Source organism: Argiope bruennichi, chromosome 6 (genome assembly GCF_947563725.1).
Source record: "Argiope bruennichi chromosome 6, qqArgBrue1.1, whole genome shotgun sequence".
Classification (NCBI taxonomy): Eukaryota; Metazoa; Arthropoda; class Arachnida; order Araneae; family Araneidae; genus Argiope; species Argiope bruennichi.
In genome coordinates this window covers 128,401,335-128,473,423 of record NC_079156.1, presented here as the reverse complement: position 1 = coordinate 128,473,423, position 72,089 = coordinate 128,401,335, and the positions used below count along the sequence as shown (strand labels likewise).

Sequence of the window (72,089 nt, the reverse complement as noted above, 5' to 3'; positions counted from 1 at the left end):
ATAATGGATCAATACCATTGCAAACGTTGCGGCAATATAATGACACATCGTGAGAATCACCCTTGCTTCATTCACAATAAATTTGAGTCAAAGTATTTGCCACAACTGCCAGTAGAATCGGATGAAAACTTTCATGAAGTAAAAGACAAACCTACGGAAAATTCGAATGACATTTCTCGCTGTTTAAGTCGAGATGCCCGACAAAACGAAAGTAAAAAATCTAAATTCTTGAATTTGCATCCTTTACAAAATAATGAAAAAGATAAAGAGCTTTCCTCAAAAGAAAACAGAAGTAACACTTTTCCAGAAAATTATAGTAATCAGCAACCAAGGAATTCTTCCGACAATTCATATTTTTATCCCATTTCGAATACTCAGGTGATTGATGTTAATGAAAATGCAACGTGCATTACTTCTTCAGAAAGTGTTGAATCCAGTTACAGACCTGAAAACGACCATCGTGAAACTGATGAAAAAATCCTGATTGTCTCTGGATCAGGTAGTGTTGACATACAAAAACAACACGTATCAGATCTTTTCCATAAAACACCTGATGAAGAAAGTAAAGCGTTTCTTGAAAACAGCAAATGGAAAGCTTTGAATAACGATAAAAATAATTTTACGGATTCTCTAGAATATGTTATCAGACAAGATCGTTCACATGATAATAAAATTTCTGGACGTACAAATCTGATTTTGCAGCCTGATCTCCCACCTGGAAGTACGGAGCTAGACAATGGCATAATCCTTATGTCAGGGAATGTAATGGATGAACATATTTCACTTGAAACGAATTCTAAGGCTCATAGTGAGAGCGATAAAATGTTTATCAGCGTTGAAGAACCATTCTCTAAAAAGGAAGATGACAATGCTGTGGCTGGATTTTCCGGATTCTGTTCTCGTAAGAAGAAATTTCCTAAGACCTTCCGTAGGCAAGATACTCTAAAAACTAATTATCAAATACACGCTGGCAACAAACTCTTTGAATGCGACATATGTGAGAAAGACTTCTCTCGGAAATCACATCTCGACCGACATTACAGGACCCACACTGGCGAAAAGCCGTATATATGTAATATATGCGGAAAAGAATGCAGTCAGAAGTCAAATCTCATCACTCATCATCGAACACACTTAGGTGACAAGCCTTTTATGTGTGATATCTGTAATAAAAGTTTTGCTCATAAGGGTTATCTTAATACGCATTTTAGGACGCACACTGGAGTAAAGCCTTATAAATGTCCAGCTTGTGAAATGTCGTTCATTAACAGCAGCAACCGCAAAAAGCATTACAGGAATAAGCACGAATGAAATTATTTTGCAAAGTACAGAAATGTTTATTATTATTATTATTATTATTTTATCTAGTACTTCAAATTCTTGATTGAGTTAAAAAATTGTCAGTGTTGCAATTTTACTATTTTGACGAAGCATATTTCTAGATTTTAAATATACAATTCTATGAATTTTTAATCGATTACTGACAATGAAAATATGTTTTTCTGATCTATTTTCTTTTTATTTAAGTATTTATAGTTTGGGATTTTGTACTTTTTTAGTAGTTTTTAATCCTAGTCATTTAAATCCTAGAGAGTTCAAAACAAATATGCAGGTTCCATGTGCCTTTCAATAAAACAATCGTGTTTCCTTACTTTGGCTTTATTTCATTAATTAAATATTTCCAAATGTAATCTTGTTCACTTTTAATATTCTGTTTCTCACGAGTATTTGAGCAAATATTTAAAGCTAACTAAAGACCGTTTTTAAATAATGGTAAGTGTTACGATATTTTAACTGAAAATACTTAGGTTCGGTTAATAATTGTAATAATCGACCGCACTATTGTGATTTTGAGTTGGTGTAAGCATTTTTCAGCTTGATGTTTCATTAAAAAAATGACTTTGTATTTTTACAAACGGAAAATATAGAAAATTTTTAAATTCTGTTTTTGATGTTAAAAACCAATTTCGCAAAGTTCCATTATACATTAACAATCATGTTCGGTGAGATATATTTATTGCACTTTTGTATATATTTTAATAAATACTTTTATATTAGACATCATAGTCAAATGTCTCTGCATTTTTTTCTTCCATTTTAATGAAATTTTTTGTTACAATTTGCAATAAAGGATTACTTTCAGTAAATTGAGTGTCAATTACATTTTCAATGACTTGTGAATTCTCTTTTAATAATAAAGCTAAACGTGGTGACATGTGAAAAGAATATTAGAGCTCCCAGCGTTGGCAAATGTACATTTTCGAATGTTGGGAATAGGCAGCTCGGAACGAGTTTTAAATTGCTTGATAGCAGTTTAATTAATTTGAAAACAAACGAAATTTTTGCAATAAATTTCCTAAGCCAAAAATTATTACATCATAGTAAAATTCAAAGCATAATTATTTCAATAATACAAGTTTCCAACCTGCATTTGCACTTTCTGTTTTTAACAAATTTTGAATTTATTTTACAGTAATCTATTTCATTAATGAAGTGAAATTCTGATGGATTTAATTGTTTTTATTAACATTTCACCTTTTTTTTAAACTTTGATAATGGTCAAGATCTTATGATTTAGCTGAATTTTCGTTTCGAATGGTTCAAATGTAAAATATATATATATTTTAAATTTGTGAAAAATTTTTGTGCATAGAATTCACGTTTGATATCTAATCGTTCGGGACTAAAAATTATTTAAATGTGCACATTTTTAATATTGATGTCCTTTCTTCTAATGTGTTGTTTTGAAGAATATTGTGTTGTGTTGATATGCCCAGGCATTTCAACTCCAATCTTATCTTCGTATCATTTTCCAGGGAAGGAATTCATTGGTCTTTATGAATTTAACTTAAAAATGTTTGAAGCATTGTGTGAATTTCGATCATCATACTAGTGATGCCACCATGTATGTGATAAAGTGATCATAGAAAACAAAAAAAAACAAACAACAACAATAAAAAAAATCGATTGTGGACAGCGTATCTTCACTTGTCCCAGTCTACATGCTTTTTATTCAACGATTTCTAAGCCGGGATTCTGATTATGTACCCTATCGAAACGATCCGAATTAGAAAAGAAATAATAACAACACAATGGAAACTGATAATATCAAATCAAATATAGAAGAATATATTACACTAACATCATATCATGAAAATGAGGATGAGATGCCTTCTTATAAAATTGCAACACAGAGGCGATTAGAATTCAAGTCTGTTTGATGATTGTAAAACACGTTTATTATAAGTATTTGATGGAGCTGGTATGGAAACATATTCATTTTGGACTCGTGTTTACAGAAATTCTAGACTCTATTGTAAATAAAATGTTTTTTTTGTTATTATATTTTTATTTATGCTTCCACTTATAGACAAATATTAAATTTAAAATGATTGCTGTTTATTATTCAAAATTAAAATTTGTTTACATTTTTAAACCCCAAGAATTTAAATTAAGCTTTGATCCTATATTCAATAACACTACTGCTTTCAATGCTAGTTAATATGCCCTTACGTTGTCAATGTGTCTACTACTCTCGGTCAATGCGTAAAAAAAATTATTTAGGAAATTATTAAAAACTATTTTGATGTTTGTTTACGTGATAGTAGATTTCATAGACTCGGCACACGAAGAGCTCTACTATTTATTCAATCATGTTGCAAGAACGCATCCTTCAGACCATTTATGTGGAAAAATAGGCTTCGGGTTTCCATAAACACTGAAAGAAAGATTAGCGAATTTTTGATCGGAACTTCAATTTCAAATTGTGAATACAGCAACCTGGTTGCGAAGTATTGCATTCGAGTACATTACCATTCAATTCTGAAAACTGATTCGAATAAAATATAGTCTGCTCGTTGAAACCTGTTGCAAGTTAAATCTATTGTAAAGGGTCTTCCTTCTCAAATAACTAGATCATAAGTGAGTGGAAATGAGGGAGAAGGTGTTGATTTGGTCTTCTCTGTAAAGTTTCGATTTCTCCAGTTTTCTAAGGTTTCTAAGTTAGAAATGTTTAGGTATTTTATCATTTTAGGCATATTATTAAATTTCAAATCAATTCATCATTAAAATAGCCCATTTTTTTACACTTCTGAACGGAAGAATAGCCACTGAAACTACTAAATTGCGTAATCAAATAAGAATGCAATCAATCAAAGGGCTGAGAAATTCAAGTTAATAAAGAGGAAAGTAAACACGTGTTCATACCTCGTTTTGACTTACGGCATTCTGATAAATCTGAGTGACATGAACACTGAGGAAGCATTGGCGGAAAATATATTCTGGTCACAATACAACACCTTCCGGTGCCCTAACCCACTTTCACATTGTTCCTTATTTTCTTAAACAATTATAATTCATTCTGATAACATTTCTTCTTTTCAAATATTATTCGCTCTCTATTTTATTCTTACACGATGAATCAGACAATGCCTAATACTCTGCTTGCATTCCATCAAACTAATGTATCTTTTGCATTTATTAAAGCCAGGGACAGCATATTTATTAGATGTCACATTTTATATTTAATGTCTTATTTACTGTTACAAAAATTGCTTTTTTCCGTTTATCTGAAATAGCCTTCCATTTTATGGAAGGGTAACATAGTAGAATATCGATTCTTTGGAGAGTGAATTTTTGACATTTAATATAAGCATTAATAATCAAATATTTATATTCTAGAATTGCAAATAGCCATAGAAATTTTTAACTAGGATTTATAAATGCATCTAAATATCAAAGATGAATACTTGCATATCTATTAAAATGTTACCTATTTTCTGATCTCTTCCTGAGATTAAACCAGAAGGTTAACGTCTTCCGGAGTGAAACTTTTAATAGTTATGATAATTGGATTATCATGGGATTATCCCATGGACAGTTATACTATAATTCGCTCATGACTGTTTGAGGACTGTTTGATGTCATATTTCGTCATTTTGAAGTTCGATCACATTTTTACAGCCACAACACTCCGCCTATTAATTCCACCACTTCAAAATGAGGAGTTTGGCAACGGATGGCAGAATGATCGCGCAATGTGCCCCCACCACGTACAAAGAGATTATATCATAGAACGGTATTTCAATCGCGATAACCTCCAATTCCAGATTAGATACTTTAATCTACTAAGTCACCTTAGCCACACACATTATTTTTCTCAAGTGGATAAATGAAAATATTTCAATTATAAATAACTCGGTGATATAGTACCTATTATAGTAGCATATATTCGTTTGGGCGATCGTGCAGCTCTTTTCTAACTCAAACTGCATTGCAAGAGGTCTGTTTGTTAGAAAGCTAACAATACATAAATAAATGAATAACTATTATATTTTTTATACATTGTTAGGTTTGTTAAAAACCTAACAATTTATACATTATTAGTCTTGTTGAAATCTTAACAATGTATAAAAAATAAATATAATTTTAACATAAATATGATTTATATAAATATAACATTTTTTATATAAATATGAATCCTAAATTTTTATAGCCGAAAATATTTTTTCAAAAAAAATCAGTAATATATCAAGTAAAATGATATCATAAAATTTTCAATAATGAAATAATAACAAGGCCTAACACTTGAATTCGTTTGTATTCCATTACTTTCTTTGACAGCGTTTGATGCCAATATCGTTGAATATTAGATATATATCCAGATAAATATCCACTGTTTCTGTTACTGAGCATTCAATTTAAATTAAAAGTCAAATTAAACACATTAATAAGGGCTCATTTGCAATTTAATTATATTTCAATATTTATTGAATATTATCCAAATATTATTCAATAATATGGGTGAAATATCTCCAGCTGACAGGCAGAATTTTTGTGTTTAGATTCGTCCCATAGTGAATCCAATCAAAAATGCCTTTTTGGACTTCTTTTCTTTGACCTGCATTTCCCAAACGCTACCCAGATTTCTTGTGAAGTCGTCTAAATAGCCTAGAAATTACATTTAGCAAAATTTCACACAAAATTAATTATATTTTTCATAAAAACACATGCCAAATTTCATTTATCTAAATCGTTATGTTTTTGATTCATCATGCATTCATGCATTAATGTGCGCAGAATAACAGACGGCGAAGGCCTCGAAAAAAATGTTAGATATGTGCAAATTAAATGCACAAATAGTGTACAAAATTCTATTCATGTAGTTCTTTATATTTCTTTCTTATTGTTTTTGCTCACCCTCGAGTAGGGAGACAGTCAAATTTCTTGTGAATGACTTTTGACCAAATTTTACAAAAGTCTTAAAAGAAACTTTTTTGTAGACAAAGTACATAATTCTGTTCTTCTAATTGAATGTATTTTTAAGTTATCCAAAATGATATCTAGACAGCCGTATTTCAAAAATAAATAAATAAAATAAACCCTTAGCAATTTCCTTATCATGATCAAAATATAAGATTATCAATACTTCTGCCAGAGAGTACATCTTTAGAAGCCCAATTAAGGAAAGCATGTTATCTCCTGTGAGCATTTTGGAAATACGGGCTTAAATCCGTTCTCAGGGTCGCTGACCATAGTTCGCTCCTAGCTGCATAAACGGAATCTTCCGCTCGATTCCTGACAGAGCAACCATTTAAAGTGTTAAGATGCGAGCCATTCAATATACAGGGAGTTATTTCACACAAACGATCGAAATGTTAGTTTAGGGCATATTAACCACCTTTAGCTACCAACTGCTTCATTGGGTATATTGATTGTGTTTACTTTTAATTAAATCTTTTATACACCATTTGATTTTTATGATTCCTCTAAGCAAATATTTTTTAAATAAGTCAGACATTAAGGACGTATTACTTTAATAGTATTTCGTCAGTTCTTTTCATTGTGTATATGAGCGATCCTAATGGAATCCAGTCCCTGGACAGTTTGAATTTCAAAGTGAAAAGTAATGCACTGCAAGAAAATAAATAAATATATAATTTTATAAACTATCGAAATTCTGAAAAGTTTTCTTAACTAATAAATGCCTATTATTAAAAAGACAAATTTTAAAATATTTTTTAATAACTGAAACTTTTTAATATTTACACTGATTTGCATAATTGTTTCCTCAAATGTAAACTTGTATCAATTTTGACATTAGCGTTTTATAAATACAGATTATTTAGACTGTGGTCATAGAAGCTAATGCGGCCACGCACATACTCAAAGAATGAGATCTATGGTTTAAGCAGTGATAAAAAAAGAGAGTGAAAGGCACTGGAAGAAAATTTAAACAATTCTCCTACCTCTCAAAACATCCCCTATTATCGAAGGTAAAAAAAAAAGTAAGAAGAGCTCCTCTTAAATTAAAATACTTGAGGTGGATGCATTTTTAATACGCAGCATTGTAATATGAATGCTGAAATTAAGAATGGCACAGTTGAAAGGTCTTTTTTTTTACAAAAATCTATAAGAAATAAAACTCGGAAGCATTTCGATAATTTTTGTACTGAACTCAGCTATATTTCTTCATCCAAGTTATTATTTTAAATCCTAAGACCAAATTTAACTTACATTACTATAAAGAACAAAAAATTATTTTAGAAGGTGATTAGATGACAAGAAAATTTCTTAAAAAAAATTTCATTGAAAGACTTGACTCACTCTTTGGATCAAAGTCTACAAGTGTCGATGATTTCATGGGATAACCTTTTTTCCGTTGAATACTAAAAGATTACAGCTGCAATAATATTAACGATTTAAAATTAAATAAATAATTGATTCAGCTGATCCTCACATTAACGAAATATTTGCCGTTAACGCTATTTATTTCCTGCATACGATTATCATCCATTATTTAATTAGAAGAGCTCATCATTTATAAAGAGAAAGGAAGAAAGTAAGGCATTTGTACAATAAATAGAAATAATAGTAGCAAATCTATGAAATAATTTATTCTGCCTATGTTTCTGAACATTATAAACATTAGGAACAATTTCTCTCACTAGATTGCGTATCTTTTTCTAATGCACTATTGTGATTCTACTAAAGGCAAATAAAGAATCTTTAAAACTAACAAAAATTCATTCGAAATAGTTAAAAAAATCATCAAAGAATAAACCGTGCAAATGGGAAACAATGAACATGGGCATTAGCGTCCAACTGCAGTAATTAGGACATATCTCAGACTTTTACAGGAACTGCAGGATAACATTTATATCGATTTTATTAGCCATCAGTCACTGGTTACAGTAAGCATGACCTGATCAATCACATGTATGCGTTTAATTCGTAAGCATCTTATGTAAAGTTAGACCACATTAAATATCCAATTCAGAATCAATTCTCTAACGATTCGTCATCTTTGAAAATGGCTGAGAGAAAGTGAAAATTACTTGCCTGAATAGTTAGTTCTCAATAATCTGTATTTTTAAGATTCCGAATATTTTGTGCATATCAGTTCTATCACGAACAAATTATACATTATATTAGTGAGAATTTTTGGAGAAAATTAGAGTTGTAAAGACGTACAAAGTAACATTCCATTCGGATCCGTATGTTTAATGTAATCCGTATGTTAAAATGTAACAGCCAAACAGCTAGTGTAACACAAGAAAAAAATCAGAGAAGCTTCAATGAATATCTCCGAAACCTGGGATTTCTGCATAGAAGAAATATTTCATGTAAGTTTTCATTTAATGGTAGTACGCAAATGTATTTTACTTAAAAACGTTATTTAGTATAAACCAGTGCTTTTCATTTCAAACGGATTTGCCTTTAATATAGACTAGAAGTTTTGGCAATGTGGTGATATCTCAAGCGCTCTCTTCATCTTCTGACTCAAGACCGGAAGTACGAAATCTGTCACAAAATAAAGGTAACGATATAATGTGAAGTATTTGGATGCATAGAAATATTGCACTTCTATGAATCCAAACAAAACCCATCATGCTACTCAAGCTATTAGATTCCTTTTTTAAGCGAAAACAAATATTCAATTGTCATACTCTATTGCGATTTTATTACACAATTTGGTCAATCCAGTTCCTTTAAAGAAATACTGACATCATAATTTCCTATATAAATATTACTTTTACAGCGTCGATGCATGCGTTTCAATGAGATTATAGCACATGCCACCTAAAATATACGTCCTTCCGACGAAATTCGTGTCCTATTGCAGGCATGTTGATTTAGCTGGTTTTCAACAGTTTCGCTTGAAATGCTTCAGTAAAGAACTATGATCAGCAGGAAACGACAAGTTAAAACATTCGCAGTTTGATTTCTTTCTGTAATTTACACTTTAAATGATATTGTACAAAATCGAAATTGCAATTTCGGAAGATCTACTCTGAAATGAGGATAAGCAGACCCAGAATACTTGATTATTTAAAAATTAATTTTCTTTTTATAATGTTCTGATATCTTCAGTCAACACTAAACTTATCAAACTCCACATGTTATCATCATAAAATAAAATTACGTTATTTTTATATAGGTTAAATATGTAATTTTCTTTTTAATAGGATCCTCCTTTATTACGTTAAAATTGAATAAAATGTTAAGTAAATAAAATAAATTATAAATTGACAATGTCAATTTTTTGTGTGATTATCACTGTGTAACATGATTAAACTGGTATCTAATGGATGAAATAATTTGCTTCTTATTTCTGCTACTTATCTTAAAGTTTTAAAAAAAAATTTTGAATTAAAAAAATTATCTCCTTACCGATTTATTTCAGATCTGCACTTGTTTCTAAAAATTGCTTTATTTTCGGAGCGTCATTTTCAATTTTCAATTTTCAGCGTCAATTCACTAGCAATTTTTATTTTATTTCACTGATAAATTAATCTTTGAAAAATGTGTGCATACAATGTTATTATTTTATTTAACTATACCAACGACATCACTTCAAAATTATTCCGTATTAAGATGCAATTTGACATGAAGAAAGGAAATAAACAACCTATATCAGAAATGTTGGCAGGTATCGGGAAAAATGATACCTTAAATGAATAGGCAGAAAATAATATGAGGCTGAAATTACTTCTCGGGCCCTTAAATGAGCTATATACTTTGCCAGAAAGATTTAAGAAAACAAAATTAGCAACAAAAAAAAATGGTAAGAAAATAAATGGGGAGATATAAAAAAAAATTCTTTTTGAATGCTGATGGTTATTTGGGAGACTTGCAGTGCAAGATTTTGAAAGACATTATATTGTGACATGAAATAAATTGCAGATGTATTGCTTAGTTATGAAGAAAAATATAAAAGAACAAATATCTTACAAACGGAAATATTAATTAAAATTAAATGAAAGAAAAGCAGGAAAACAATTCATATTCATTATTGATTACAAAAGCAATAAAAGATGCTTAATTTCTTAACATCCCAAAAAATGTGCTTCAAATACGATTCACATATATTTAAAATGTACCTTTTCTCTTCTTGTTTTAATGGGAAACTTAATGCCAAGTATGCGAATGACTCCTCCTACAACTAGTGAATAAAATATCCAAAGCTTCCAAACGACAACTTCTGGAGAACTTTCAATTTTAAGGAACTATTCAGTTGATTTGTGCAGGTATAAATATTTCCTGTGCTATTATCTGATTCTATATTTGATATTTAATTCTTGTTTGAAATATTATTCATTTTCATTCATTATGCTTGCAATTATGCATTCGATTGAACAATTCTATGCTATATTTTAGATGAGTATTTGAGGATTATTACTATTATTGAATTATTTTTTCTTGATTATATTAATACCCTCTTTACAGTTTAGAGAAATTATAGAAATATTCAAAATTTGCTTATCCATCTGATTTGCACTGATTTTGGAATCTTGATATTTCGTTTATTTCATAACTATTTACTTTTGCAAATTTGTCTAATCTTACGGAAAATCACATACTGAAAGGATGCAATCTGGTTTTGGATACAGCGCCCTCATAGAGAAAACATGAAGAAGGCAGCAAAATTTTGTAAAAAAAAGATAAATGTGTTATACACAGAATTTCTGGCTCGGGATTTTACTAATAAATTAGTTTCATTTTTTGATGAAAATTAAATTATTGCTTTTTTTACACTGCTTGAACTTAAAAAAATTAAGAATTAAAAATTTAGTCAACATCTCTGGACGGATGTCCGAGGATTTAATGGATCCAGCCTCAGATATAGAATTCCACTTCTACGAAACTGAAGACAAAATGCAATTTTCTACCCTTAGAACTCGGGAAATTATTTCACGGAATTTTTTCTTTTATCCTCTTTGTGAGTTATTTCCAAGAGGGCGAAACAGCATATATTGTGATTTTATTTCCATGTAATGAATACCAGATTTCCGTTTCTTGAAAATATGTCGAATCATCTTTGTTTGTAAGTAAATATTTGCAATTATAAAAGAATAATTATTACTTTATTTATATCAAATTAAACATAGTTTCTAAAGAAATTAATTTTCAGTACTTGTCAACATGATGAGTGTGTAAAGTAAATAAGAAATTTCTATTCTGTATTTTTTTATTTATTTTTTACCTACTTTTAACATGTCTATTTTGAATGGACCTCTTAATTTAGAATAACGCACAAATGGCGAGGAATATTATGTTGATCATTAAGAAAATTTATGCGTGTGAAATATTTGAAACCGAAAAGCCCAATGGGTTAAAGATGAAAATATTGCAAGATTTCTTTCTGGATTTTATTTTACTGATGTTTTTTTCTTCTCAAATCCCTTCCAAAATAATCTTTCATACACAATATGATTACTTAAGTAACTAACCCTGAAAGTAAATAATCATAAATTTGCACTGAACAAAAATTTTATTGTTGGAAAATATGAAAGGAAACGGAATCGTTTGTAATAGGCCATGAGGAGCAGAAGAAATATTGAATTTGAAAATTTAATTTGAAGAAATATTTTAATTTGATCATAAAATAATTTATTTATTTAAATAATTTTAACCGAATATCATTGAATTTCAAACCATTTTGTAATTTTATTTTTATCTCGTTTCGAATCTTCTTTCACAGATAACTCACAGGAATTTTCATTGTTGTTACAATGAATAATGAAAATGCTCTCAAAGTAATAAATTCGAATCAACTGCAAGGCTCATGTTAAAAAAAAAAAAAAAAAAAAAAAAAAACCTTTCATTAAACCTGTTTTCAACCTTAACCCTATTCTAGTACTAGGCTTTCTGAATAATATTTTTATACTTTTTAAATTGGTTTGCAGATTAAAATGAATGAAAAGTTAATATATATAAATAAAAGAACTAATTTCAAATTTAAAATCTCATATTTTTCAGTAGAACAAAATCCATGATTTAAATTGTAGACATAGGGCTCTAGCATGTTACTAAAGAAACTATCAGTTCATTATTTATTCAAATTTTGAATCTGTTTTAACCGTAGAAAGAACTGCGAAATTTAAAAACTCAGCACAACGGCAATAGCTTGAAACGGCTCAAGAAACAGAAATCACAATTTCTATTCTTCAGTAATAGTTTTTATACATTTTTGATAAGATAGAATTTTGCCTTACTTGGAAATAATGGACAATTACAGTTGCAAACGTTGCGGCAATTTAGTGACACGAGGTGAGGATCACACTTGCTTCCGTCACAAGAAATTTGACTATAGGTATTCACTACAACGGCCAGTAGAATCGGATGAAAACCATGATGAAGTAAAAGACAAATCTACAGAAAATTCGAATGAGGATAAACAAAGGACTTCTTCTGATAGTTCATATTTTAATCCTCTTTCAGATGTTCAGGGGATTGAAATCCAAACTAATGAAATTGCATATTTTACTGCTTCTTCAGAAAATGTTGAATCCAGTTACAGACCTGTCCAGTCTTTGAAAAAGGATAAAAAGGATTTTATGGATGTTATAGAATATGCTACCAGAAATGATCTTTCAGATATTAATAATAATGTTTCTGGAACTGCGAATTCAACTGAGAATCCTGATCTGCCACCAGGAGATAACGAGCCGAAAAATGGCAAAATGCAAGTGTCAGAATCTGTAAATGATGAACATATTTCATCCGAAGTGCACTCTCAGGTTCACAGTAAGAAAACGAAAGTGACTACCTACGTGAAGGAACCTCATTCTACCAAAAAAGATGACAATGCTGTGGCTGGACCTTCCGGAGTCCGTTCTTGTAAGAAGAAATTTCATAAAACATTCGGTACGAAATATACTACTAAAACTCGTCATCGTACACACACTGACGATATGCCCTTCATCTGTAATATATGTAATAAACAATTCTTTCTGAAATCAGCTTTCGACGTACATTACAGAATCCACACCGGCGAAAAGCCTTATGTGTGTGACAAATGCGGAAAAAAATTTAATCAGATAGGAAATTTCAATGTACATTGTAGAATCCACACCGGAATACCTTTCGTGTGCAATGTCTGTAATAAAGGTTTTGCTAATAAGAATTATCTGATGCAACACATTAGAACCCATACTGAAGGAAAGCCTTATAAATGTCCAGTTTGTGGAAAGACATTCATGAGAAGCCGCAATTGCAACGAGCATCGCAGCAGAATGCACGAGTGAAAGCTATCAGTAAATTACAGAAATAATTATTTTACACTTCTATAAAACTTTTTTACATTCTTTATCAAATTAGAATGAATTTTAAGTCAAAGTTGTCACAATTTTATTTTTAAAATCAGTCCAAGAATTTTACTACTTTGCGGAAGTATATTTCCTGATATCAAACCTGTAAGATATTATTATTTTATTAATAATTGACAATGAAAATATACTTTCAGCTCAAATGCATTTATATCTAAGTGTTTTACCATTGTTTATATCTTTTAAAATTGTTTTAATTCTATTAAAAATTTAGCCAATTTATATAAAAAAAATACATGTTCCGCTGTCTTTTAATAAAGCAATTACTATTACTTGTTTTAGTTTTAAGTCTAAATTATGTATTTTCATATTTAATGATATTCACCGTTTTATTTTTTGCTTTTCAAAGTATTTGTGAAATTATTTAAATGAGATTTTTAGTTTTTATTTGGTGTAAATAATTTTATTTTAACATAATGATTTATTAGTGACTAATATTTTCTGAAAATGAAAAATATAGATAAAACGTAAAAACTATTTTTATTATTAAAGACGAATTTCTCAAGGAGTACCTTTCTTCATAACTTGAAGACCCTGCTGTACAAGAAATATTTAATGCATTTTTGTAAATAGGTAAATAAATATTTTTATATTAGTCCAATAGTGCAATGTCTCTGTGGTATTTTTTTTTCTTTCTAAGAAATAAGCTGAAGTCATTTTATGTGAAAGAAACAAATTCAACGTCAATTTTTTTAAGGATTTTCGTATTTTCTATTAATATCGAAAATAAATGTGTGAGTTGAAAGAAACAGAACAAATAAAATTCCCAAAGTTGGCAAATGTACATTTTTAATGATGGGAATTTCGAGCTCCCATTGTGATTTTTGAAATGTTTGCTTGGAGTTTAATTAATTAAAAAACAAGCGAAATTTTGGCTTTTTCCACAGTAATTTTCGAAACAAAATTTATTTTTACACCAAACATAAATTCGAGGTATAATCAATTGAATGTTAAAGATTTAGAGGTGTAATTGTATTTTCTATTTTTTTACAAATTACAAAAGATGTATTTTAAACTTATTTTACAGCATTATGCATCATTGTTGAAATAAAATTTAAATTGCTTCAGTATTTTTATTAATATTTCATCTTGTGTTTTTCCCATTGTTAATGGTCAAGATATTATTATTCGGCTTATATTTTCGTGTCGAGTATTTTCAATATAAAGGATTCTTTTATAGAAAGTTTAATGATTTTTTGTGCTAATAATGAATGTTTAGTTTCGAATCATGCGTGACTAAAAATTATTTAAATGTGCATTTTTTTAATACTACCGTTCTTCCCTGTAAGGTAATCTCATCTTGTTTAGAAATTTATTGTTTTGGGTTGATGTGGCGAAGATTAGATCTTCCAGCTTTTCTCCTATTAACCAATGAATTATCATGTGTTCGAATTATTTTGTTCTGGATGAAATCTATGGATTTTATGTATGTAACTTGAAAGTCTTTGAAACATCGCTTTAATTTCGACCAGCGTATTAGTAATTTGGTATCGTATTAGTGATAATACCAAAAGTTCCAAAAGTGACCAAAGTTCAGGGTTTATGCTAAATATATTAAATTCCTGTTATTGCAGAACAATGCATTTGAGAGCAATCCGATAATGAAAAAATTCTTGAAAGTTTAAAAACGATAAACAGAAGAAACATTGACGAATATGTCTCATGTGTGCGATATTCAGTTAATAAGGGCTATTTCAGTTCGTCCCAACAGGAAAGTTTCTGAAAATTAAAAATGTATTTTTATTGGTACTGATGAATTTTACAAAGACTTGCCTTTTATGCAATGTCATTTATTTTGAAAGTGATATATTATTTTCTCCATAATTTTGCTGCTTATTTAGAGACGCCTTTCGGGCTATCCGATCAATAAAAATCCGATTCAATAAATATAGTGGCTGTTTCACTTTCATTGAATTTAAAAACAATGCATTATTCTGAGAGGAACGCTGAAAAAAATTTCCTTTTTCTCAACTTCTTTACATACGATGACGTGTTTGAATCTTGCACCGAATTGCTAAATTTTTAATTTTAAATCTGAAATTGAATGAACTTATAAAGTAGTTTAAAATGCAAAATTCCCTTAAAACTGCTTCAATATCCCAAATGACCTCACATTATTATGAGAGCCAAAATAATTATAAATGATACAATTTTGATGTGTCATCTAATTAGGAAGTTAAGTAAATTCTTAGTTCAAAGAGTTAGCTATTCAAAGGTTTCCCGAAATTAATATTTTTTGCTTATAATTCAAATTTTTTTCCATTATGTCTCTATTGTGTAGTTTTAAAGTATTTATCAGTAGAAATGTTTTTTACTGGTCGCTATACCGATACTCCCTCTACGTTTGTTTCATATGTATATATGTGGGAAAAAATTTATATATATATATATATATATGAGAAGCTCATGAAAGGTAAGGAAAATAGCATTTTATGCTTAAATAAATTATAATTTGTGATTTTTGATTAAAATTATTTGGTTTCGTTTGAATGTTTTATACGCATGAATATGCTTCAATTATTCTGTAACGCAGTTACTTCATTCACGATTTCGAAACTTTAAAGCTTATATTCATAATTCAACTTTTTCCTGGATAAAACGATATTAAATTGTTTATCTATTTTAAGGATAAAAATGCTCTTTACTGGACATTGTACTTGTAGCTTCTGCCTATGTTTATTCCACATGTATGTAAGAAAAAGCAAGTCACACATATTTGAAAGTAGAAAAGTTTTCAAATAATTAAATTCAAAGAATTAAGAGATAATACAGAGCTTCCAACTATAATTCATATCTATTGATAGATGACTTCTCTAAATCTCTAGAGTAAATGATATTCATAGAATCGCCGGTTTGTTGTATATATGTAAAAATTGCCTGGCGTTCGTAATCTAAATTTTGGTAAACATATTTGGCAGTGGGAAAAATAATAAATTATCAAGGATGTCATTGGATAATAATTTAAAAAATTAACATTTATATAAGGATTAAATACTGTAAGATAATCTGAAAGTCTATATCACCACATATATTTAATACTTTCTTTATTTAACGTTCGTTGTACTAACACAAGTAGACTTCTTAATACGAACTGTTAAGGAAACAGTCATATGAATTAAATTCACGATACAAATGCAACGAATGCTCAAAGGAATTTTCAAAGTACTTAAAATGGAGTTTTTAAAAAAATATTCTTGGATATGTCAATTTTCATCTTCATTTATTTTTATAATCTGTATAGAAATCAGTCAGCAATATTTTTGATAAAGTGATGTTAAATATTTTTAAAAATTTCAGATAAATATGTATGAAATATTCAAAACTCAGTATTTGACCTTAGCGATATTACCGATATTTTCATTTATTAATTAGTTGCGGTTAACAGGAAAAATATCTGATTTCTGGATATTATGAGTTAAAAAAAAATCTAAAATTTAAAAACATACTATCTTGAAAGAAATGAAACTGACCATCTTTTCAAGTAAAGCAAAAATCATATAATCAGTAACCACAAACAAATAATCAAAAAGTTAAATTATTAAGAGGTCTCAAAAAGGATTTGAAATAGTTATATTTGTTTCAAAATAAATATTAGACAAACCGCATCCAGGAATGAAAGAAATTGCAGTAAATTTATAAGTAAATGAGTGCTTTCACATTTTAAATTTGCAAAACTGCAGGATTCAGAAATTTGATCTAAGTGTTTGTATACGTTTAAATTTTCCACAAAAAGATAACATTATGATACGCTACTTTCAAACAAATTCAAATTAAAAACAGGATACAAAAAATAAGATCTGTGAAGTCTTTTTCTCTAAAGAGTCAACGATATTAAGAATTGCTCCCAATTTCTGCGAATCAAATATTTTGTCAATAATGATATTGCTTGATCGAGGATAAAATACTATAGTTTTTTTCAGTTCCTCGTGCACATATGTACAGAGAAGATATTGTAACTGTCAGTCTTCGATCTCGAGATTTTGGCGGAACTGTACATTTCAGACATCACCCCTTATATCCAAAAAAAAAAAAAAAAAAAAAAAAAATGTCATTATATAGATCTGTCTCTGAACACAAAAAAATCAAAAATACTTTGAAGAAGAAATTTGGTATAGGGCTGTGATAAATTTATAGATTTCGATCACATTTTGAACGAAATTCATTCACCGGAAGTCTGTATGTCTAGCTTTTCAAGAACATTGGAGCTCTATAACGGAAAAAAAAGTTCTATATGAATGAACTTTTGTGCCTAATTTTGTCATCTTAAATATGGTTATTTTTTTATTTTAAGCCATATTTATCAAACGATTGAGCGTCTGACGGTGTATTCTAGCATACAGGCAAACGCAATAGTTAATGTATGCAGTGGCTTACATAAAATTCTGTATGCCATTTTAAACTTACAGTTATTGTTCTGGTTCAAATTTTAGTGTCAGTTGGCCAGAAAAAAGTAGTCTGAAATATATAATCTCACTATATATTCAGTTAAAATGCAAGATTAAATACTACTACTTCCCAAAACACTGATTACACTAATGTATTCAAAATTAGAGGAAGCGAAATTTACGTATTAATTACTTTTAAAATCCAAACCTCTTTAATTCTCTGCACTCCAGAATATAGCCCTCCCAAAAGGATTGTTGATTCGAAACACTGGGGGAATTGATATGGTGAAGACTGGAAGATGGAATTTCCAAAATGCTCTAATTTCTATATGGAAAGGGTGCTCAAATAATGCGGGCGAGGTGGAAGAGTTTTCAGCAGAGCGGAATATGATGTTTGCTAGTAGGCTTTTCACTTAGATGGATGGAGTAAAGCTGGCGTGAAGCGTCCGTTATTGATTGTCTCAGATGGATAAAATAAAAAATCGAATGGTATGGGGAGGAGAACACTTCATAGGCCCTACAAAGATTTATCAATAATATTTCAAGTTAAATATCTACCTAAATTAACTCAGCCCAGTTTTTATTTTTTAAGAAATTTGTGTATGTTACATACTAGTATAATACACTCGAAAATGCGGTTTCATGTGTCATTTTTTATTTATCGAAGAAGAAGGATCTTTTACTTTCGTTTTATAAGTTATTCTAATCAATAAAACAACTAATATATATAGGCCGGCGTCCTGGCATAGGGGTAGCGCGTCTTCCCCCTGATCTGGGCGTCCCGGGTTCGAGTCCCGGTTTGGGCATGGTTGTTCTTCTGTTGTTCTATCTGTGAGATGTGTGAATGTGCCCTCCTGTAAAAAGGGGTTGTGCAAGCGAATGAGTGATGCGTGAGTAGCAAAGTCGTACTCTTGGCCCTAGTTGGCGCTTCTATAAAAAATAAGAGACGTCCCCCTCAGGCTTAAATCGCTGTCTTCGTAAACAGCGAGCTTGTCAGTGGCAAGTGCCATAAGAAACAAACAAATATATATAAACGTAGTGATTTGTTAAATAGCTTATTATACATAACATCACAAGTTCATTATTATACAAAAAAGATTTCTATTTTAAAATCACACAACCTACCATGTGCGAATTTTATTGAAGTTTATCCACAATATTGTTTAACATACATAGAATAGATCCCTTACAATCGATCTCTTACAATCTGAAAATGAATGTGTTTTTATATTTGTACAAGAGGGGGAAACTATATATTTCTTATTTATTGTCTATTAATTATGAAATGTGGATATTAAATCATTCATGCAGTTTTGAGGGATACTGAGCAATTTTGATCTCTCTAAGTGGACATGCAGTCTATGATAATTTATAATCAATCAACCCTCACACGCGTGCTTTCGCAAACATACCCACACACGTGCAAGGGCACATATGCAAACGCAGAGGAAAGAACAGAAGAATTTAATAAAGTCTTCGAAATATCTAGATTTTAACACCCATCAAGCATTTTGATAAGCATATGACGATTTTTAGGAAATTTTGCCAATCATTCAAATGCACTGTGGAATGATATTTTCAAAGTGAAGAAAAGTAAGTAACAAACTAAGAAATGAATTGTCTCTGAAGAATTTGGAATCCCATGTATAGATCTCAAGGAAGAGAAAATTTTCAAAGAAATTTGATGCGAAAATAATTATTTAAAGACGTGTACAATCAATTAGAGAGCTAAAAGATTGCTGGCTTTCCGCTCTTAAAATAGTGAAATATATGTAATGCATTTCTATATGTTTGAGCTGTTGGTCTTTTACAATAAGAAGTTCCCTTTGAAAATATTAAAATTGGTTGTTAGTTGACACTAGTAAAGAAAAAAAAAATTCTGAAAATAATAGTAGAAATTCAAAATATAAATATGTAACACACCTATGAATCATTTTATAAATTTAAATTTCTGAATTATTTTGCAATTACGTTTTAATTTTTTTAAATATCTGTAATATTTATAATACTGTTATTAGTAATATAACGAATATATTTTTTAAAATAAGAACTAAATTGTGCTAATTTGTCGATTAAAATATTTATATTTCTATATTTCAATGCCGTCGCCGTTGCCGTATAGTAGACATTATGTTTAGTTCCTGTCCGCAAATCTTTGCCGTATCTTTGCAAAAAATACTCGGGTGACTGGAAGATAGCACATTATGACATCGATACTTCTCATCAAAAGAGTCGCAGGATAAACCGAAATTCGAATAGTGATACGAAAAGTATTTCTTCCAAAAAGATTTAATTATATTCATGCCGGCCAAATTACATTTTATTTTACTTCAATTGAATTTATTGGGGCACTATCTGAATTTATTTATCGAAACTCTATGCTAATTAAAGTTTATATTCAAACGACTAGTACGTAATAGGAGTAAATATTAAATTAATTAAAGATAAATCATCGGGAAATATATTTCAGGTTATTTTTTCTTGAAACTGGAAATCTCTTTAGTTAATATTTGTTCACTTCAATTTTTCAGAATCAACTTTAAAACAATATATTTCCCTTCCACAAATCAAGTTTACCCAAGTGATAGGGTGGGAACACCAAACAATATTTACTTATATGAGAAAAACAACCCGTTAAGATAAAATGTATTCCTGACAGAATGAAATTAAAAATTTTATTTTATTCAACAAAATCATTGTAAAATTTTTTTAACTATTTATTAAAAAGTTTTCAGGGTCTTAAATTCTCGTGAGGGTTAGAATAAATAAAAAGAGAATAAATACAGATGGAGTAGAGGGTGGATAAAGATATTTGCACTTCAAAATTAAAAAAATAAATAAATAACATGACTGCAACATGTCAGGGCAAGGTTTGAATAATAATAATAATAATAAAAAAATCACTGAAGAGATGAAAGCTTTTAAGATGGAAGTGATCAATGCTTTTATTGTGCTTCAAACCGTTGTTTAATGTATTGTTTGTTTTAATAATTTCACTCGGAAAACAAAATGTATTTTTGAACTTAGTGTCAAATATAATCTTTTATAAGTCTGAAATATTGTCAAGTAGGTACTCTAGTGTGGAAAGCAATGGCAAGCACAAGAAGTAGAGTTAAACCAATTTATTTACTCAACTCTAAACTCAGAACTTAGTAACTGACAGATCTTCTGCTTTTATTGTAGCAGGGAAAGTTCCAGAATACTTTTCTGGAGACAAATCATTTTTCTGAAAAGTCCTGAACACTTATCTGGTAAACTAAAGAAAGGCCCAGAATCTTCTGGAACATGAAATAAAGGAAAACATAACTTCAAGGAATTAAATATTGACACAAGATGTGAATCTTCTTGTCTCTAGCCGGATTCGAACTTACAATCTCTTGATTATGATATCAGTGTTATGACCATTCGGCCATGGAGAGTCGACTGTCTCTTTTCAATGCGGCAATATTATTTCAATTTAGATGCATGCTAATATGCACTCAGAAGATGAGACAATTTTTTCTAAGCATTTCTGATTCCCTTATATTTTAAACATTTCATTCAACAATAAATCCAGAAGAATACAATTTCTTTTAGCATAATATCTAAACTTATGTAGTCTTGACATTTTGACGCTGTAATTAATGGTTGATAAAGATTACAATTAAATATTTTTATAACTTTTTTATGGTGTTGTCAGCCAATTATTTTTTAATCTTAAATATTATTAGCATGTAACTCACATACACATGTCACTTTTTGAAACCGTTAGCAGTTCATTCATCTATGCATTTTTTTTCTGTCTATATCCTTATACATCCTATACATTGATATAAAGTTAAACATACATTGCATAAACAATATATGCATTTATTTGAATATAAAAAATTTGTTTAAAATTAAAAATTTAACATTTTTTAATAAATTTTAATTTGTGTCGAAAACTATTGTACAAATAAAAATAAGCCGATGCATAATCTCTTGATAATGTAAAAATAAGGATTATCTACACACAAATTTTTATGGAAAACTGAAGAATTTACAATTTTAGGATAATACGTTATTATAAGTTCTCAATTAGAATTGTAATTTATTGAACAATTGTAGAAATGGGGTAAATTATTGCTGTCACTGCCATCTGCCTCATTGGCAAACGGTAAAATAATTTTTGTTTGCCATTGTGACACCTAACGCAAATGACCAGTGCTCTTCCTCCAGCAACGTGCTTTCGACTGTGCTTTACATTATAATTTCTCCTCTACGTCAAATATTTTTTTTTAATTCCTTGGATTGATTAATTTTTCAAGATTGAAGAAACTAAACATTTTCCAGCGTCATATTTACCTGCATTCTTTGAAATACCGAATTTATTTAATTTATAAAATCAAAAATCAAAATGCAGCTCAAAGGACATAATCTGAATATACTTGAATATTTCTGATAAAACATATAACATCGCAATTTAAACATTTGATCTGTTTTGAAATGAATTCGCAAAAATGCGATCAAGAGCGGCACTTAAGCAGAGATTTAAGGATCATTAAAATGTATGCGTGTGAAATCTGTAAAATAAAAAAAAGGCCAATCAATCATTCATGATCAGATTAATGAAATAAAAAAAGTCCGAATTTTATTTCACTGATATTATACTTTACATCACTGATATTATACTTTACATCCTAAAACAACCGTTTATACATAATCTGATTACTGAAACATAAGTTAGAAGCAAATAACAGTAAGCATACATTGGATTATATTTATATGTACTGAAAACAAAAAGAAACCACATCTTTTTTAACGATAAGAAAAGCTTTATAAATGCCCACTTCGTGAAAAGTCTTTCATACACAGCAGTGACTGCAAAAATGATCACAAAAGAAAGCACAAGTGAAATTAATCTGCAAATTACAGAAGTATTTATATTTCTCTAGTATAAAAGTAATTTAAATTCTTTATTGAGTTGAAAAATTTATCATTTTTACAATTTTATTTTTAAATTTTAAATGTGAATTCTTTACATAGAATACATTTATTAGAATTAAATACATTTATAGATTTTAAATATATAAGCTATTGTTTTTAATTTGCATTTGCAAATTAATTTGATGTTTTTCTACTTAAATGACTTTATATTTATTTCTTCTTCTTTTTTATTATTCCTAGTCTTTTAAATCTTAGTGAGTTTAAACCAAAAATTCATGTTTCGATTCCCTTTCAGTAAAACAATAATTATTCCTAGTTTTGGTTTTAGTTCATGTATTAAATGTTTTAAAACACTATCATATTCATCGCTTCATCGCATGTTTTCTAGAATATTTTGAAAATTTAAATACCAATTTAGTGCCGATTTTCCCAGATTACGACAATTTAACCGAACTTCTGATCCATTTATAATTGTAATAATTAACTTCAATATATTAATTTTGTAATGGTGTAAGTAATAATCTTTTTAACTTGATCTTTAATAAATGAATTATATTTTTTCCATTTGGAAAAAATAGATAAAACGTAACATCTATTTTTAATATTAATGACGAATTTCGAAATGAGGAACTTTTTTCATATCTTGAAGATCGTGCTCTACAAGAAATATTCAACGCATTTTTGTAAACAGTTAAATAACCTTTTTTTTTTATATTAGACGTCAGATTTCAACATCACTCTGATATATTTTCCTTTCTAAGAAATTCTTTGTAATCATTTGCTATGAAATAAATAAATTCAGTGTCAATTTTATTTTCTCTATTTCGTTTAATACTTTTTAATGATAAAAATAAATGTATTGAAGCATGCACCACGAACAGAGCACCCAAAGTTGATAAATATACATTTTCAATGAGTTGGAATTTGCAGCTCGGTACGAGATTTTTGTAATGTTTGTTGTTAGCAGGTAATTAATTAAACAGCAAGCGACATTTTAGTATTTCTCCGCAGTATTTTCAGAAGCAAAAAATTATTATTTATTTTTCATTTACTCAATTTAATGAGAAAGTTTTAGAAGTGTAATTATATTTTCTGTGTGTGTGTGTGTTTTGTTTTTTCAAATTAACAAAAAAATATTTTAAACTTGTTCCTTAGAAATACGTACCATTATTGAAGTGAAATTATCACCGTTTTCTAATTTTTTTAACTTTTTTTCCTATATTTACACTTTGTTAACGGTCAAAATATTAATTTTCAGTTTATTTATTCATGTTGAGTGGTTTCAATGTGAAATGTAAAGTATTCTCTTGTTAAAATTTTGAAGTTTCTTGGTATTTATAAATAATGTCTAGTTTGAAATCATACGGTACTAAGAACGGTATTTTAATTAATAAACCCTTTTTTAATGCTTTAACCCTTTCTTGAAATGTAATTGTATGTATAAATATATAAACAGAAATTGAGGAAAATTTATAGAAAAATAAACAGGACAGGTGTGTGGTTTTTAAAAATGTATAAGTTATATACCTAAAAGACTTCGAAGTTAAAAATATTTTATATGGAATTTATTAAAACCGTATTGGATAAAATGTTTAAATGAACCTTATTTCTTATCATCAATCTAAGCGAACCATCTTTCGCAAAATGCTGTTAGTAATATAAAAAACCAAATTCACATTAAATTATTTATTTCTAATTCACCTATGAAAATATGATTAATAATATGCAAATCTAAAAAGAAAATTCACTGCTATTTATTGCTAATTCAGTTTCAAAAATATGATTAGCGTATATTTCTCACCTTTTGATTACAGATCATTTCTTATATAAGTCGAAATAAATTGTCAGTCGTCTAAAAGAGAACAGTTGATTCTGAAAGGAAATGTAATTTTTTTTAAAAATATGTTAATTTAATCAATTTTTTAATGATTTTTATTGCTATTTTGTAATTTATTTTGTCGATTAAATTTCATGAATAATTCCAGAAAACCGCTGAAGTTCATTTTGAAAGTGCCCGAAGTATCCAATGTATGAGTAGTTGCACGAAATATATTGGAGTCTTTACTTCCCTAACAGCTTTCCTCCCCTTTCTTTATTGAATGAATATTTGACATGTTTTACTTGAATGTAATTTGTCTTCGATATGTACAACCAATGAATCTTAACAAGTAATTAAGTGTCGATAATTAAAGGACATATGAAAGTCAAAATATTTAAGGGAAGTATCAGAAAGAATAACGAACACTTAGAATTCAAATCTGCTTTTTCATTTTCGGAAATACCTACAGTATAACTCAGCAAACATTGACACTGAAATCTCCCATTTTCTAGGAGGCGTAATGTCAACAAAAATTGAATGATAACTGAGAGCATCTGATTGCGATAATAAAAGAGTGTCAAAGTATTCATGATGTCAGCATTAATTTCGAATTTACGCCGAGTAAAATGCTGAGGTGAAAAAACTGCGGGTTAATGTTTAGAGAAATTTTGAGCTGTTTTTATCATTAAAAAATAATTAAAAACTGACCATTAGATGGCTTTCACACATCAAAGTGAAATTGTTTATGAAAACAGAGCACAGTAACATAAAATATCGCATTTTAGTTTAAAGCAAAAATGCTTAACATGTCTGCCAATCCAAAGTATTAAACAAGTGAGTCGCGTACCTACTCCTATTACGTCTTAGTGCAACTAGTCATCATCGATACCACCGAAGACTCATTGAATAGTATCTTTCAGTTTCACCAAAGAGGTTGGGAAAAAAGACAGACACGAGACTTTAGACATCCCCACAACACAAAGTCCACTGGTGTAAGGTCTGGTGATCTTGAGGATCAATTAATTTTACATCATCGGTTTATTACCGGCTTCTCAATGATTTTGTTTAGGACGATCGTCTTGACGGAAAGAGCAATAAGAAGCAGGTGCAAGTTTCTCGTGAAAACGTAAAACTCCATTCTGTAATGACGGAAAAGTTTTTCTGGCCAAATACATGATAACGCGCTTCAAAATAAATAAACAAATAATTTTAAAAATACTGACCTTGATGAAGGACGCTGTGAAACCGAACCAAACAGTCATACGAAGGGAATGTAGGGGTTTGGTCATGTAGTTACGAGATTTTGTAATCGACTTTTACGTATTGACTTCACCATGAAATGAAAATTGTGCTTCATCTCTCCACATGATGTTCAGCAACTATTGTGGGTCATGTTCCATTTGCACAAGCGCTCATGTTGCAAAAGCTTGTCTTTCGTTGAATTCTGCTGCTAATAATTTGTGGAGTGTCAGTACATATACGGATGTAGTTTCAATATTCCGTGCAAAATGCGTCGATCGACGTTTCCGAAATCCCATTTACTCTATCTGCTTCACGCGCACTGCTACACTTCGTCGATGTGCTAAATTTCTCTTGACACTTTGTGCAATAGGATCGCGGTTCGCACTGATGGATAATCTGCCACTTTTTGGACGATCTTCCAAACTCCAAGGTTCCTCAAAACGGCGTACCGAATTCATTAACCCATTCAATGAGTTTTTATTTGCCTTGACTCCTTTCACTATGCCACCGTTCTTTTGTGGTTCGTTTGGGTTTCATCTTTCTTGCAAAAAATTGTAATTTCTTCATCCGATAACGATAACAACAGCACACTGCTAACACCGAATGAGGATGAAATTCATCTTATGTTTAGTGCCAATCCTAATTTTCTGTCCTGATATGTGTGAGTGTCAACCATCGGTCATTAGTCGAATTTTTTTCTGAGAAAAACAGCCCCAAGACTTTATGAATATATTTCTGCAAACCTCAATTTTTCATGAAATTTACCTTTTTTGATTAAGATCTTTCGAAATGTGCACGAATTTATGGCACACCCAACATTTCAGAAGAGAAGTATCACAAATGCGCATTGAAGAACATTGAAATGAAAAGAAAGAAGAGCGTTCTTTTTAAAGAATAAGGAGGAGCCGAACAAAAATAACTAATTTTATCTTATTGTTAAGAATCTATTAGGAATTTTTAAACGAATATTAATGAATGCAGTTAAGAGAAAAAAAAAGATAAAAATGTTTTTTTTTTTAAATAAAAGGCGATGAAAGGTAGAATCATATTTTATAGATAATCTTTTTTATAATTTAAAATAATTAATATGCATGTAGATAAATAAAATAATGGATATTTCCTTTCAGAGACGAGTTCTTTGAACCTTTTAGGAGTTCTGATTTTTTAAATTTATGACCGAAATACTCTCTTATCTTACTAATTAAAGCACTCAAGTTTTAAAGTTTCATTACCGATGCCTTCTGTACGAAATCTGTTTTAGTATTGGAATTTCCATATCATTCTTTTCTGTTTGATCATTCGGGTGCTTACATTAAATCAATAACGTCAACGATACTTGCATAAAGGGAAGGCAGATTTCAAATATTAGATACATAATTCTTTTGTAGAATCGAACCCACGAACTCAAACTTAGGACACATGGCTCTAGCACGTTATTAAAGAAACATTTCATTTATAATTTATTCATCGCTTTGTATCTGTTATAAATATAGATAGAGCTGCGAAATTTAAAAACAGAGCTCATTGTCTACAGCAGGAAACTGTTCAAGAAACAAAGCAGAGGTCACCACATTAATAATAGATTATTATATCTTTTTGATCAGAAGAATTTCTTTTTGAAATTGAAAATTAATGGGTGAATACCGTTGTGAATTTTGTGACAATATAGTGACATGCGGTGAGATACACCTTTGCAACTTTCATACGTTTGACGATACGTATTCACACTCACAGACTTTTTCAGAGAATACCTTTAACAGCGCACAACTATGGACACCTTCTGAATTTTCATATTTGGATGCCATTTCAGATATTCGGGAAATTGACGTTCAACCGGAAGAAAATGCATCTTTAATGGTTTCTTCAGAAAATGCTGAGTCTTGTTTCAGACTTGAAAATGATTTTCCTGCAGCTTATAACTTTTCACCAGCTGTCATAGAATCAACTGGTGTTGACGAGGAAAGGCAAAGAATATCAGGTATAACCGATCTAATATATGCGACAGGTAGTGAAAAAGATGAGATGTCATGTCAAGAGAACAAATGGCTGTCTCTGAATAACGATAACAAATATTTTATGGATTCTTTAGAATGTGCTATTAGAAGAGGGCATTCAGATAGAAGCAATATCTCTGAACCAAGAAAACTGATTGTGAATCCTGATTTCCTACCAGAAAGAAATGAACCAGAAAATGGCAAGATACCTGTCTCGGAGTATGTAACTGATGAACATACTTCACTTGAAATACACTCAAATGTTTACAGTAAGAGCGAGAACATAACTGTCAACTGGAAGGAGCATATTTCTTCTAAAACATATAACAATGCTGTGGCTGGACCTTCAGGGATGTGCCCTCTGAAGAAGAAATTTCCTTGCACATTATGTCCAAAGGAATTAAATGAAAAATGTAATCTCTACGTTCATTATCGAACACATACAGGCCAAAAGCCTTTTGTATGTGAATTATGCAGAAGAACATTTACTCAGAAAGGAAATCGCGATAGACATTATCGAACTCAACCGGTGATAGGCCTTTTGTGTGTGATTTCTGTAAAAGACCTTTTACTTCTAAAGGTAGTCTGACAAGACATGTCAGGACTCACACAGGAGTAAGACCTTATAAGTGTCCAGTTTGTGGAAAGACATTCTCTTATAGAAGTAGTTTCAATAGGCATGTCAAGAGAATGCATAAATGATATCAATCTGCAATTTACAGAAAAAAATTATTTTACTCTTGTATGAAAATAGTTTACATTCTTAACCAAAATGAAACCATTTTAATTGAAAGTTGTTACTATTTTATTTTAAAACTACTGCTTGATTTTTATTATTTTGACGATATGTATTCTTGAGATCCTATCTTTTAAGCTATTGTTCTTTTAACTGAAGATTGAAAATGAAAATATGTTTTCAGTTCAGATGCATTCATATCTGCTTATGGTTTCAACTTTGTTTATATCTTTTTAAAAAGTTTTTAATCCCTAGTTCCAATTCTCGAGAATTAATATGAAAAATACGCGTCCCCCTAATGCAATTATTCCTTGTGTTAACTTGAATGCAAAATTAAATATTTCCGCATTTCGTTATATCATGTTTCATTTCCTGTTTTTCCCAGCATTTGAGGTAAACTTTAAATATCAGTTAAATGGCGATTTTAAATAATAAATTTTGACATTTTATCTGAAAAAGTACATTTTCGATTGATTAATAATTGTAAAAATACATTGAAACATTTTTTTTTTATTTTTTATTTTGAATTGGTGTAAACAATAGTTTTTATGTTGGTGTTTTATTATGATGCAAATAATATTTGTATTTGTTCCAATGAAAAATTTAGATATGGTATGAAATATGTTTTTGTATTACTGACGAATATGACAAAGATTTCATTTCTTTATATATTGAAGATCGTTCTTTGAAAATGATATTTAAAGCAGTTTTGCAAATACTTCAATAAATATTTTTATATAACGCTAAAGATTATATTGTCTGTGTTATTTATTTATCTATTTTTTGCCTTTTTAAGACATTTTTTGTAGTCATTTTCTATTAAAGGAATAAATTCATTAAATTAAATATCCATTATATTTTTATTGACTTGTGTAATTTCTGTTAATATTAATGAATGCGTGCGCGAATTTCTTGGAGTTTACAGACTGATTAATTGAAACTCTCAAATTTGGCATATCTATTTCTTTAATGGTGAGAATTTGCAACATGTAACTAGTTTTTAAATATAGTTATTGGAGTTTTAAAGAATTAAAAATTTAGCGGTCTTTTTTTGCTAAGTTTTGTTAAATTTTGTTTTGTTTCTGTTTTTTCGAAGCCTAAAAATTATTTTTACACGATTCCCAAAATTCAAAGTTTTATCTTTCAAAAATAAATAAATAAAAATAAAAAAATAATTTTTTTCCCCCGAAACTTAAAGGAAACATTTTAAAAGAAACATTTATTTTATATCAAAATGTTTCACTTTTGCAATGAAACTCTAATGATTTTCGTAGCTTCTTTATTAATACTTCATTTTGCCACTATTAATGGTCGAGATATAATAATCCGGCTTGTTTTTGATGTGGAAGATTACAATGTAATCTATTTTTTAAATAAAATGTCTGCAGTTTCTTTAAATTTAAAATCAGGATTTGGATTCGAATCATGCGATAGTGTAAAATTCTTTAATTGGACCCATTTTTTTAATAGTGCCGCTCTTTCTTGTGATGCAATTGGATGCATAATAATAATGAATGTGTGCGTGCATTTCTTGGCGTTTACAGACTCATTAACTGGAACTTTCCTATTTGGCAATTTTAATTTTAAAGTTTCAGAAGCTGCAACTTGAAATTCGGTTTTTTTAATAATTATTGGAATTTTAATAAATTAAAAATTTAGCGAAATTTTGTTTTGTTTTTGCTAAGTTTTGTTAAAGTTTGTTTTGTTTCTATTTTTTGGAAGCCTAAAAATTATCTTTACATTATTCTCGAAATTCTAAGTATTATCTTTCCAAGAAACAATTTTCAAAAAACAATTATTTGTTGTTGTTTTTTTGTTTTTCACAACTTAAAGAAAACATTTTAAAAGACATTTTAAATCGAAATTCTACTGTTGCAATGAAACTGTAATGGTTTTCGTACCTTCTTTTTTAATATTTCATCTTGGTTTTTTTTACACTTTTAATGGTAAATATAAAATGCTCCTACTTGTTTTCCATGTAGAGGATTTCAAAGTAAACTGTTTTTTAAATAAAATTTTTGCACTTTTCTTTAAACTTAAAATTTGGATTTAGATTCGAATTTTTCTAACCTTTTGATTTTAGAGTAACAGCATATAATTTGAAATAAATTATCAGTCAAATAAATTATAATAATTGATGCTGAAAGGAAATGTAATTTTTATTTTCGATTTTCCTTTATTTGTTTAAAATATTTGTGAACGTTTTTAAAAACAAACTTACTTGTTTCAAAATCATAGCAATCTTAATTACCTTTTGAATTCTTATGAATATTCTTATGCATATTCTTATTTATAATTTAACTTTTAACCCATAATTCCTTGTTACGGCTTTGAAAAGGATTATCGTGTAAAAATATCTTTTAAATTCTGCTGTATTTGCTGTCCTGTCTGCGTTTATTTATTAATGCATAAAAAGCAAAGTATATACTATTTTTATGTTGAACATTTTTCTGAAAATTCTATTTAACTTTTAGTTAATTTTTGGATCTAAAATATTAATTAATATATATAAATTATTTATTATTATAATGCTCTAGAATGATATTAGTTTTTTTGACTAATTGCTATCTCAAACCTATTTTACATATACGGGTTGTTTGGTCAAATATATATGTAAAGGTTGATTGCGGTTCATACACTAAAACTTGAATATATATATATATATATTTATGGGATAAATATAAAGTTCTGAACGGAGAAAAGAAACTTTAAGAGAAGAAATTTTAAACTTAATTGATAAACTTAACAAATTACTCATAAAAAGAGATAATTTAAAATAGCTGATTTTTGATTTCATATTTGAAAAATACGTTTTATTCAAAACTTGGTGTGAAAACACACGGAAAGATCTAAATATCAAATGCTTCTAAAACAGATTCTTGATTAAACAAAATGGATAATGCTCAATTTTATTGAAGCAAGCGGCAGCGAGCAGTCAATAGAATTTGGATACATACGAAATAATTCATAATTTTTTAAAGATATTTTTAATTCCTTTCTTTTTTAGGTAAAATCATTCGATTGAGCAAATTTTTATAAATCATATTACTATTTTATTTCATCGCTATAAAGTATAATTTATTTGTTACAAAAATGGAAAAAGTGGCGACATTGAAAATTAAAATTAAGACATTCAATCAAAATATGCGAACGCTAAAATGAATAGGGCAATTGGAACACATTGGTACCCTCTCACCGAAAAGGAGACTACGGTGAATCCTTCATGGAGGCGAGTCAATCTGACATCAACTTCTCATACAAGGAGAATGGGCGACAAATTGATTGTGGGTTTGAATGAATGAATTCGTTGTGGATCGCCAGATCATGTGATTCTTGCCAAGGAACTTAACAAAGGACCTTCTCGTGTCGCAATATGGAAATTAAGCTGTCAGATAGAGTGACTTATGCTTTAAAGCAAAATCATCGTATGATTGCCGGAAACATCCAAGATCTCGAACTCAGCAATATAGAACCCTGAAGCCTCTATTTTGTAGGAGTCACTAGAACTAAACAAAACAAATCAAGGATAAAACAAATACCGATCCGAGGAATATATAAACAAAATAAGGGTTCTTTTCATTCCATCCAAATTCCTTTTTATGCTCGATGCATCTTACTACAGTTGAATTTATTGTAGTTTTATCTGAATATCGTATTTGTCAGAGCTCTATCGGAGTTTTATTGTTGTTAGTAGAAATTTATATTCATAAGCCAACATGCATTATTACGTTATTACAACAAGTACGTCATTACAACATATGTTATTACGTTACAGTATTAAATAAAAGAATTATTAAATATCTGAAATAAAAAAAATGTTTTTATTTTTTATTTTTAAATCGGTAATTTACCCTCCACAAGCTTTGAGAATCAATTTAAAAACTGCATACTGCCCTTTCACTTAAAAACATACTCTCTCAAGTCATAAAATGGGAACTTAAAAAAATCTTTAATTATATTAATCAAATAATCTATACTGAATCTAAAATATATTCGTGGCAACGGCTAGTCAAAAGATAAGATTTATTCGAGGGCTCTATCATAAGACCTTATTTCTACTTATTGTTTAGGTATAAGGGTTCTAAATTTCCTTAAGGAATGAAATAAATATAAAAAATAAATGGACGGTGAAGAGTTTAGGTAAACGCACTTTTACTAGAAAAAAAATTTGAATTGTGTAAAATAATGTAATTGTGTAAAATAAATTGTGTAAAATAATTAGTGAGATGACAGTTTTAAAGATTCAAACAGTTTATTGCGTTTCAAAACAATAAAAGTAAAGCACATTAAAAAAAACTCAGACTTTGATTAATGTCAATATAGCATTTATAAGACTAAAAATTTATTCCAATTTAAACTTATGTTAGTTTATAGACAGAAAATGAATGTCAATATGCTTAGCATTTCTGATACCCATATACTTCATTTAATAGTATGTCCAGAAAAATGCAATCTCTTTCAGCAGAATTTTTAGCTTTTTGTGTTATTAGTGGAGCTCCACATCCGATTGGTGGGCTATAATTAGAGGTTACAAAAGAGTCCAATTTAACATTTCTTGTAACTTCGTTTCGATGTCTTTTTCAGCCAAATGTTATGTTAATCATCAATTTTATCAGATATGTAACTTATATTTCTGCATTAGAATTCGTTCATACTTCTAATCATTGCTTCGCGTTATTTTCCACGTTTTCGGTCTATATATTTGTGCATCCAGTTATATAACAAGAATGAAATAATTAATAAATGGGCACTTTGAACAAATTTTCTGCTCTATTTGCAGTTTTATCTTAACTATAATAAATTTTTAAAAATCAAATATTTTATTAAAATTATTTATGGTGGAAGCTATTCAAAATAGCATATAAAAATAAACTTAAGCATATAAAAATATGCTTAAAAAATTTTTTTTTAAGAATTCATCAATATTTAGAAAAATATGCGGCAAAAGCTGTAAGTCAATTGTGGATCTCAGGATAAAAAAAATCACCCATTACCTAAGTCTGTATGCTACCTCTGCGACATTAATAAGCATTCCAGATCATAATCTTTCTTTTTTAACTCATTTGATGTGCAAATTAAAATAATTGAAATGATATCACAAATAACTACATGAAGCGAATGTTCATTTTAAATATTTGATTTTTGAATTTAGGAATTTCAATTTTTTTTTTGAATTTTTAAACGATTGTTGTTAAAGTACATTCATTGTTAAATGTACTTTAACTAAAACAAGAGTTACGAACGTTAAATGTCATCAATAACGTTTATAACAAGAAAAAGCTGTAAGAAAATAAAATCTTTGGTTTTTTCACCTATTTAACTATTTGTCATACATTTTTGGTAAGTCAGAACTTTATATCAGTTGGAAATTAATGGCTCAATACCTATGCTTATTCATAAATCATAACAAGTTGATTTATGGTGAGAATCATCCTTGCTTCTTTTATAAGAACGATGACAGGAAATTCAGATGAAAAAAATGAAGAAGCGAATAACAAATGTACGGAAAATTGGAATGGCAGTTCTCGGCATTTAAATCAAGTTGTTCGACAAAACGAAAGTAAAAAATCTAAGCTCAAATTTATCGCTATTTCAAAATAATGAAGAAGTGTAGTCACTTCCCTTAAAGATAAAGAAGTTGACGACTTCTGCAGAGAGCTCCAGCAATACACAACTAAAGAAGCCTTTTGATACTTCATATTGTAATCCCAATCCAAATGTTAAGCCAATTGTCGTCCAAAGTAAAGGAAATGTATCGTTCACGGCTTCCTCAACCGTTGAATCTCGTTACAGACCTGAAAATGGCCATCGCGAAGGTTATGAAAAAAAAGATAATTGTCAAAAAATCAAATGGTGATGACATACAAAAACAAAGAGAATCAGGTGTATCAGATCTTATGCAAGTTCAGCTGATGAAGAAATTAAAATGAAACTTGAAGATAATAAGTGGCAATCTTTGAATAATGATAAAAATGATTTTAACGACACTCTGGCATATGATATCCACAAAACGCTTTCAGATATTAGTAATATTTCTGGAACTGATAATTTGATTGTGAATCCTGATTTCCCAGCAGGAAGTAAGGAGCCGAAACTGGCAAAAGGCAAGTGTCAGTGGGTGAGATTAATGAACATACTTCTTTGGAAGTGCACTCTCAGGGTCAAAATAAGAATAAGAAAATGGCTAATTACGTGAAAGAACCTATCTCTACTACGGAAGATGACAAAGCTGTGGCTGGACCATCCGGCGTATGTCCTCATAAGAAAATTTTTTTTGCAATTTATATTCTAAGAAATACAGTACGAAAGGAACTCTTAAAAATCACTATGGAATATATGGTAGCGACAAGCGCATTATGTGCAATATATGTAATAAACAATTCTATAAGAAATAAGATCGCGATAGACATTACAGAATCCACACCTTATGTGAAAAACAATATGTGTGTGATATACGCGGAATAGAATGCATTCAGAAAGTACATCTCGTCAACCATTATCGAACACACACCGGTGACAATCCTTTTGTGCTGGAAGTCTGTAAGACAGGTTTTGCTCAAAAGATTCATCCTAAGGAGCATGTTCGATATCACACTGGAGAAAAACCTTAAAAATGGCCTAGTTGTGGAATGACATTCACGACCAGCAGCAATTGCAATATGCATCACAGGAGAAAGCATGAGTGAAATTAATTTTAAAACTAAGCAAATAATTCTTTTACTCTTATATGGAACTACTTCAAATTCTTTATTGAATAAAAATTTTGAATTGTTGCAATTTGTTTTTTAAATTTCCTTTATGAATTCCACGATTTTGACAAAGCATATACCTAGATATTAAATATCTAAACTATTGTTTTTTAATTGATTATTGACGATGAAAATATGTTTTTGTGTTCAGATAACTTTATATTTAACTAGTTATCGTTTTAATTTTTTTTATGTTTTTCATTGTTTTTAATTCTAATTGGTTAAATACTAATTTGTTTAAACTAAAATAAAAGTTTCAGTTCCCTTCCAATAAAACAATCATTATTCATTATTTGTCTTTATTTAATAAATAAAATATTTCCAAATGTAATGCTGTTCACTTTTAACAGTCTAGCTCTAACAAGTATTTGAGCAAAAATTTAAATACGAACAAAGTAACAGTTTTAAATAATGGTACGTATTACAATATTTTTACTGTACAAAAATATTTATGTTCAGTTAATAATTGAAAAAATTGTGATTTCGAATTTTGATTTGCAACATTGTGATTTTGAATTGGTGTTTGCAGCATTATTTCACTTGATGTTTAATTAAAAAATGTATTTATCCAAATGGAAAAATTAGATAAAAAAAAATTCTGTTTTTGATATTAGTAAAGATTTTCACAAAACATATAATTTTTTATATATTAAAAATCATGTTCTGTAAGAGAAATTTAATTCTTTTTTGTAAATAGAGTAATAAATATTTTTATATTAGAAATCAAATTTCAATGTGTCTGTGATTATTTTTCCCTTAAAGGGAATCTTTATGGTCAGTTTCAGTAAAAGAAAGAAATCAGTAAATTCATTTATATACACAGTATATCCCATAAATTTGTAAATACTTTAAAAATTCATAAAAATTGAAGGACTGGGTATATTTGAATGCGGTTTGCAAAACTATTATTCTCATGAAGGGGGATTTTTTTGATACAGAAAAAAAATCAAAAATTTGTCAATAGAGGGCGCTGCACACAAGCAAATCAGTGGAAATATGCAAATTAAAGTCTTATGAAAGGCAGAGTGAGCGATTGACACATCATTTCTAAAGGTTTGCATAAGGTTTGTATTAAGATGTTGAAACTGGTGGATAAAGCACTATTGGTAAAGTTGTTTTATGTCAGCAACGAATCGGCGGCTGAAGCCTTACGAAAGTTTAGGACCCAGAAAAGATTGAAGAAAGGTTCAGGTACGATCACTCCTGCTGGACTTGTTTCCCTAGATTCCGTTTCGCAGAAACTGGAAGTTTGTGTCATCGGCCACGCAGTGGTGCACCTCGTTTAACAACAGTCCGTACCCCCGATGTCTCTTCGCAAATGGACACGCTAAGGGAACAATCTACAAGTGCAGTCAGTAGCGCACGAGAATTGGCACGAATATCTGGTATACCAAAGACTTCGGTGTACCGTATCCTTCATGGGGTATTGCAATTGTACCCATACAAATTGAAATCGCTACATCAGCTCTTACCAAATGATACAGCTAAGAGATTGGAATTCTCAAATTGGGCTTTGGCGAAAATTGAAGATAATCCGCGATGGCTGCTGAAAATATTGTGGACAGATGAGGCTCATTTTGCTTTGCATGGAGCAGTTAATACCCATAACTGTAGAATATGGGCACATTTGAATCCACATGCTTACACTGAGAAGCCCCTGCATTCACCACGGGTTACTGTTTGGTGTGGTTTCACTGCATCCATTATTGCAGGCCCTTTTTTCTTTGAAATGCCCTGTAAAAAAGCAGGATGGAAGACATGTTCAGTTAATGGAACAAGTTACTTGGAAATGTTACAGAAGGAAGTGATACCGTCCTTATCGGAACACAATGTCCTTGACACAATGACATTCATGCAAAATGGGGCACCTCCTCACATCGACACCGAAGTGAAGGCATTTTTTAGAAGAACTTTTACTTAAGAACGGATAGCGGTCACTTTACACATGAATGGCCCCCACGCTCACCAGATTTAACACCCCTTGATTTTTGGCTTTGCGATTACCTTAAGTCTCGGGTGTACCGCCATAGGCCAACTTAGTTAGTGCAGCTAAAGGAAGCCATTTGACACGAAATCTCATGCATTCATCCGGATATGCTGTATGATGCAATTACCAGTGTTGTCTCCCGCTTCCAAACTGTCATTTGTGGTTATGGCGGACACATAGAACAAGTACTGTAGTACTAGTGTGATACGCATGTAAACAATTAATTGCTTGCATGCAAATAAAAGTATTTTTCCCGTAGAATTGTATGTTTTGCTTGTGCTTAGCGCCCTCTATCGACAAATGTTTGAACTACTTTTTTTTTTTTTTGTATGAAAAAAATTCCCCGCTCATAAGAACAACAGTTTCGCAAACCGCATTAAAATATATTCATTGTTTCACATTTTATGAATTTTTAAAGTATTTACAAATTTATGTGATACCCGGTATTTTCAATGATTTGAGTAATATGTTTTAATAATGGATGAGTGTGTGTGTTGACTCATTCAGGATAGATAGAATTGCTAGGTGTGTTTGTCAATGCATGATAATTCGTATTTGCGTATTTTCAAAGTTGGGAATTTGCAGATATAAATGAGAATTTCGTAATGTTTGTTAGCAGTTTAATTAAAAAAAACCACGAGACATTTTCGCAAAAAAAAAAAGTCCATAATAAATAATTATTTTTACACCATACTAAAATTCGAAGCATAATCATTTCAATGATGAAAGTTTTAAACATGTAATTGCATTTTTCCTTTTTAACAAAGGAAAATACATATTTTAAACTTATTTTACAGCGATATTTTTCATTATTAAAGTGAAACTCTGATCGTTTTAATTGTTTTTATTAAAATTTCATCTTCTATTTTCACATTGCTAATGGTCAAAATTTTATGATATGGCTGAATTTTCACATTTAATAATTCTAATATAAGGTAAATTTTTATTAAAATTTTAGAAGTTTTGTTTTGTACCTATAATTAACAGTTCATTTCGATGCATGAGAGACTAAAAATAATTTAAATGTACACATTTTTAATATTGCCGCTCTTTCTTGTAATATAATCTCATCATGTTTCAAAGAATATTGCTTTGTCTTCATGTGCAGAGGCATTTGATCTTCCATCTTTTTTCCTATGCGCTAATGAATCATCATCTCTTCCAATCCTTTTCCTGGGAATAAATTCATTTTTTTATTTGTATTTAACTTCAAAATCTTTTAAGCATCGCATTTATTCGATCAGCGTCTTAATGATACCATTGTTTTAATAATAAACAAAATACAGGAAGAAAAAAAAAGGCCAATCAGTCTATCTTCACTTGCCCCAGTCTATATGCTTTTCAATCAAGGATTTCAAACCAAGATTCAAATTATGTACCATATTGTAGCTATCCGAATTAGAAAAAGAAATAATAAAGATACCAGATATAGGAGTATTTAGGTATGATTTTACGCGAACTTCATACAATAAAAATGAGTATGAGATGAATTCTTAAAAAAATTGCAACACAGATGTGATTGAAATTTAAGTCTAATTAGTGGATTGCAAAACACGCTAATTAGAAGTATTTGAGGGAGCTGGTATGGAAACATATTAATTTTGAACTCATAAATTAATTTAATTTGCATGTTATAGAAAAAATTCTTTTACCCTAGTATGTAACTGTTTGAAATTCTTTATTGAATTGAAGTAATTGTAATTGTGATAATTTTATTTTTTAAATCTCTTTACAAATTCTAATTTTATTTTAAAAATTTATTTTCGAATTCTATCATTTTGAAGAAGCATATTTTTTTTATTTCAAACTTATAAGCTGTTACTTTGTAATTGAAACATTCTTGACGATGCAAATATGGTTTTCTGTTGAAATGATTTTAAATTTAAGGATAAGTTTTTAAAATTTTGTATGTTTTTCGTATTTTTTAAACTAAAAAGATAAATCATTGTCAGTTGAAACCAAAAATACCGGTTTCAGCTGTGTTCCTATAAAAATATCATGATTATTTATTTTGTATTTAATTCATAAATTAAATATTTACGAATTTATTGATATTTACCTTTAACATTCTATTTCTACTAAGCATTTGAACAAAAAAGTAAATGCCATCTTAGCGCCAGTTTTAAATAATGGTTCGTATTATGACATCGATTAATAATTGTAATTATTCTGATAGTTCTGATTGTAATGTTCTGATGTTTAGTTCAATTTAGCGATATTTTTTAAACTTGATTTTTAATTATTGAATAAGATTTATTACAGTTGAACAAATCTCGCAAAGTAATATATATATATACCGGGTGCGGCATAAATTCGTGCAAACTTCAAAAAATCATAATAAAAAAAGTAATTTTCGAAAAAAATTCCTGTTTGAGGAATATGTTCAGAGAGCCTTTGGATTTCATTATTTTCATTAAAAAAATGTATTTAAAAATGACCGGTGGATGGCGCTCACACGGTCATACCGAGACGTTTCATGCAAATCAGGAAAACAGAGCACAGTAACATTAGAATACATTTTATTTTAAAGCAAAAGATGTTCAACATGACAGCCACCACAAGGTATTAAGCAAGTGAAGTGAGTGACTACGCCTATTACATATGCGTGTAATAATGGCCAACAGAATGACATCTTTCAATTCCATCAAAGTGGCAGGTGAGCCCCGGTAGACACGAGGACTTCAGGTATCTCTACAACCAAAAGTCCGCTGGAGAAACATCTGGCGCTCGTGAGGGCCTCTTACATCCTCTGCTTATAACTCTGTCCTCAGTGAATGCGTCTAGGAGGAACGTCTTAGCGGAACTAGCAACGTGGGGTGGGGCACCAACCTGCTTGAAGGTGACGGAAGATAACGCACGTTTTTGCTGCAAAGCAGGCATAACGTGGTCTCGCAAAACCTTAAAATAGCGTCCTGAAGTGACGGAACAGGTTTTCCAACCAGATACAGGACAACGCTCTTCAAAAAAAGAAAGGGCCCAGAATGAAGGACGCAGTGAAACTGCACCAAACAGTCACATCTGGAGAATGTAGTAGTTTGGTCGTGTACACACGAGGGTTTGATGCTGCCCAGATACGATTATTTTGCGTATTGACGTTACCATGCAATGAAAAGTGGGCTTCATCTGTCCACATGATGTTCAGTAACCATTGTGGATCTCATTCCATTTGTGCGAGCACCCATGTTACAAAGGCTTGTCTTTTCTCGCAATCTACTGGCAACAACTGAAGAAATGCCTCTATTTTGTACGGATGCAGTTTCAAGATTTCGTTCAGAATGCTTCGGATAGACCTTTCCGGAATTCATGTTATTTTACCTGCTTCACGTGCCCTTGAAATCCCCGTTGAAGTCTCGGCTTCCATATTTATCATGACCCTTTGGATAATAGGGACACGGTCAGCGCTGACGGATGGTCTGCCACTTCTTGGACGATCCTCTGATCTTCCCGTTTCCTCAAAACGCCGAACTAAATTCAATATCCCATTCAATGGAATTGGGCTTTTCTTCGCCTCAATTCCTTTAACAGTCCGTAACTATCGCAATGCGTTAGTCGCGGATTCACCGTTCTAATAGACCAGTTTAACAATTAATGCTCGATCCGGTAGCGATAGCTTACTATTGGCTTCGAATGACAGATCCATTACCAGCCTTGTGTTTTATAGCTATACTGATTTGCATAAATAGTCTCGGTAAGACGTGTGGCAGCCATCTATCGGTCATTTTTGAAATATATTTTTAATGGAAATAACAGAATCCAAAGACTGTTTTAACATATTCCCACAAACTGCAATTTTTTTATACATTACATTTTTTTACTATGATTTTTTTGAAGTTTGCACGAATTCATGCCGCACCCTGTATTTGACGAATTTTGCAAGTATTGGCTTCTTTTATATATCGAAGATTGTATTCTGTAAGAGACATTCAATGGAGTTTACGAATATTTTAATAAACATGTTCATATTAGTAACGAGTTTTCAATATCCTTGAGATATTTTTTTCTTTCAAAGAAATTTTTTCATCATTTTCTATGAAAGAAATAAATTCAGCAAATTCAGTGTCAATTTTATTTTCAAGGATTTGTGTAATCTGCTTTAATGATAAAAGATAAATGTCTGTGTTAACATTATAATACAAACATAATTCTTAACTTTGGCAAGTGCTCATTTTCAATGTTGGGAATTTGCAGTTCGGAACGAGGTTTTTTAAACTTGTATGAGCATTTATATTAATTTTAAAAAAGCGAAATTTTGGTATGTTTCCGCTATAATTTAAAAATTCCAAAAATTATATTTACAACATTCTAAAATTCGAAGCATTGTCATTTCAATGATAAAGGTTTTAGAGATTGATCAACTATGTGCCGCTTTTGAATAATAGCACTGATTGCGACATTTCAACCAATTAAATGGACTTACAATTGAATAACAACATTAATAATCGATTTTAATTTGAAATTTGTTTAATCAATAGATTTTAAATTTGATGTTAATAAAAATATTATTATTTGTAAGCATTATATTCAAATGCACCATTATTATATACATTACTATAGACAATATCAAGTATCTGCATTAATTCCAAACATTTCATGGGATTTTTCCATCAGCAAAGATATAATGAAACATTAGTTTTTTTCTATAAATGACAAATTATACAAAATATTCATTTCTTTAAATATTTAAAATTTTCCTTTATAACTGACATTTAATGCACTTTGTGAATGCTTCTGAAAAATAATTTTATATTATGCAAAAGATTCCAATGTACCTTTGATAATTTTTTTCTTCTTTTCAAGAATTTCTGTGGTCATTTTTTATGAAAAAAATTCAGTTGTTTCAATGCCAGTTTTATTTTCATCGATTTCTGTAATCTCTACTAATAATAATGGTTAATTTGTAAACACGGTTAAGGGGAAGTCTGCTGGGAATCGCGTTTGCATACCAGAAACTCATTCTGTCGAAAGAGGAGATGAAGATAGCATTAATAAGCTGAAAGATGAATTTTATAATCGACAAACACACAGCTTATCAGGAGAAATCCCTAACTGGTGTCTGGTCACCAATATTTCCCTTGATTTCAGGAATAATGTATGCTTAGATGTGATGGAAAAGATGTTGAATTTATGGATGAAAGAGGACATTACAGATAATATGCGTATCTCCTATAGAGAAAGAGCAACGATATCTAATAGATTAGACGCATTTAACAAATATACATCTAAGGAAAATAATAGATGGCCAAGCTGGTTGGATAACTTAAAATAATTGCAAAGCCATAGAATTCAGACAGTTTTTACTTTACACAAGACAAGAAATTTGGATTTACAAGAAACTTGGGATTCATCTGAATATATTAATATTTTTTCCTTTCAAGTGTATGTAAGAATGCTCATTGTTGAAACTATGGAAGTATTTCTTAATCACACCAAACAGTTCAGTTTTCTATTTTAATTTGTTTGACGAAATATATGGCATTCAAAATGTATAGTAAAAGGGAAATGGGCTCATACATGTCACATTACGTGATAATGCGTTTTAAGCTTCATAATGTCAGTCTTTTCAAATTTGAAAATTGCATGCAAAAGTTAATAACGAATTCAGAGAAGTCCCTTTAATAATTGTGGAAAATATATCAAGAAATATCTGTTATAACTTTTGCAGCAAATGAAGAAATTAATTGTGATTCTATAGTAAAAATCCATTCGGATTGTTTTGTTCTGAATCGAATTTGAAAAATGATAGATTTTGTAATTTGAAATCACGAGAGATAGTATTAATTTAAAAAATTGAAAAATAATCGCATGGCAATGGTACTATCAATAGCGGTTGTAAATTTTTAAACTGAAGAGAACTTTATATTTTTATTGAAATTATCTTTCTTTGGTATTTGCGTAGTAAGCTAACTTCCATTCTTGAGATGCTTCAGACATTACAGAAAAGTTTGCTCTTTAGGCTATGGGAGAGCAGTTTATAATGCTACTTTTGATGACATTAGATTAATGCAAATCAAAGCAAACATAAATGCGTCTTCTTGTAATATTGAATTTCATGCATTTTACTGCAATTATCGAGTTTGTTTGCTCCTATGACATATTTAACTCGATTAAAACTAAATGAATTGTAGAAAAAAAATTAGAATCTTTAAAAATGAAAATTATGTTTCGAAATTAAAACATCTGCTCGGAAATAAGAACTGCCATCACTGTTTTCATATAACTAAAGGTTCGATGTTACGCAACATTGGTCAGAAGGACATCGTTCCTTTTCTTTTATTTTCAACACCCTGCCTTTAGTTTCTAGATTGTATTCAATTTTGATGTTCTGCTTCCCTTACTGATTCGAATGCATATTGAAAACAATGAAATCCATATTTTAGGAATTCCATGTAAATATTCAATTCATTGAAATGAACTTATGAGCAGTAAATAAACCTAATCATAAATTGTGACACTGCATGCATCATCTTCTCATCTTAGAAATTGGTCAAGGATATTATTACACGGTTTATTTCTTCCGCTCGTCTTCAAATTTTAAAGCAAATATTTCAATTAAAAAAAACTTCTTACTCATTTATTCAAGATCTGTATTTGTTTCTAAAATTTACTTTATGCAAGGATCACCATTTACAAATTTTATGAGCAGTTCTCATTTTTTTTCAATGATAAATGGAATTTTGAAACATGAGTGCTGACCAATGTTAGTGTCTTATTTATCTGTACAGAAGACTCCATTCGAAAATTAGTCTGCATTCAGATGCAATTTGACACGATGAAAGAAAATAAACAGATGATATTAGAAATGTTGAAAAATAACAGGAAAAAACAAGACCTTAAATTACAGACTGGAAATGATAAGAGGTTGAAATTAGCTTCTGAGATTTTAACCCTTTGCATTCGGATATTGACTCTCACTCACCATTCAAAATGGCTCATCATTTTGACGTTTTATTTATTTATTTAATTTTGCTTATTAAAAATACCTGCAGAATAATAAGATGCAAATTAAGTAAACGGGAAAATTCGACTTAAAAAATTATATATACTTATATTTTGGAGCAATAAACAAGTCTTTGTATTAAATGAATAATTACGTATCGAATTATTTTACGAGTACAAAGGGTTAAATGAGCTATGCACCCTGGTGGAAATGCTAAAAGAAAATTATCGGCAAAAAATTGTAAATAAATAAATGAGGAGAAGGAAAAATTATTTATTTTCTTTTCTGAAAGCCGATGGTGATTGTGGGGGCCTAATGGTGCATGGATTTGAAATACATTATTCCATGATTGAAAACAAATTGCGGAAGAAGAAAAAGAAAAATATCAAATTTCTTACAAAAAGGAAGCATTCAATTTGAAACTGAATGGAAGAAAAACATAAAAACAATCAGTATTCAATATTGATCACAAAAGGAATAAATCCTGCTTCATTTTCTCCCATACGAAATTATTTGCTACAAACATGATTCACAAATTTTTATAATGTGCTTTTTTTCTTCTTGTTTTGATGGGAACTTAATGTTAGATATTTGAATGACTCTTTCTCCTCCTACAAGTAGTGAATAAAATTTCCAAAGATTCCAAACCAGGATTTTTCATTATTAGAAACTATGCAGTAGTTTCGTGTACGTATAAACATTTCCTGTTATAGAATCTGATTCTATATTCAATATTAAATTCTCGTTTAAAGTTCCAAGAGGCTGTCATTCGTTTATATTCATTATGCTTGCAATGAATGGCGTCTTCAACTGCACAATACTGTGCGGTTTTTGAAGAGTATTTGAACACAACAGAAGATTATTACTTGTCATTGAGTTTGTGTCTTGATTACTCAATTTGTCACATTATATTTCCTAGCATTTGTGAAACTCAAAAAGGTGTTAATCCATATAAGGTGCGTTTATTTTGAACCCTTGGAACTAGAGTTAAAATGCAATTTACATTATGATTTTATTTTCATGCAATGAATACCGGATATCCTTTTCTTGAAAATATGTTGCATCATCTTTTTTTTTTTCAGAAAAAAAATGGCAATTATATAAGAATATTCACAACCTTATTTATAAGAAATTAAATATTCTTTCAGCAAAAATCTATCTTTAGTACTTCTAATTAATCTCCTGGATCTTTTAATTTCGGACAATGGTCAAAAGACGTGAACTGTTTATCAGCAACAATATTTATGCTAGTGAAATATTTGAAATAGAAACTTCCAAACTGTTCAAGATAAAATAATTGCAAGATTTGTTTCCGGATTTTATTTTACTGATGTTGTATTGCTTCTGAGTTCCATTCGAAAATAATTCTTCAGACACAATCTGATTACTGAAATATAACTTAGAAGTAAATAATCATAAAAATGCATTGAAATTTTTTTTATCAGCAGAAAATAAATAAATAGGAAACCGAATCGCTTCTTTTGGTTTATGGGGTGACGAAATAAACAAAAAAAAATCTTAATTTAATCTCTAAAACATTTTGATAAATAGTTTTTTTAACAGAATCTCATTGAATTTCAAACCATTTCATAGCTATTAGTGCAGTTGAGTGATTGCATTCATAGAAAATAATTTTAATAAAATGTAAGCTTTTATTTAATATACATGTATAATTATATTTTAAAATCTTAACTAACGGGAGGATTCAGATTAAAAAAAAAAATATTCACACATGCACACATCACACATGCACACATTTTTGCTATTAATACCACACATTTTTATTGGGAAACTGAGAAGGTTCTTGAAAAGAAATACATTCATCTCTCGAATTGTCTGACACTTGGCCAAAAGATAGACAGTTAACAAATTAAAGTATTTATTCGAAAATTGTATCTTTTTATCTATATACACATATATACAAATTTGTATCGAAAACTGAAGAATTTAGAAATTTATGATAACACTTTATGATCAATTAACAAGTAGCATTGTGATTCATTGAAAATTTGAAAAAATGGAGGAAATTTTTGATATTAATACCATCTCATCATTTTCAAGCTGTAAATTAAGTTTTTTTTTGATATTAGAAAATGAACTAATTATCGCAATAATTTCATCTAACAGCGTCCTATCTTTCCATACTTTACATTGTTATTTCTCTTTTATGCTATATAATATTTAGCATGCTGAATATTGATTCACTTGTAGATAAGATTGTAGAAAATCAAAATTTCCCGCCATTATGCATTCATGCGCTCCTTTAAATACCGAATTCATTTAATTCAAGAAATTTAAAATTAAAATACATAACAAAGGACAAAATCTGAATAGGCTTGATGTTTAAACTTTCATGCAATAATATCGGACTTTAAACAAAAGCTAGGTCTCTTTTGAAAGGAAGTCCTAATTTAAGATTAAGGTCTAAGAAAAAGGCAAGCACTTGAGTAGACCCTTAATGAGCATTAAAAGTATGCTTGTGAACGCTTTGAAATAGAAAACATCAATCGGTCAAAAATGATAAGATTCAAGAAATAAAAAAAAAATTCGAATTTCATTTTACTGATATTATACTTTCCATTCTAAAACAGTCTTTTATATATAATATAATAACAGAATTACAAGTTACAAGCAAATGACTATGAAAATGCATTCAATTGTATCTTTATTCACTCAAAATAAATACAAACCAAATCTTTTGAAATAATTATGAGAAAAAGGAAAAAGAAAAAAATAAATTGATTTTATTATGAAAATATTATTAAAATATCAATTGACTGAATTTCGTTTAATTTTAAATGTTTTCCTATTTGCGAGTACATTAAGAGGGAAAAATCATAGAAAAGTTTGTGGTAAAAGTTTGTTTAAGGTAAATTTTCCTTTTATAGACAGTATATTTCTATTTTAAAATCTGATTCATGCCTTTTATTTTTTTTTATAATACCTTCTTTCATAGACAGATATATTTTGCCTGACAGGAGTTTTGATTGTTCAAATGAAAGATCAATATACACTCAAAGTAATAACTTCGAATCAATCGTGGAATTCAGGTTAAAAACAATCATCCATTATTCAGGTTCCTATGCTATCTCTGCGAGGGTAATAGGCATTCTAGATCATAATCTTAATTCTTGTTTTAACTCAGTTGCTATCCAGATTAAGATATGAAAGGATAGTAGAAATAAACACATGAAGCGAATTTGGATTTTAAATATTAGACATTGGATATTTGAATTTAGGGCAAAGGGCTCTAGCACGTTATTTAATAAATGAAACATTCAAAATTTATTCATCGTTGAATATACTTTAACTATAACCGTAAGTACCAAATGTAAATCTCATCAAGAACGTTTACGGCATTAGACTGTAGAAGAAAAGAAAATTTACGTTTCTGACCTATTTAAGAACTATTTAAAAAATTTGATAAGTCGGAATTTTATTTTTGTTGGAAATTAATGGCTCGATACTTTTGCCAAATTTGTAGCAGAGTACTGACTTACGGTGAGCATAATCCTTGCGTATTTTATAAGAATGATGACAACGTGTATTCACTGCCAACTACAGGAAATTCGGATGAAGATAATGAAGAAGCCAAAGACAAATGTAAGGAAAATTCGAATGAGAATTCTTTGTATTTAAGTCAGTCTTTCCACCAAAAGGAAAATAAAGAATCTGAGCTGATTAATTTATCGCTGTATCAACATAATGAAGAATTTAAGCCGCTTCCTACAAAAGTAAACAAGTCCAGGATTTCTGCAGAGTGTTCCGGCAATGCACAACTAAGTGATCCTTGTGATATTTCTTATTTTTATCGCATTTCAGATGTTCAGGAGACGGAAGTTCAAGGCAAAGAAAACACATCTTTTACAGCTTCTTCAGAAAACATTGAATCTGCTCATAGACCTGAAATCGTCCATCGTGAAGCTTATGAAGAGACGACAGTTTCAGCCGGATCAAGTGGATTTCAGATACAAAATCAAAGTGCATCAGGTGTATCAGACCAGCTCTATGCAACAACTGAATAAGAATATAAAACGTCTCTTGAAAATAGCAAATGGCAAACTTTGAATTATGATAAAAAAAAATTTATTGATTCTCTAGAATGTGTCGTCAAAACAGGTCATTCAGAAAGTAAAAGTATTTCTGGAAATGAAAATTTGATTTTAAGGAATGTCTCAGAGTGTGTAAATCATAAAAATATTTCACCTGAAATGCATTCTCAAGGTCACAATAATAAGAAGAAAAGGACTACCGACTTGAAGATACCTACCTCTACCAAGGAGGATGGCAATGCTGTGGCTGGTCCTTCCGGATTCTGTTCTGGTAAGAAGAAATTTCCTAAGAACTTCTGTAAGCAAGATACTCCTAAAACGAATTATCGAACACACACTAGCTATAAGGGCGATATATGCAAGAAACAGTTCTCTCAAAAATCAGGTCTCAACCTACATTACATAACCCACACGGGCAAAACGCTTTATGCGTGTGATGTATGCGGAAAAGAATTTACTAAAAAAATAGATCGCGACAGACATCATCGAACCCATACCGGTGAGAGACCTTTTGTGTGCTACGTCTGCAATAAAGGTTTTGGTCGAAAGTTTAATCTTAAGAATCATGTTAGGACTCACACTGGCGAAAAGACTTTTGTATGTGATGTTTGTAATGAAGCTTTCGCTCGAAAGGGTACTCTTAAAACACATGTTCGTACCCACACTGGAGAAAAACCTTTTATATGTGATGTTTGTAATGAAGCTTTCGCTCGAAAGTGTACTCTTATAACACATGCTCGTACCCACACTGGAGAAAAGCCTTACAAGTGTCCATTTTGTGGAAAAGCTTTCACGACCAGCAGCAATTGTAATTTCCATCAGAGGAGCGCGCATAAGTGAAATCAACTTGTAAACTACCGAAATAATTCTTTTAATCTTGTGTGGAACTATTTTGCATTCTTAGCCGAATTTAAACAATTTTAATATGTGAGGAAGCACACGAGAGAAAAACCTTATTAATGTCCAGATTGTGAAATGACATTCGCGCACAGCAGCGATTGTAAAAAGCATCACAGAAGAAAGCACGGGTGAAAGTAATCAGCAAATTACAGAAATAATTATTTTACACTTCCATGAATTTTTTTTTACATTCTTCATTGAAATTTTATAAAATTAAGGAATTTTAAGTGCAAGTTGTTATAATTTTATTTTTAAATTTACTGTATGAATTTTATTACTTTGACGAAGTATATTTCCTGATACAGAACCCATAAGCTTATTGTATTTTACTAATAATTGACAATGAAAATATTTTTTCAGTTCAAATGCCTTTATATCTGAGTGTATGAGTATTGCTTATATTTTTTTTTTAAATCCTAATAAAAATTTTAACACATTTATATTAAAAATGCATTTTTATCCTCTCTTCAAATAAAATTATTTTGGTTTTGATTTTCGCTCAATATTAAATATTTCCAAATTTAATGGTATCTACCGTTTCATTTATAGTTTTTCAGAGTATTTCGGAAAACAATTTAATGCTAACTTAGTATTGGTTTTAAATAATGATACGTAAAACGATATTTTAACTGAAAAAATTACTTGTGTGCGGTAAATAATTGTAATAATCGATAAATTAATGTAAGCAGCACTTTTTTTAATTTGATGTTTTCTTAATGAATAATATTTGCTGCAATTGGAAAATATTGATAAAACAAAAATCTATTTTTAATATTAATGACGAATTTCGCAAGGAGTACCTTTCTTCATATCTTCTCTCTTGTTCTCTACAAGAGATATTTATTGCATTTTTGTAAAAAGTTAATAAATATTTTTATATTAGACGTAAGATATCAATATATCTGTGATTTATTGTTTTTCCTTTCTAAGAAATTCTTTGTAGTCATTTGCTATGAAATAAATAAATTCAATAGCAGTTTTTCCCAATGATTTGTGTAGTCCTTTTTGGTACTTAAGATAAACATGTGAGTTGACACATGCAGGAATTGCCAAATTTGCAAATTGGTCTAATGTACATTTTCAATGCGTTGAATTTGGAGGACCAACCGGTGTTTTTGAAATGTTTGGTAGCAATTTAATTAATTTTAAAACACAAGTCATTTAGGCAATAAATTTCCAATGGAAAAAATTGTTTTTAAAACATACCACAATTCGAAGCATGATCATTTCAATGATAAGTTTTAGACGCGTCATTGTATTTTCTATTTTTAACAAACTAAACAAACATGTGTTAAACTTATTTTGCATTAATATGTTTCATTGTTGAAGTGAAAATCTGATTATTTTCATTTTTCTTAACTTTGTATCTTGTATTTTTCTATTGCTAATGTTCAAATTATTATGATTCGGCGTATTTTGCGTGTTGCGTTTTTTCAATGTAAGGAAGGTATTCTTTTATAAAAAAATTGAAGATTTTTTTTTGTAATTATAATTAAAGTTTTGTTTCGGATCATGCGGCACCTAAAATTATTTAATTGTACCCATTTTTAATACTGCTGCAATATCTCTTAATATAATTTTATCTTGTTTCAAAGACAATTGTTTTGTGTTTGTGTGCCGGGGTATTTGATCTTCAGTCATTTCCCCTTAAAGCTAACTAATTGTATATATTCGAATCATTTTCCTGGGAATGAATTCATTGGTCTTTATGTGTTCAATTTGAGAGTCTTTTAAGCATCGATTTGTTTCGACAAGCATATTAGTTATATAGCATCGTTAAACCATTATCGGGATTGTAAACTATTTTAATATACAGTATTTTTATTCTGCTACATTTTCTTATAATATAATCTCACCTTGTTTCGAAGAATAGTGTTTTGTGCTAAGTGCCGATGCATTTTATCTTTTCTCCTAAACATTATCATTTCTTTGAATTTATTTTCCTGGCAATGCATTAACTGGGTTATATGTATTTAACTTGAAAGTGTTTTAAGCATCACTTGAATTTCAACCAGCTTATTAGTGATACAGCAACGTGTTAGTGATAAATTGAATGCAAGGAAAAAATATGTTCAGGGTTTAAGTTACAGATACTGGATTCCTATTATTACAGAATAATGCATTTGTGAGCAATCTGGTTACTAAAAAAAATTGCTGAATCTCAAAAACGATAATTATTTGTTGGAAATTTTTTCATACGATTAAAAAATAAACTATTTTCTTTTTAGATTATGATTTTAGGTGTAAAAAATAATGCATTCCAATTTCATTCAATTATAAAATTATTTGATTTTTTTTAAAAACAGAATACGATTAAATTTGAAACTGTGTCTTTTCAGAGGTCTTCTGATTTGTGTTTCAGTTCTTTCAACTAAATTGCATTAACCCTTGGTGTTAAGTTCACATATATGATGTATGAGGTTATGTATGAAATGTGTGCGTGCGTTTTTCATAAAGAAATTTAGTTGAATTTTTATATTTCGTTCGATTTACTGGCGGAGTTATTTGACTTTAAATCTATTCTCATTGAATTGATGAGATATTTCTTCGACATATCTTCGAATCAAATTTCTAAGGATCAAATGTAGAGATTTTTGCTTCAAAAGAATACTCAATAGATCCTAAATTAAAATATAATAATTAATTAACATTGATATATTTCAAATTATATTTTTGCATTTGAACTTACGATTGTTCAAAAAGTACAGAAGAATTTTTAAATGGCCAAAAAAATTATTCATTATTTGATTATTGAAATAGATTATTTATTTAAATTGATTGATTAAATTTATTTATTTCATTATTGAAATGGATTATCAAGACAGAAGACAAACGACAAATTTGAATCAAGGATATCTCGTATCTGGTATTTTCTAAGCAAACTCTATTCGATTAATATATTTTTTTAATAATTACTTTTAGTACTAAGATAAATTTATTTGCAAATTAAAGAAAATTTAGAAAGCTTTACAGAAATTTGCCTAAATTGAAGGCTTGTTTTAAACCTTAGATGCGGATATTATATTAGAATATGATAGCAGTGCTTAAATTGAAGAGAAATGTTGTAGCCCCTTTTTTTATTTAATTTTCATTTAAAATTCAGCATCGATAAAATATAATTTAAATGTCGGAAGCATTTTAATTTTTATATTTAATCAAAACAGTACATCTATGGTGTTAAACCCTTGGAAGATTGAATCCTTGATTTCCTTTAATTAATATTCACTGAATAGTTTTGATAACCGGAAGAATTAAAAGCCTGATTTCTATGTCAGCCATGCGATATAATACTGAATTGAGGCGAGAATGACCCTTGCATTTTTTATAAGAAACATGACAACTGCATTAACTTCTTTGACCAGGAGAATCAGGCAAAAATTATTAAAAGCATAATGATGCAAATGCAATTCTAGGAACTTATTTTTCGATATCAGAAAAACAAAAATGTTGAGCTAATCAGTTTACCAATTTTTTATATTAACTAAAAGGTCCCACTTTCCCACTTCCCAAAGAAGGAAAGAAAGGGTAGGACATCTCTAACAATACTCAACTTAGATACTTATATTTTAGATCTTCGGACAAATGAGACCCTGTTATAGGGAATTTATGGTGAAGTCTACAAGATCGATTTGGCTCATAAGATTAATCTTACTGAACGTGCTCACACACGAACTGATGAAAAGCTCTATAGATTTTTTGTTTGTGAAGTGTATTCATAATCAAGTACAGTTGTAATTTGCAACGCTGGAGAAAGCATACGTGCAATCAATCAGCAAATCACAGAAATAATTATTTTTCTCTAGTATGAAACTATTTCTTCTTTGTCAAACAGAAATTTTTAAAATTAAATTAAACTATTTCGTTTTTAAAAATACTCCTAGAATTTTACTATTTTATCAAAACATATTTCCTGATATCATACTTATGAGTTATTAATATCTAATTCGTGACTGGCAACGAAAATTTTAGTTCAAATAAAGTTATATTTATTTGTTTAATTTTTAATCTTTTTAATACTTTTTAATCCTTCTATAAATGTTTCCCAATTAGTATCAAAAATACGTATTCAGTTCTCATTGAATAAAACCATTATGATTTCTTCTTTTGATTTAATTGTAAATTAAATATCTACTTATTCAATGGTATTCAGTATTCAATTGCTAATTATTTAGAGTTTTGAGAAAGGGTCTAAATGCGAACTAAGTACCGGTCTTAAATAATAAAATGGATTACGATATTTTAAGTGAGCAAATGCACTTGCGTTCTTTTAATAACTGTAATAATCGACTGCAATGCATGAATTTAGAATTTCTGTCTGCAACAGTTTTTTTTAACTTAATATTTAATTAAAGAATAATACTTGGATTTGTTCCCATTCAGAAATTTAGAAAACATGTGAAATCCATTTTTTATATTAATAATAAACTTCACAAAGAACTCCTTTCTTTATATATTGAAGATCATGTACTATAAAAATTATTTAATGTATTTGGCAAATGCTTTAATAAATTTTTTTATATTAAGCAAAAGATTCCAATGTTTCTGTGATATTTTCCCTTTTTAAGAAATTCTTTGTTTGACATTCTACGCGAAAGAAATAAACTCATTATTTTCAAAGCCAATTTTATTTTCATCGATTTGTGTAATCTGAAAGTGCTGAAGCTGTGTGCGGGCTTTTCACATTTACAAGAACAGATTATTCAGCTTAAACTCCAAAATCTGGCAAATGGCGTTTTTGAATGATCGGAAGTATTGACCCAGAAAGATCTTTCTTGAAATATTTAAAAGCATTTTGATTCATCAAAAGTGAAGTGAAATATTTAATGTTGGATGTACTTTCCGAAGACCAAAAATAATTTTTATTCCCTCTCATATCGCAACGAAACATTTCGTCAATGATAAAAATTTTAAATGGATAATTATTTTATTTTTCCATATTTAACAAATTAAAGGGAATATTTTTAACTTACTTTCAATAATATTTAAATATTTGCTGAAGTGAAACTCCGACCGTTTTCATTGCTTTTATATTAAGATTTCAATGTGTCATTTTTAATGTTCAATTTTTAATGATTCGTCTTATTTTTTCATGTTGTTTGATTTCAAAATAAGGCATTCTTTTAATAAATTTTGAGAATTTTTTTTGTTTATAGATACGGTTTCTTTTTGAATCATGTATGTAATAGTAAAAAATACTTTAAATAAACCCATTTATAAATATGGCTTATCTTTCTGGCGAAGTAATTAAATGCATATAGGTAGAAACAGAAATAAAGGTTATAGAACAATAAAACGGAGAGTGTATGGTTTCAGAAGTAGTTTAAAATATTGAAATTATTTTACTCATAAAGCCATTAAAACATATTATACAAAATATTTAATTGAAATATTTTTACCATTAATTTTATGTGACGGCCCATCTAATCGTCACAGACGCTGAGTAGCATTTGTTGTCGGTTTAATACGCGCAAGAACCATTTTTGTTCATACTGGGCCAAGAATACGTTCCAATCTCAAACATGTGACATAGCTGTTTTAAAAACTGAGTCAAACGTAGTGAACATTTTAAATGTGTGAGACACTTGTAAAATATAGCTTTTAAAGATTTAAAAATTTTTTGGATGGAATTTTTCATCCAACAAAACCTGCAAGTTTAAGAGATAAAAAAAAGGAAAATAAAATGGTGACAATGAACATTAAAATAAAGCATTCAATTAAAATATGTGAACCCTGAAGTCGAATGAGAAGTGGAACACATTTTTGCACTTCTTACCGATAAGGAGATCATAGTGAGTATAGAAAGAGTATCCTGTACGGGGGCGAGTCAATTTGGAATATTTTCGTTCAAGGAGAATGGGACATAAACTAGTCGTGAGTTTGATTGAAAGTGATTCGTTGTGGATCAGAAGATCCCATGATTCAACTAACAAAGAACCCTCTCGCATCGCATTACGGGCATACGGTCGTCAGTAAGGATGTCGCAGATTTTTAAGCAAAATCTGCGTATCATTTCTGGAAATATTCACTTTATCCCAAAACCAGAAAATATGACAATGATGCATCTATTCTGTAGAAGTCGCTAGAAAGGATTAAAATATTAAAAATGAGCGAAATAAATACATGATGCTAAGAATACACATAAAAAATAGTTATTTTCGTGTCCTCCAAATCTCGTTGTTTGCTCGGCGGTTCATATTACACTTCAACTTATTAAAGCCTTATCTGTATCTCGTATTTATAGGAATTTTGTGTTAGGTCAATTTATATTCATAAACCAACGTATATTATTACATTCAGTATTAAATTAAGCAGCTCATTTTGTTCATTGCACTTCAAAACAATGAAAGTAAATCACATGACAAAAGAATAAACTTGAAGAATTGAATAATAAACTTGAATGAATTATTAGAACGAACTTTGAACAATTTGACTTTCATTTCGTGAATAAAATATAATGCTTCAAAATAAGCTTAAAATAATTTTGTTAAGAATTGATTAAAAATTCAGTAAAATATGCGACAAAAGCTGTTATGTAAAAATGCAAAAATCAGTTTTGTGCTGTAATATTTTTTGAAAGTTTATTATAGCAAAAAATTGCTAACATTTTGCTTAATGCATAGATTGTGCCATGCAGTTCATGAGCAGAAGTAATCATATAAAGCATCACTAGTCAAAAGTAATGAACCTTTCTTCAAGACATGAATTAAGGGAAAATGTTGAAATGCTATTGTAATAATATTTTCAATATTGATATTCCATTTGAATATCGGATTCATGGATGAAAAGGAAAATTTCTACTTTAGTGTGTAACTGATTTTACAGGATTATTTATTTTTTCTACGCTAATAAATACTAAACCTTTCAAAATTGAAATTTTAATATTTTTTTAAAACTTAAATTGTTTATTTCTGATATTTTAAAGAGAGGTTTTTTTTTTTTTTTTTTTTTTTTTTTTTTTACAGTTTTAGAAATATTTTGATTTTAGAAGAATTCGGATTAGAAAAGTAAGTTATAAGTAAAAAAAAATCGTTGTTTCTTTGGACGAATTTATAAATGGAGTTGTAAATGTTTCTTGGATTTAATTTTCATAACAAATATCATTCCTCTTTAAGCTTTAGGAAACGAATATCTTGTGTTTATTGCACTGTCCGTGTATTTATTACATTAGATGGATCTGATTTAAACCTATAATTCAGAATATGTTCTAAATATGTCATTCAACGAATATATAAAATATTGATGCAAGTTGAATGTTTCGGATGTTATTTATTTTATAATATATTGATTGATTAATCCAAACGATACAGTTCTGGATACAGGTTTATTGAATGAAATGTTTCAAAACCTAATATATATTTCACCTGTTCATAATTCTTCTAACATTTAAAATCGAAACTCTTGGAAAATTAGAGGAAACTGAAACTATTTAAAAAGCAGAAAAATTACAGAAATAAAAATAACAAATTATATACATTTATAAGTAAACACATGGCACATAAATTCTCACAACGTTCGTCAATTCTTCATCAAGTAAAGTACAAAAGAGTGTAGATCTGATATCAGAAAAATATCTTCTTCAAATGTGTAGAATTCATGCAGAAATTTTAACACTGTAATAATTGGGTTAAAAAATATTTTTCTATAGAGAATGTTATGCAGTTTCATACAAGAGTAAAAGAAGTATTTCTGCAATTTGCTCATTTATTTCATTAATGCATTTTCCTGTGATGCTTACTGCAACTTCTGTTGTTAGTGAATCTCTTTTCACAAGCTGGGCATTTATAAGGTTTTACCCCAGTGTGTGTTCGGATGTGTATTTTAAGATTAGAGAGATGAGCAATTGCCTTTTGACAGACATCACACACAAAGGGTTTTTCATCCGTGTGAGTCCGATAATGCGTCTTAAGATTTTGTTTGAAATTGAAATCTCTTCCACATATATCACACACAAATGTCTTTTCGTCAGAGTGTATTCTGTAATGTCGTTTGAGATCTGGTTTCTGAGCAAATAATGTTTTACAAATTATGCACTCAAATGGTTTTTCGCCAGTATGTATTTTATGATGTTTTTGAAGGCTGCCTTTCAATTTAAACTCTTTAGGACAAATATCGCAAACAAAGTTTTTCTTAAGAGGACGTATTCCAAAAGGTCCTGCAACTTCAATGCCATCTTTCATGCAACAAATTAATTCTTCCTCGTTGGCCGCCATTTTGTCGATGTGATTGGAATCTTCAGAAGTCATTTCAGGTAAAATTGGCTCGTTTTTTAGTCCCCTTTTAGCTTTGATAGTACTAAGTTTTGGTTTCTTGTTTTCTTGTAAAAATCCATAATTAAAAAGAGAATTCTTGCTTCCAGTAATATTTTTCTTGACAGAAAGAGTGCTTTTAATAACACAGTGCAGGAAATCCATAAACAATTCTTTATCATTATTAAAAGATTGCCATTTTCTATACTGAAGAGATATTCGGAATTCTTCATAAGCTTCTCCAGCGGATAAATTTGAAACCTTTGAATCATCATTTTTTTTTGCTCAGAGACAGATTCGGTGTTATCTGTTGTTTTCGTACAAGCCTTTTGAGAGACTCTCTCAGAATTGCAGGCATTTTCAAACTTTTCCGACAAAACGTTTATCGATGCATTTTCATTATTTCCTTGAGCGTCCACTATTGACGTACCACACCGATTTCTCATTTGTGAACTGTTCGAGATTGCCTTCAATTTCCGTTTTCGCCTTGAGTCAGACACTAACAAAACATCATCAATTTTTTCTTTTAGCGATGTATTTATTACTGCCGAATTTTCACTATAAATTTGACGATTTTCTGGTTGCAGATTTTCATCAATGTCATTCAAATTTTCTTTAACTATATCTTTTGCGTAATCCTTATTTTTATCTATTTTGTCTGATTCTTCTAAATTTGGCAATGTATATACATAGTCATTGTCCTTATAAAAGAGGCAGGAATGATTCTCACCATAAGGCACTGTTCTATAACAAATCTGACACAAGTGTCGAGCCATATGTATTAAAATTCAATTTAAAAAAAGGTATGTCCTCAGAAACGTATACAGAAAATGGCTGACAATTCGAAGTAATCAAGATTTTAAACGTTCCTAACAATTTATTTCTAGGTCGTTATTGCTGATGTCATAAAATTTGTACATTTATTATGATTAAATTGGATTTAATCTATTAACAAATTATGTTTTGATTCGTTTCATAAACTAGACCTTTCTCACCTTAAATCAAGACATGCATAAGATTCTAATGAAATATCCGGCATATCAAATTTAAAATTACCTTTCTGTTATGTATGATACTGAGCAATCTTGAATTATCTTAGTTATCAAATGAAATGAGTTGCGAATATTTATATCTGCTTGAAATCAAATTCTAGGTATAGTTTTCGATTAGAAAACTTTGATATGATCTTTTCTTTACTTTTTTAATTCTTAATTCTACTATTGATCCGAGTCTTCCTCTCTGATTATACAATGATAATTATTATTTTTCTATAACTCATTTTTATATGTACACGATATGTTTCGAATGAAATCTGATTTTGGTATTCTGGTAACGATTTCGGCTATCATGTTTCCATTGCACTCGAGACATATTTCACGTATTTCCAATTTTTTCATAAGACGAAACATAACGCATTTTCAATGCAGTTTTGCAAGCGATTGAAACCAAAATTGGATGCAGAACATGCTTTTTTGGTGTATGTCTGCGAACACATAACAAACATATATGGTTTTATATAAATGGTTACATTTTTGAATTATAGTATTTATTTGCATAGATATATGCACAAACAAACAGACAGTCAATTCATTCATTTCATTCAAAATGTAATAGATCTTGATAAGTTGGATGGCAAAACTACAGCAAAATTTATCCATCTGTTTTTTTATGTTTTGGTCATCATGTTGTTTCACAAGCACTTGACCAGGAAGGCAGACACATTTCATAAGAATAGATTTCGTTCAACTTACAAAGAATTTTAAGACTTTGATCTAGATCTTACCCTGAATTCGTTTCTTCTACTTTAAAGAGTTTTCGAATCATTGCACGAATGAAAGAAGAGCCAGAGAGATATATTTCTAAAATTCCAATTTTCGGTCTCAGGTTGGACTGAAATATGAACATGGTTCAAAATACAGAGATAGAATTATTCACGAGAAAGTAAAAAATGAATCAAAATTGATGATACAAAAGGGCAAATTTTTTTTTAATCACGTGTCTTATATAGTATCGCCATTTGGAGCCAGACAGCAAATCTTCCAAGTAGCCCAGAGAAGAAATTAAATTTCCTCCTCCGAGCGGTTTTCGGATTATACGTTCAAATTCATTTTTAAGAACACTAATTAGTTTTCATTCTATAGTTCAGAAATTGAGTCCTTCGATTGATTTCCAGCAGATTAAACTGAGGATTTGAACGGATCCAAACAGAATAAATCAGAGCACAGAATCAAAGAAAGAGATAGATCTCACGCATCTGACATTTGTGTGTCATTATCTGTTTGTGTTATATTAACCACCTTTGGAGACCAAAGGGTTCTTTGAAAATTTCTATAGTTGTTCATTTCAATTAAATTTATTGCGCTTCTCTTCATTTTTATGATTATCCTAAGAAAATATTTTCAATTGTCAAATCTGTTCATTGTTTATTTAAATCATCCTATTACCAATGACCACATAATGCATTTAAAAGCATGTATCATGTCACAGTAATCGATTTGCACTTCACTCACTGCTGTAGTTTCACTTTTTTATTCGTCAAGTAAACTACATAGGCACTAAATTAAACTCTTATTCTTTTGGTTCGGAAAAAGTAACAAAATCACGCAATAAAAACTGCTAAATATTTAAGAAACTTATGCGGTAAATTTAAGTATAAGTATTTTTAAAACTGTTAAAAGTTTCAAAACTTGCCATAATAATTTAATGCCTATAGTGAAATGAAAATTTTATAAAATATTAAATTATATATTAATTTTTTTTCTTTAAGATTCTAGTGAGTTATAGAATGAAATTATACAAATTTCGCACACACACACACACATTATTAATTATTATATAGATATTCTGATATTTAGGGTACATCAATCAGGCTTTTTGCTACACAATTCAAGAATTTTTATAAACTTTATAAAGATACCTGAATTCAATCAGTCATTTAATTGTACAATGAAATGCCATTCTGGCAGCAAGAACAGAACAGCAATTTTTTTTGTAATCTCTGCTCTCCACCGCATTTGACGAATGAAAGAATAGCTGTATACCTCACAATTTTCCAACTTTGAGTAGACATGAATCATGATGAATTGCTTCGAGATAAAATGTCAGGTTTCCGAGCTCTTTTCAATATTAATAATAAATCAACTAGACTAAATGCATTCATACAGGAAGTATTGTTTTCCTCTCTCTCTCTCTCTCACACACACACAGAAAGTAAATCTCTAGAACTTGTTTTCACCCTAGATCAGAGGTTCCCAAACTTTTTTTTCTCATGGACCACTTTCAAAGTTTTACTATTTTCGGTAGACCCCTGCTGCTACATTTCTACTGTATTCCCAAAACTCCTAAAAATATCACCCTAAATTGGTGGTGTTAAGAAGAAAAAAAAAGTAACACATTTTCTTGTGTCCTATTTATTAAAATAATACTTGTGGTTATACAAATTTATAAACATTTATTATTACAAACAATCACAAATGAACTCTGAAATGTAAATCAACAATAAAAAATAGTCATACTTTTAATGAGACGGATATACTTGACGAATTGACAGCAAATTATCAATATTTGGCTTCAGTTTTGTAAGAAGTAATCTCAAATCTCCCCGTTCTGTGATGTTCAATCTGCTCCTTTTTTTATTAACAGCTTGGTAACGGCACTAAAACTTCTTTCGACAAGATATAACGAGGGAAACGCTATCAAAAATTTTCTCGAAATTTCCTACACCCCAGGATATTTTTCAGGGATTTCTGCCTGCAGCCAAAATATTTGATAGCCTTTTTTAAATTTCCCCTTCAGTTCCTCGTTGGTGCTGAGCTCAAGTAGCTCCTCTTGTAATACTACATTCGTCTCTTCCGTTTCATCAAATGGGGTTATGATCCATGGTGGTATTTCCATCGTCAGAATATCTTCAAATCTATTTTTGAAGTCACCATGCAGGGTATTTAAATGTTGAGCGTATGTCTGAATATCCTCATCAAGACATTCTATCTGTGACAAGTGCGGAAACTGGGACAATTCGCGCCGACTAATATTTTGTTTCATTAATTTCAATTTACCAACAAAAGCCGAAATTACACCCTTTGTTTTAATTAAATTAAGGCTATCCCCTTGTAACTGCAAGTTAACGTCATTGAATTTTATGAACAAATCTGTTAAGTACGCAATGTACGCTTTATATTTGATCATATTTTCTTTTAAATCTGGTGCTTTATGTTTCCAGACACTCTGTCACTGATTCGAAAAGTGAGTAAAATCTCGATAAGCATGCACCTTTCGACAACCAGCGTACTTCAGTATGCAAGAGCAGTTGTTGGAAATCTTCATTTTCATCGCACAATAGTGCAAATAAACGGGTATTCAAAGCATTGCTTCTTTTTTTAGGCGATTTTACCAGAATATGGCTATTAAGACACAACAGAATAGAATTATTGCAATAAAAAAATGCCCGCGGAAACACCGCTTTTTTAATCAATCGCCGTCGTCGCGTAAATAAATATTTTTAAACAAAAAAGTACCTAGGTACCTAAAGTTTAATCTTCCCTGGCTTTTTGTTCTTTTATCGAAGTTTTGAATAATCTCTAGTATTCAATTTTTACTGCATAACTACCTACTACACTCAAATAGAAAAACAAATATAATATGATTGATAAATTACAATATATAATAAAAATGTGCATAACAAATAGGCAGATACTTACTTTTTCCGGCACTGCAAACACTGACATTGACACCGGGATTTGAACTTTTATGTTCAAAATCCCGGAAACAAATGAGTAACGTTTTGTTCTTGGCATTATACTAATGTAGATTGCAAGCAGAGGGCAAGTCGCATTTCATCCCTTTGCAGGTCTAAACAAGCATCACGGACGAGCGGGCGCACGGGCGGCACTTTGCAAGTCTTGACATGTGATGTACACTTGTACTATTATCTATTGTTCTATTCAATTCTGTGTTTGAACTGAGTCTCGAATATTTTTGAGTACCTACCAAGTGAATGATGCTACCTGCCAACGTTGATAGGTAAGTCCAAGCCAAAATTTTTGTTCTTTATTATGAAAACCAGAAAATTTTCCGTGGACCCTCACTTACAACTTGTGAACCCCTGTTTTCTTTTCACGTCTACGTAGACCCCCGTGTGGTCTCCTATGGACCCCTGGGGGTCCACCTGAACCACTTTGGGAACCTATGCCCTAGATCATAATGGTATATCAGGAAACGAATCAGCATATAATTGAACTCGAAACGTTCAATCTTCTGCAGCTGAGAAATGGATATGGAACGAAGATATTTTTTGACACATTATAAATGAAATTCTTAGGAAAGAATTTAAGGAGTGAAAAGGAAATAACTGCACTAAATGCTTTTATTACTTGAAAAGCACCAAACATAGATATTTTGGATAACCTTCCAATAGAAAAATGGATATTTTGTCCTCAATCTTTCGTTTTGGAATCTTTCCATCCCATGAAAAGTTATGTAGCTTTGGTGTGACCACTTTACCCAAATGTCTTGCTTGTAATGAAATAGAGGATATTGAAAGTATTCTTTTTCCGGAGTGCAAATTATCGAGTTTAAACTAATTTTCATTGAAAATAAAAATAAAAAAATATTTAGAAGCGCACATTATTGTGAATATATTGGCACATTATATTACACATGGAATATTAAGATCACTTATTGATTTGAGATTTAACGTAATAGTAGTTAATCTTTAGGATACTCATTCATTAAAATGTTTAACCGCAGTAGCTAGAAAGTTTCGAGATAATAGAATGACCCGGAAACCTACAGTGTAGCTTTTATACTAGTAATGTGCCACAGTCGCTTCCGAATAGCGGTATGTAGGTGGTTCAGCAGTTATTCTTCCCTTTTCTAATGTATATTTATTTTTAATTATATTTTTTTCAGAATTACAACAAGTTAATTTAAGAATTTACAAACTGTTTCAATTAATACGCTTTTCATTTTTATGCAAAAAATTTCTTGAAATATATATTAATTTTTTTATTAAAAATAATCATAATTTTAAATATGTTACAAACGTAACCATAAATTATAACTCGGTCTTCAGTGAAAGTGTCTAATGGAAATCTCTATTAACAATGGAATCTCGGTTTCATGTGTAAAGTGGGCAGGGCATCGACCTGCATGAAGATGAGAAATAATGTAATGCAGCTCCATATGGTAGCGTAAAAATGCGACTGCAGTGGTCGAATAAATTTTCTCACCAAATATCGGATAAAGTGTTTCAAAAAAATTCGAAGCAAAAAGATGAAGTGAAATCACACGAAACAATCACCTAAAAAGAATGCAATGGGTTGATCAGGTGAATTACGAGAATTTGACGTTGTTCGAATAGGACGGTTTCGCCTTATTGAAATGACCATACAATGAAAAATAGGAGTCATCCATCCACATGATGTTCAGCAACCGTTTTGGGTCACACTTCATTTGAGCAACCATACATGTAACGAAATTTAATTTTTCTTCTGTTTCTACTGGTATTAACCAGTGTCGTGCTTCATGGGTATAAATATAAGATTCCAAACAGAATAATTCGAAATAAAAATTCCTGTTCTCCCAGATTTTTGAGCAATATTTACTTCTTTCGGAACCAGTCCTAGTTTGGTATAAATGCGATGCATATGTTACTGTACAGCATATTTTAAAAGAGTGTAAGAGTTTTAAAAATCATAAAAGCAAATGGCTTAGAAATTCTCATCTTCATTTGCATGAATTATTGGGTGATCCCTCTTATCCTCATCTTTTGTCATTTCTTGCTGAAATTGGCTTCCTAAAGGGCATCAGTTCGGTGCTCTTGTAATACTTCTTTGCTTTGCATGCCTTTTTTATTTTTATAAACTTTTATATAGAAAGTAAGAGTCGGGTTTAAATAGAAATAAGGGAGCATCTCTTTTTTTGCATCAGTGTGCAAAGTAATTTTCATCTCTGGAGTTTAATTAATGAAAACATTTTTGTATTTATGTATAACAAAGAAAAACTGACATCGAACGGATAATCTAAATTTATTTTTAATGATGAATTTCATAAAAAGGGTCATTTCTTCATAACTATAAAATATCGTTTCATAAAATGTTATGATTGTTTTTGTAAATTAATTTTATATTATGCATACAAATTTGGTCAGTACATCTTATTTTTTACATTATTTTCAGTCAATTTTAATACTAGATGTCAATGTAGGAAATTCAATAGTAATTTCCTATTTCATGGTTTTTGGAATATATACATAAAAACTAAAAAGACAGTTAAAAAAATCACAGCGTTTTCCTCATCTCATTTTGGAATGTATGCAGTATTTAAAAATGAATATCTTTAGCATATTATCTTATTTGTTGACAGCAGATTTTAACATGTTTATAAATGGAATTAAACTGACAGTGTGGTAAATGTTTGGGAAGATTAATTTTTGGCATCTAAATAAATTGCAGCTCTAGTTTACAAATTGAATATTTCCATAAAGCATTTGTAGCATTAAAAATTAAATTCCCTTTTCTGTTACATAATCCAATAGCTTAAATTATCTTTATGGATTTTCAAAATTTTGAACGGTTCAACGTTGTTTTTCTGGGAACAATGTATACAATAGACAAAAATTCGAATTTTACACATATTCCCATGTTTTAGATCTGAACAAGTTTGAAAAGCATCTGTTTGGAATTATATCTAACAGTCTGTGAACGAGATAAATTAGAAAAGCCTTAAACTAAACAGATGAAATTTGGCTTAAATAAGAGAAACGAGGCGCGACTAAATTAAAGGCCAAACTTGATGATGTCGGCACAAAATAACCCCACCTATCAGAAAGACACAAGTGACACTTGTCGATATCGAAAATCAGAAACCGACCTAAATTCCAAAAACCTTTAGAAAAATGCACTTAATGTCTCAAGTAGAACAACAGCCCCAAAGCCACATCAATATAAAATGCCACAGGGGCTTCTAGAAATTGTTATACAAACATAACAATCGAAACAAAACCCTAACAATACAACATTAATAGTTACACAAAAGATACAACAGAAAAATAATTATACTTTATTTAAAATGGTTAATGAAAGATACAAAACATTTATAGTTATACAGAGAAGGTACAATATAATAATAGTTAAACGATGCACAATAAATTTAAACAGAAATAAATTATACAATATATTCATTCAATTTCAATTGATAAATTTGAGCCATAATATCGACACAGGAATTTTTTAACAACATGATACCAAATTTATTACTTATTGATATAGACCAAAGCTGTTCATTCCTAACAAATTTTGAACGACATCCATTAACAGGAAGTATGTCTGTCTTGTTATTCGAGCACACATGAACTCGATGAATACTGAAAACAAGACGAAAGGCATATAAAATGTGATATAGTGATTATGGCCTATAAAATAAGGAGTCTTAGGAAGATTTAAATCAAACTTGTCAAATATTTGATAGTCTGTCTGTTTCTATTTCTGCATGCATAAAGGTGTAATAACTCATTAAGGCAAAGACTTAATAAATGAAATTCTAAATGCGATTTATAACTGTGAAACTATAATTCTTTGTTAAATTTATATTACAAAAATCATCCAAAATACCTATTTCTTAGCAAGATCCAGTAAAAGTGACAAATAAACGCAAAAATTCAATATTTCGTAACTATTATTCCCGAATGAAGTGCAAAGTATCTGAGATTTATTCTACTCCACAATCACACCCTTCAATATAGAATATGCATGAAGATTTCGAAAAGACCAAACCCGCTTTTGTAAAACGATTTTGGATGTCAGGAATAGATATTTGGAATTTGATAATTTCGTGTCATATTTTTAAAGAAATTTGAAAGAGTCTAATTGCACTTAAAAAAAGTCTTGTTTGTTGAAATTGCAATTAAATAAAAGCAGAGAAAACATTTTTATATAAACTAGCCGCCTTTGGCGACCAGCCGGTTCACCAATCTTAATGTTCGTTAAAATTGTAATAATTAAATATTTTATGCAATTCCTACTTTAATAGCTTCTTCATCAAAATATTTTAAAACTTCAAATTTTGATAGTCCTATAATTCACTCATAATATTATAAAGGCCTTCAGTCATAACGTAATCTGTATCTCTCTAATTTCCTGTTAGTTCCCGTAGAATTTATACTATAAATTAAAGTGGAAAGGATTAATCTGCAATTAATATAAAATTTTTTACTGAAACAAAGTATTTTTTTGTAATATGATTACTGAAAACAGTCACTGAGCGTTTAAACTTTATGGGCACTAAAGAATATCTTTCCTAATTTATGTAATATTTCAAGAATTTGTCAACAACATTTTCTCAGATTCATTATGACCAGAACGATTAATTAACAATGTTTAATTTTAAATGCATCAAACACTAAGAAAATAAAACGAATCGTTTAAAATAATCGGTTGAAAATAGGTTAAAAAAAACTAAAAAAAACGATGTACTTAAAACTATAAGCGTATACAAAAAAATATATAACTAACATAAATACAATTTAATTACAAAAACATGCAACTAACCTAAAAATAATTTAAATCATCCGTTAATAATGGTTGTCATGTCAACAATCAGAACACAATGCGCATGAGTGAATTTTCAACGCCAGTTACGGTAACGCAAATGCTTGAGTTTTTCTACGCCAGTTGGGGTAGCGCTATGCAGATTAGAAATTTTTAATTTCCTTTATTCTCTTTTATTTTAATTCAAAAGTACTTCAGAATGAATCTGAAAGATCGATTAATTAACAATGTTTAATTTTAAATGCATCAAACATTAAGAAAATAAATAGAATCATTTCAAATAATCAGCCGAAAAATCAGCCATGACTATTGGGAAAAAACCCAAGCTATACTCATTTGGCGGTGGGAAAAATGAAAAGAATATTTTGGCGGGAAAGTTAGTTTTTAATTAATAATTAAAATTCTAATTAAAAATTCAAAAAAGGGCAATCCTATCTTTTAAGTTAGATCAAACTGCACACGGTGTGCAAATTTGATTAAAATCGGTTAAGTAGTTTAGGAGTCCATCGCGGACAAACAACGTGACACGTAATTTATATATATTAAGATTGGAGGAATTTTATTCTTTTCCATTTTATGCAGAAAACACGGTTTTGTTTTCGAATACCGTTTATTACAATCGAATACAATTCTAGAATTTCGGAAAAAAGGCTCTAGTATGTTATTTATGAAACGAATCAATTATAATTTTTCATCGATTCTATCATTTAAATCGTAGCTGTTTCCCCAGAATAACTTACTCAGCTGCAATCCCAATTGCATTAAACCCCTGAAAGAAACTGAAAACTTGATTACTTTTCTCATTATAAACTATTTATTATGAATTTTTGAATGGTCAGAATTTCTATTAAACAGAAAAATTAATGGCTCCGTACTTGTGTCCTTATTGTCGCAGAATGGTGACATACAACGATAATCACCCTTGTTACATTTATATGATCGAAGACTATGAAAACTCATTACGGCAGCCTAACGAATCAAATAAAAGGAATTCAAAATACAACTATGCCAAATTTCCTTTAACTTTGAATGACAGTTCAGGAAATTTGCCAAACGAAAATGAAAGGTCTAAATATTTTATGAATGATTTTGAAACGACATTTTCCGGATCAAGTGGTATTGACATTGAAAATCAAAGAGGACCAGATGAATCAGACCAGATCTATGCAACAACTGATGACGAATGCAAAATGTCTCTTGAAGATAGCAAATCTCGGTCTTTGAATAAAGATAAAAAGAATTTTATGGATTATTTAGAATGTGCTATCAGAAATTCTTTTTCAGATAATAACAATATTTCCAGAACTGCGGAATCGACTGCGAATTTTGATCTGCCACCAGGATGTAACGAGCCGAAAAATGGCAAAGTGCAAGTGTCAGAGGATGTAATTGATGAACATATTTCACCTGGAATGCACACTAAAGGTTACAATAATAAGAAGAAAATTGCAACCGACTTGAAGGAACCTATCTCTACCAAGGAGGATGACCATGCTGTGGCTGGTCCTTCCGGATTCTGTTCTGGTAAGAAGAAATTTCCGCAGATCTTCATTAAGAAAGATACTCCTAAAACTAATTATCGAACACACACTGACGACAGGCCCTTTATATGCGTTATATGTAATGCGTTATATGTACGTCCTCTCTTATAAATCACGACGTGACCAACATTACAGAACACATACTGGCGAAACACCTTATGTTTGCGATGTATGCGGAAGAAAATTTTCCCAGATAGGAAACCACAACAGACATTATAGAACCCACACAGGCGAAAGACCTTTCGTGTGCGACTTCTGTGAAAAAGGTTTTGCCAATAAAGATAATCTCAAGAAACATGTTAGGACTCACACTGGAGAAAAGCCTTTTGTATGTGAAGTTTGTAATAAAGCCTTCGCTGAAAAGGGTACTCTTAAAGCACATGCTCGTACCCATTCTGGAGAAAAGCCTTACAAGTGTCCAATTTGTGGAAAAGCTTTCACGACCAGCAGCGATTGTAATAGGCATCAGAGGAGCGCGCATAAGTGAAATCAACTTGTAAGCTACCATAATTCTTTTAATCTTGTATGAAACTATTTTACATTCTTAATCCAATGGAAACAATTTTAGTTCAGAATGCTTAAAATTTTATTTTTAAAATTACTGTAAGAATTTTACTACTTAGACGAAGCATATTTCCTGATATCGAAACTGTAAGTGACTACTATTATGTTAATAATTGACAATGAAAATATATTTTCAGTTGAAATGCATTTATTTCTATGTGTCTTACCTTTTTTACACTTTTTAATAGGTTTCAATCAAAGTAAAAATTTGAATAATGAATAATGTAAATATTATTACTTGTTTTGATTTTAAGTTAAAATGAAATATTTCTAAATTTAATGTTATTTACCGTTTCATTTCTTGTTTTTAAGAGTATCTAGGAAAAATTTAAATCTCAAATATATATGCGTTTCAAATAATGCTACGTAAGTATTTTGATATTTTAACTGAACAAAAATGCATAGGTTCGGTTAATAATTGTAATAATTAACAGAAATATTTTGAACTTGTATAAGCAATATTTTTTTTATTTGATTACTTATTCATGAATAATATTGCTGCAATTGAAAAATTGAAATAAAATGTAAAATCTATTTTTATTATTAATGAATTTTATTATTAAATAATTTCTCAAGAAGCACCTTTCTTCATATCTTAAAAATCGCCATTTATAAGAGATATTTAATGTACTTTTGTAAATAGTTTAGTAAATATTTTTACAGTACACATCAAATTTCAATGTGTCTATTGTGATATTTCTTTTTTACTCTCTAAGAAATTCTTTGTAGTCCTTTTCTATGCAATAAATAAATGCAGTATCAATTTTTTTTCAATAATTTGTGTAGTCTCTTTTAGTATTTAAGATAAATGTGTGAGCTGACACATCCAGAAAACATAAAATTAGCAAATTTACTAATGTATATTTTCAATGCTGGAAATTCAGAGATCCAAACGATGTTTTTGAATTGTTTGTTTGCAAATGAATTAAATAAAAATAAAAGGTAATTTTGCCATGTTTGTGCAATAAACTCCAAAGCAAAAAATTAATTTACTAAAATTAGAAGCATAATCCTTTTAATGTTTCAAGTTTTAAATGTTTAGTTGCATTTTCTATTTTTAACAAATTTAAGAAATATATTTAAATAATTTAAAGCAATATATTTAATGAAAGATGTTAAAATTGGTCGTTTCTTTCTTTTTATAAGCATTTTAACTTATATTTTTTTTACAATGTTATTGTTCAAGATATTATGATTCGGCTTATTTTTTCTTGTTGAGTCTTTCCAATGTAAGATACTTTTTATTAAATCTTTTGTAGATTTTTCTATTTAAAATTAACTTTTCGGCTCGAATCATGCGGGATTAAAAATGATTTATATGCATGTATTTTTAATGGTGTTGCCCTTTCTTGTAATATAACCTCATCTTGTTTCGAAAACTCTTATTTTGTGCTAATATGTCGTCTTCAATCTTTTCTCCCGTTCGTTAATGAATTCTCATGACTTCAAATCATTTTCCTGGATATGAACTCGCTCTCCATTATGCATTTAACTTGAAAGTCTTTTAAGCACAGCTTTGATTCGACCAGCAAATTAATGATATAGCATCGTGTTAGCGATAAAATGGATGCAAGAAAACGAAATTTTCAGGGTTTAAGCTAAATATACTAAATTTATCTTACTGCTGAAGAATGTTTTCGTGCGCAATCAGTACACTAAAAAATTTTTTTTGGAAGTTTGAAGATGATAACGATACACAGAGTACAAGCTGGCGAGTAGCACTTATTTGTGCGATATATGCATTTAATAAATAAATATTATATAAATTGTTTTAGCTGGAAAATTATAAATGTGTTTTTATTGTCACAGATGAATTTTAAAACAAATTCGTTTTTTTTTTTTTTCTTTTCTAATTCTTTGGAATTTGCTTGATAGAAGATATTTTTTTCCTTCTACATAGTTTAATAAATGTTGTTTTAATTATTTTAAATTTTCTTTTTCCTTAGAAAAAGCTTTCGGGTTATTTCCTTCAAAGAAGTTATTGAATCCGATTCAATAAATTCAGTTTCTATTTTCACTTTCTTTGAATTTGAAAATAATGTATTAATCGGAAAGAACGTTGAAAGATGTTGTCTTTTCATCCAATTGAATGTTAAGTGTTCCATTTAGAGAATGAGAAATTCTTATAATTTTATGTATGTAAGTTTAATTAAATTAATATTCTTATAAAAGATAAGCAAAGATTAATATTTTTTTTTCTGAATTACATTCTTAATTTTTCAAGTGGAATTCTGTAGTTACAAGATATTTGAAATTCTTTATAGTTCTATAATTCAACATCTTTACACTTTCACATACAATGACGAATTTTATTCATGCATCGAATAACTACATTTTTAATTTTATATCTGAAATTAAGTGAAAATATAAAGTAATCCAAAATGCAAAATTACTTTAAAACTGCTTCAATATCTCAAATAATCTCGCATCATTTTGAAAGTGATAATAACTATAAATGATCCAGTTTTGATGCATGATCTAATTAGGAAATTAAATAATTTTTAGGTCAAAGAGTTAATTAGCTATTCAATTTTTTTCTGAATTAAATATGTTTACTTCTAATTCAACTATTTCTCTGTTATGTCTCAATTTTATTGTTTAAAAAATAAATTCATTACAAATGCCTTTTACTGGCCAACGTACCAAATCTCCATCTGCTTTTGTTTTATATGTATGGGAAAAAAATTTTAATTGTGAAAAATAGATGATAGCATTTTTATATATATATATCTCATAAAAGATAAGAAAAAATTAGCATTTTATTTTGAAATAATTTATAATTTGTGATTTTCAGTTTAAATTATTTGGTTATGTTTTAAATATTTTTAAAGACAAAAACACTTTTTTTTTAATAATTGAAAATTTTGAACTTTTATA

At 29.5% G+C, this 72,089-nt stretch overlaps 3 protein-coding genes across 3 annotated transcripts; all 3 read left to right on the top strand.

The window, feature by feature from the left end:
* The first annotated feature begins 39 nt into the window (after positions 1-39).
* LOC129972060 (zinc finger protein 510-like) lies at positions 40-1,311 on the top strand. Its single transcript, XM_056086041.1, has 2 exons — positions 40-211; positions 422-1,311. Exons 1-2 carry the CDS (start codon positions 40-42, stop codon positions 1,309-1,311), a joined length of 1,062 nt encoding a protein of 353 aa, XP_055942016.1.
* Positions 1,312-12,506: 11,195 nt separating this feature from the next.
* Positions 12,507-34,548, top strand: LOC129972059 (uncharacterized). The gene is made up of 3 exons (XM_056086040.1): positions 12,507-13,122; positions 27,772-28,415; positions 34,321-34,548. The coding sequence occupies exons 1-3, from the start codon at positions 12,507-12,509 to the stop codon at positions 34,546-34,548; spliced, it is 1,488 nt and encodes a 495-aa protein (XP_055942015.1).
* Positions 34,549-48,575: 14,027 nt separating this feature from the next.
* Positions 48,576-69,143, top strand: LOC129972058 (oocyte zinc finger protein XlCOF8.4-like). The gene is made up of 3 exons (XM_056086038.1): positions 48,576-49,252; positions 68,003-68,631; positions 68,846-69,143. The coding sequence occupies exons 1-3, from the start codon at positions 48,576-48,578 to the stop codon at positions 69,133-69,135; spliced, it is 1,596 nt and encodes a 531-aa protein (XP_055942013.1). The 3' UTR covers positions 69,136-69,143.
* The last annotated feature ends 2,946 nt before the right edge of the window (positions 69,144-72,089 follow it).

Coding starts and splice junctions, on each gene's coding strand:
- LOC129972060 (XM_056086041.1), top strand. CDS start 40: ATGACACATCGTGAGAATCACCCTTGCTTCATTCACAATAAATTTGAG. Junction 212..421: donor AGATGCCCGACAAAACGAAA/GTAAAAAATCTA, acceptor TTACTTCTTCAG/AAAGTGTTGAATCCAGTTAC.
- LOC129972059 (XM_056086040.1), top strand. CDS start 12,507: ATGGACAATTACAGTTGCAAACGTTGCGGCAATTTAGTGACACGAGGT. Junction 13,123..27,771: donor ACCTTCCGGAGTCCGTTCTT/GTAAGAAGAAAT, acceptor ATGCCATTTCAG/ATATTCGGGAAATTGACGTT. Junction 28,416..34,320: donor ATACAGGCCAAAAGCCTTTT/GTATGTGAATTA, acceptor CTTCCCTTAAAG/ATAAAGAAGTTGACGACTTC.
- LOC129972058 (XM_056086038.1), top strand. CDS start 48,576: ATGCATTCTCAAGGTCACAATAATAAGAAGAAAAGGACTACCGACTTG. Junction 49,253..68,002: donor CATCAGAGGAGCGCGCATAA/GTGAAATCAACT, acceptor TTATTGTCGCAG/AATGGTGACATACAACGATA. Junction 68,632..68,845: donor TCCTTCCGGATTCTGTTCTG/GTAAGAAGAAAT, acceptor TTTCCCAGATAG/GAAACCACAACAGACATTAT.